The sequence below is a fragment of the Vigna angularis genome, chromosome 2 (assembly GCF_016808095.1).
Source record: "Vigna angularis cultivar LongXiaoDou No.4 chromosome 2, ASM1680809v1, whole genome shotgun sequence".
Lineage (NCBI taxonomy): Eukaryota > Viridiplantae > Streptophyta > Magnoliopsida > Fabales > Fabaceae > Vigna > Vigna angularis.
This window is the reverse complement of record NC_068971.1, coordinates 29,892,590-29,960,182: the sequence shown is the minus strand read 5'-3', so window position 1 is coordinate 29,960,182 and position 67,593 is coordinate 29,892,590. Positions and strand designations below refer to the sequence as shown.

Here is a 67,593-nt window from a genome sequence, read left to right as displayed (position 1 = left end):
GGAGATTCTCTCCAAGCGCGGGTCTTGTTCTTCTTTAATGTTTTTCATAGCCATTCTGGTCACTCGTCTAGCGGAAGAAGTGGAACGGCAGAGGACGGTGGACGGAGGGTTAAAAGAAGGGCGTGGGAAAGGGAGGAGCGTAGGGAATCTAGAAGAAGGGCGTGAGACAGGGATTTCATTTCAAATTCATTTTTGGGCTTCTTTCTTTGCAATCTCGATTTTTTTTCAATTTGGGGGTTTGAAATTAGAATCTGGAACCGAGGCAGTAGAGGGAGACAAAGTAACTCGTTTCGGAACCGAGACAAAGAGTCTACCACTTTTTGCCTCGCCTGAATATGCCTCGGTTCAGTAACCACTGCCTATGAGCAAAAATAATCGATGTCATTTCCTCTGACTGCACTAGTGAATCTTCTACAAATAGATATTTCTTCGATTTTATTCTGAGATCAACGATCTAGTCTCTGTCACCTCAGATAAACCTCACTATTTTTTAATAAGAACAAGATTTAATACAAAGATTTATGATATATATATATATATATATATATATATATATTACAAATACTTTTAAAACATTTTCTTATATCAATCGTAGTTTTAGAGTTATGAAGTAATGCAGGTATAAGATAAAACCTATGAATAGAGTATTCTATCTGCTTTAATAATCTTAAATGAAAAAAAAATTACATATAAGTATTTGAAACAAAACTTTTTTCCAAAACGTTCTATTTTGAAAAAAAAAATCTCAAAACTAAATCAATGTCAACTTATTTACCAAATGTAACATGTTTTTCTTTCAATCTAGAATTAGGTATTTAAGAACCATATACAACAAAATAAATTAGGCAACCGACTTTTCATATATTTTTTTAAAAAATTTAGATTCTATTTATAACATAGTACAAAGATAATATAAGCACATACATGGTGCCATTATATGTAACAAAAGAAAAATCAAACTCTACAAGAAAAAATAAGTTTGAAAAAGGCTCTTTTATTAAACCATTTTAATAGAACTTAAATGAACTATTCTTTCAAAACATTAGTTGAATTCGATCCTTAAAAATCAAATTTGGATTGATTTTCCTACTATGGATTCATAGCAAAACTTAAAAATCAAAATTTCCATTCTTAAACTGAAAAGGAAAAACAAAGGTCGTGTTTGATAAATAATTTGACATTGTATTGGTTTGGATTTGAGAAACTAAAAAGAAATAAAATAAATTTAAAAAGTCATTATCATATTAAAGACAGCTTTAATAAACAGTACAAAATATTGTTGAATGATTTAAGTGAGAAATCTTTATAACGATAACAATGGATCCTACGCACACACCCATATGCATGTTCCACTGTATTCTGCATCGACTTTACCTTTTTGAGTAATTCAATGATTTATTGGGTACATCTCAATGATTTTTCTTTACGTGCCTAATGAGAAGAGAAAACAAAAATGTTAACTTAGAATCCCATTTAGTTAATAATATTAAGATATTTTTAAATTTAAATTTAAATTAAAAATGTTTTTATTAAAATTTTAATATATTTTAATCTTTAACTTAAAAAGTAAATAAATATAAATTTTTTAATCTAAAAATATTAACTGTTTAAGTTAAATTGATATTAATATTGAAATTAAAATTGTGTCATATAAATAACTTAAATATAAATTTAAAATAATATTTAATTAAATTTAAAAAAATCATTAATTTTTAAATTTTAGAAAAAATATTATAATATGGACAAATCTAATTTCATTATAAAATTTAAAAACTATAAAATAATATTTAATCTAATATATAATTATATTGCATGGAAAATTAACATTAAATGAGGGAATTAATAGTGGGATAGATAAATTGAAAAGAAGAATTAAAGGAGACTGGTAATGGTAGGCTTGGTACCAATAGCATAAGTACTTCTGTGAATTAAATTAAAAATATAATTAATACATACCAGATCGGTTGCAGTTCTGTTTCTCACGCCTTTCATGGGGTAAAGCTTTAAATGGTTAAGTCAGTTTCTTTTAATAATTTATATATATGAGGACAAGTGTTATAAAGAGATAGGTGAAAAGATATATTGTAAATGGGTTAGTAGAATGAGGTAAAGATAGATTAATATGATTATGGTGGAAGTTGTAGAGAGATGCTTTGAATGAAAAGATGTGAAAAAGGAAAAGATAGAGAAAGCATAAAAATGAGGGATAGAAGAAGAAGCAGGAGATAGGGGGAAACTGGAGTTGAGATCAGCCACAAATATCCCACCAATCTTTTCAATGGGGAAACAGAAGAGAGAGAGAGAGAGAGAGAGAGGAATAAGTGTAGAAAGCATATAAAAAGAAAGAAAGAAGAGACAAAGCATAAGATGTTCCATCAAGCTGAGTGAAGATGGGGTAGTTGGAAAAGGAGTTAGAGTGGTCTCCCTAATTGTCTAACCAAAGCTGTGAAAGCAATAAGTGAGGGAGGGTCTGAAAGCAATCTGAACTTAGTTCATTAATATTTTTTAATGTAGTGCTGGATTGATCTGACTCTTATATACATATGCCTTCCTTTTCAGAACCCTATCAACTTCTCCTTTCTCTTCTTTGGATGCACCCTACACCCACACCACTTTACTCATTTCTACCTTAACATTCCCATCACCATTTATCTCCATCTACCACTCCACCATCATATTCCTAATTCATACCACAAAGCTCCTTGCATTTTCTTACTTTCATTTCTTAACTCACCATTCCAATAGGAAATTAAAAGTTTCTATCATATATAAATTTATCTTTTCTTTTCTAACAAATGTTTTTATATTGATTATAAAAGTAGACTCTTTATACTAATTTTATGTATCTTTACTTTTATTCATGTTTAACAACTTGTATAAAAAATTTATTTTTAACCCGTATAAAAATATTTTTTTTATATACTAATAATGTTCTTTAATAATCATGCAAATCATTCATCCAAATCTTCCATGGATCTTAAGATGATTTAAAACTACATGTACCGTATGGACCGGACAGTCACACGAACATACAGGTGTCAAGTTAGACCGGACGACCTCAGAAAACAGGAACACACAATCGACCGGACAGTCACCTCTCTAGAACTCATTCTCTTTGTTTTCTCTCACTTCTCTCTACAATTTCTCACTCTTGGATCATCTGTTCGATGATCAGGAGGTGTCTGGGCGATCCTTAAGTCCAGGACTACCTATCTGACCGATCAATTGGTTGAATTGAGCAAGTAAGTGTTGAACCCCTTTTTCCTTAGTGTTTAGGGTTCTTGATCATGTAAAGTGGTTCTGTTTTGCATGGATCAAGAATCCCTCTTCATTAATTCTTCGTCCATTTGTGGTTCTAAGGTTGATCTTCAATCATCAATCGATGATTTGTAGGTTTTCTATAAGTTCCTTGTGCCGCAAGAATATGTGGAGCGTTTAGAGGTTTTGGAGCTATTGAATCGAGGTAAGGGAAGCTAGAATCTTTACTTTAAATTGTGATTATGTTGAAAGAAGTGATAATGTATATGTGTGTGGGTATGAAGAGGTTGAGAAAATGAGAATTTATTTGTGCTTTCGTGATAATGAGTTAATTGATAAATTTTGTGATGATGAATGGTTTAGAACATGTAAAATCTGCTTGTATGTGTTATTGATGTTGAATTGTGTATTGATGAAGTAAATTGTGTTGATTAAATTGTGGAAGAAAGGATTACTCTTGGTTGTATGTTATTTTGGTCTAAAAAGGAGGTCTTAAGTATTGAAACTGTGAAAGAAGTGTTGAACTGATTTGAGATATTTAGAGTCTGTTATAAGTTGCTTTGTGAGTTGTTTAAGTCCTTGAAAAGAAGGAACATCTGATATATGAGTATGTGATGGTGGTTAGATAATGTCTAGCTTGTTTAGGACCAGTTTTTGAGGAAGTGGGATAATGAAAACTTGAGTTAGGGGTTCTGTGTGAAAATGGTCAGTTTGGGGAGTCTTGATAAGTCCTATGGGACTTGTTGAAGTTCCTAAGTTGCTTGAAATTGTCCTACAAACAGTAGAATTCAATTTGAGTCTCTAAGTTAAACTTTTATAAGCTTTTGGTTGAAATCTTGTAGTCACTTGTTTAAAATGAGTTTGGTATGAGTTGGACACAATTGGTTAAGTATAATTGAGTGTATAACACAATCTAGGAGGGTTAGAAGTTGGGAAAATTATATCAAATTGGTCAAGGGCAGTTTGGGATGATAATTTTGCAGTTTTCGTGGTGCAGAATTATGCAGACTTACTGAGAGAGTGGAGTCGCTTAGCGAGGGGTTAGATGCCTAGACCATTGTTTGTCCTTTCGCCTAGCGAGTTGGGTCGTTGAGCGAGTGGTTGAGGGGTCTGAACCACTGACTATTTATTCGCATAGTGAGTTGGGTCGCTGAGCGAGAGGTTGGGGTCTGGGAACAATGTCTTTATGGTCGGTCAGCGAGTGTGGTCGGTCAGCGAGTGTGGTCGGGCAGCGAGTGTGGTCGGTCAGCGAGTGTGGTAGCTCAGCGAGTGTGGTCGGTCAGCGAGTGTGGTCGCTCAGCGAGTGTGGTCGCTCAGCGAGTGTGGTCGCTCAGCGAGTGTGGTCGCTCAGCGAGTGTGGTCGCTCAGCGAGTGTGGTCGCTCAGCGAGTGTGGTCGCTCAACGACTGGTCCAAGTTTTGTTTTATTATTTTCATTCTTGTATCTTGATAAGTTTGAGTTATGTTTTGATTAGAGTTGTCAAAATGGGTAACCCGGCCCGACCCGACCCGACCCAATCCACCACGGGTTGATCACTTAGTGTGTCAACCCAACCCGGCTCATTTATTAGCGAGCCAAAAAAATTCGAACCCGACCCGACCCACCACGAGTTGGTGGGTTAAACGGGTTGGCTCATTAGCTCACTTAATTAACTTTTTTTTAACCTTTTTCTTCTCAGATTCTTATAACATGTTACTTTGATCGATCAAATTGAAACAGTAATAATTGAACCAATTGATATAAAAGAAAATGAAACAAAAGAAATATATTGTTATATATATTCTAAGCTATCAAGCGTAAAATTTTGCTAATTTAATTTAGTGAGACATACAAGAAACTACATATAGACGTTAACAAAAATATATAGCACAAGATAAAATTGTCATGCTTGTAGATAGGTCTAAAAACAAGATAAAACAAATGATATATTCCCGAATAATCCAATCTATATTATTATCCATCTATTAAATTGGAGTCCTGAATGGATAAATCCACAGTATTATGCTCTCTTGAAACATCTTCTTCTTTATTTCCATCTATAATATTATCCAATCTATAATCTTAGGGTTTTATTTGCGAAGGAGAACTTTTGGAAAGACAGCAACGCAAAATGCTCTATTGCTAACTAAAGGTTGTGCATTTTGAATAATTAATTTAATTAATTTGATTTCAATAAAAAAATAGGATTTGAATAATTAATTTAATTAATTTAATTTAATTAAAAAAATAGGTGGGTTGGTAAGCCAACTCGACCCACCACGGGTTCAACCCGTGTGAGCCGGGTTCTTAGTGAGCCGGGTCAAAATTGGCTCGCATAAAAAAATTTGCATTTTTTTCCAACCCAACCCGGCTCAAACCCGTGGTGAGCCGGGTTGGATCACGGGTTTCAACCCATTTTGACGGCACTAGTTTTGATTCTTGGTGGATGATGTATAAGTATGCAATGTGGTATGGAAATAATGTTAAGAAGGTGATTATGGATGTGATGTGATGATGATGTTCAAGCAATGTGTGAGGTGTGGATTTCAAGTATCATGTGAGAAAGGAATTCCAAGGAGGAATATCTATAATTTGTTATGTTGTGTTATGTATTGAAGTAGGGGCTCCTGAATTGGGGAATTATCCTGACACTCTCAATAACCCCATTTCATGTAGAAATGGGTGATTATGTCGTGGAGAGTAGCATGAGGTACTAGTCTATGGTCACTGGTTAAGGCCATAAATGTTTGATGGATTAACCTTGGTGTATGGTATTACTAGTGGTGGTTGAGGATGTGGTTATTATTTCTGAGCTAGGTTGCTCCACCATACACGGGTGCAGGTTCCCCATGAGTCCGATGTTAATGCATCTATCTGGATAGTAAAAAGGGTTTCGAGTGGAATGGACTAATTGTGGTGTTGTTTGATTCATAACATGCATGTATAGTGTCATTGTTTTAAATAGTATGTAAAATCTTTTGATACTCTAGCTTACCCTTGTTTTTCTGTGGTATGTCTTTATATGTTGTTTTTCTTTTGCGATGATCACCTGAATGGTGTGAGCTTATGGATACATCCTTTTCAATTGATTCAGCAAGAGGCTGGAAGTGAAGCTTGCAGTATAGGTAGTTACTTTTGTTCTCCAAGTGAAGAATTTTTATTCATCACAAAATTGTAGTTCTTGTTCTATTATTATATATGTAATGTTCATTTTAGTAGTTTTATATTACTAAATTGGGATGTTACACTTGAAAATATAATTATTTATATTTTGTTTATGTTAACTATGAAATAGTTTTAGTTTACTTTTTAAAACTCTTTTTATTAGGATCAATATGTTTGTAATTATATAGTAATATATATTATTAGTGTAGATAACATTAGGGATTTGATGTATATATAATTCAATAGTATTTTAGATAAGGTCACAAACATTTTAACTTAATTCAAGTAATATAGACTGAAATAAAAATGTTAGTTATATGATATAAATAATGTTGAAAGAAAATATTAGGTACTTAAAATAAAATAAATAAACTTTATTGAAGTTGTAAAAGTTATTGATCATTTAGGAATTTAGAAAATGATTTAAGAACAATAGTTATTTTAATAGTGATGCTAGATTATTTTTTTCATAAATATTTCGATTATAAATAGATTTTTTATTAGTAGAATTTCATTTCATAAGAACCGCTCTTTGTCTAACCTTTTTTTCTAAATTATTTCTTTGTCTTCTCTCTAGATCTTAGACTTCATCTTTCATCTGTTTAAAAATCAGAGTACATCATAGGAGTTTTGGCGTCAAGGTCTACAACCCTACCTGATAATAATCTTGAACATAGTAAGTTAATTTTTTACACTTCTTTTTGGTCCTTTAAGAAATATGTTACATATGGGGAATTTTTGACTTACATGTGGCGTTTAAGGACTTAAGATGAATCTTTGTTTGGTTAGAATTGTTAGGATGTGTTCTGATAATTGACTAAAACTTTCTATGTCCAAGTAGAGCAACCTATGTGAGGTAGAGTGTGTGGAAAACACCTAAGTCTAGGAGTGTCTATCTAAGTAAGAGAAACTAGTACTAATTTTATACTTGCTCATATTTGTGTTAACTTGTGTATTGGTTTCAATTGAAATGATGTGATTGTGTAATTTTGATTTTGTTTGATTGGGAACTAATATGTGATGACCAATGTGAAGTGTTTGTAAATTCCATGGTATCAATTGATCTGTCATATGTTGAATTTTATTGATAAATTGTTTGAGCATAATGATGAGATTGAATTGTGAGTTTATCTACTTGGACCATTGTTGTTCTAGTCTTATTGTTTGTGGGATTGAATTGATTTGGCTAGGATTGTTCAATTTTATCCATCTTATGACTATTTTTAAACTAAAATAAGGTATTTAAAAAAAAGGAATTGCATAAATGGTTAAGTTACACTATAACACACTAATTTTTCATTTACTACAATCTATAATTAACATAAATTAAATACTTAAAATAAAATCTCATTCCTTTTTTATTGAAAATCTTGATAAAAAATTGGTTTACAAACACAAAGTTTAAAGTTTATTAAAAAGGGAAAAATCTAAGACTAAAAGATCACCCTAAACGTCTTATGATATTAACCATCCTCCTAGCACTATGTGTCTTCCTCAATACATGTACTATCATTTGTTTCCATATAAAACGATCATTGTAGATGGAAAATAACCAAATAAAAATGGGTGAGCTTAATGTAAACCAAAACTTTTTTTAAAAAATAAAACTTTTCCAATAATCTTTTCCTTTAATAAACTAATAAAAAAATATATAATAAGTAAATAAATAAATTCTTTTCATGCAGATGCACACACAACACCTTCAAAGGACTGCCTCCCTGACCAAAAGTAAAACAACCGCCTAATGGGTAGCCTCCCGGTTTTTTATGGTACAAAACACCATCAAAGGGTAGCCTCCCCGCTCACAAGTGCAACACATTGCCCTCACATGTCCCTAGCTATGGCGGAACAAAACACTCTTATGAGAAATCTTCCCGTCTAATGGAACTCAAAGCTCTTCTGAGAAGTCTCCCGTACTATGATGAAACACATAGAAACTTTTCAAAATATATGTCTTAAGAAAACCCATCCTTTTAACCCATTTATCCCAAATATACTCATGCAATTTCACAAACTCTCATCCTCATAGCTTTAAACAACGAATTGAAAGTACTCATCAAATCTTGCTCTTCAAAACATATGCATACAAGAAAGCAAGAACACAAAAATGTAAGCTCCCCTATATGTTTTTGTTCACTTCTTCCTTCTTCCTCTTCGAAACTCAACCTTTAACTTTCTTTCCATGTTTGAATCGTACTCTTACTTTTCCTTCAAATATACTCAATCACATTTTTTCTCGTCCAAGTGTAACACTTACTCACTTGTTTAGTACATATATTTATGGACTTCAGTCTCTCCCTTAAAACCCTAGATACTCTAAAGAGATTTTAGGTGATCCTTCTAATAACAAAAAAATATTAAATATATCTTTCATACTTTTTTATTTCTATTTCATAGAAAATCTCTTTAAATCTCTTGTATATAAAAAAATCACACACATAGTAAATCTAATATATTTTTAATAAGTTTGTTTAAATTATAACCCTCACATATAACTTGTTTATATTATAATAACCATTTTTATATCTTTTTAAATAAAATAAAAACAATAAACCACTTTGAATATATATTTCCTAACTATTATAATTTTTAGGATCTTACATGGAAAGCCTAATTAAGTCAATTTGGGAGCTAAAACTCTTATACAATATCGAGTGGTATCACAAAACCATTGGACGCCATTTGGGGAAACCTGGAAATGAGCATCAGAGTCAAAGCATTGACACCACCCTAGAATTGTTGGGCACTACGAAGTAAGTGGTTCCAGAGTTCAAAGCATTGACACCACCCTAGAATTGTTGGGCACTACGAAGTAAATGGTTCCAGAGTTCATGACATGGGACACCACTTTGGGACCATTAGACGCTCACTTTATAGTGAGCATTAGGGGATCTAGCATTGGGCATTGGATGCACCCTATTTTGGGTTATGGGAAGTCTTCAAAAAATTGGGATTCCCACTCCGTTAACTATTAGATCTAGCTGAAAGTTTGATAGTTGATTCTAGACATATGAAACTTATTTGAACCATTGAGATCTTTGATTAGAGTTATGAGGTTAGAAAAATGCTATTCACCATTTTGATGTACTTAATGTAAATAGTGTATGTGAAAATTAGGCTAATGTAATAGAAAATCAATGATGTATTGTTAATATTCCAATTGAATTAAATAATGTGATGAGTTTGGATGGAAGTAGAAAACAAATTATGACATGGTGTGATTGAAGATTTCATGAGGATGTGATGGATGAACGAGGTATGAATGTTGTATGTATTTGTAAGTAGTTGTATTTTTACTTTGGTTTGAAATGTATGATTTGAGATGAGAATGTAGTAGTTCTAAAGGTGGAAGCTCTAGTGTTGATTTGTTGTGTGAGGTGTATTGATGTGAGAATTATAGTGAGACTATCCTAACTCTGTTAAGTATTGGATTCACATAGAGGAAGATACTTAGGTTGAGAGTTGAAAGAGGTCATTATCTCTAGATTTAACATTCATTGTGAAATCTATAGATGAGTGATTCACCCTATTACACTTTGTGGAATGAGATGTGGCCATAGGATGACGAGAACCCTGGAAAGATGTGGGTGAGTATAACATGTGCATAGTCTCAAATTCTAATCAATACACAAAGTCTTTCAATAGTAGCGTCTAATGTTTGATGAGTGTGATAAGTAAGAAAGACTATGAAGGTATAATGTGAGATTATGTGATTGTTAAAGATATTACTTATTTTATGAAATTATGTAAGAATACAATTATATGATAAGTCTTTTATTATAGTCATGTGTAAATCTATAAAAATATATGTATAATCTTTTATTATGACTTTAATATAAAACTGTTAGTAAAAATTTAATAACTTACCATTGTCTTTTTTGTCTGTTGTGGTTTTATCTATCTGCGATGATCGTATGTTATATGTGAACAGAGAATGATGCATGTAAGAGACACTAGTGCAGTAAAGGAAAATGAATTCGGTTATTTTCGTCTATACGCAGCGGATCCTGAACCAAGACATATACAGGCGAGACAAAAAGGGGTAGGATTATGTCTCGATTCATAGGTAACTGAAGCAGTAGAGTTTTTCCCTTTTTTATTTTTTTTTTCGACATACCTTTCGCCTCGGTTCCTACTGAACCGAGGCAGTATGTGAGCTATTGCCTCGGTTGGGACCTAAACCGAGGCAGTAGATTATTTTTTAATTTTTTTTTCTTTTTCGCTAGGCTTTTTGCCTCGGTTGTGACCACAACCGAAACATATTATTCTATTTTTTCTTAAAACATATTTATTTCTGCTTTTTTAACTATATTAGTATTATGTTTTGAAAACGTTACTATATAAATTATTGAGGAATAATGCAATACAAGCAAAGTTTTCTAATGCTAAATATTAATTATATTAATGTTTTAATAAGCATAATAATTGAACTAATTTAGAGTGTTTCAAAGTTTATATTTATTTAAAAAATTATATTTTATTGGTAGAGGAATCAAATAACACGTTTAGTATATTTCATTCCCAACATCTCTAACATTTACCAAATCATGACTTTTAGATTTCATTATGAAATATTTATTTTCAATTTTAAATCATTTTTATGACATAAAATTATTTTATTATTACATTTTTCCTTTACTGTTTTTCATTCACGAGGGTATGTTAAATATTCAATCAATAAAAAAATTATTTAAAGAGAAATTTGATAAAAGAAAACCATGAACAGGTATAATAAGTCAGTTTCAAATCTGTAACCATACTCAATTGTAACGACTTTCTTTTTCAATTAAACATATTTTCATCTTTGTTTATGGCCAATAAAAATATTCAAATATGCTTTCAATTCTTAAAAAAATGTTCAATTTGAATTGATTCTTAAATGTGCATTTTGTTTTATAGTTTTAATCTTTATAAACATTTTCAAATGTTAAACAATTATTCTTTCTATAGTTTGCAGCATTATACCATTAGTTTTATTTAAAACTGGTATAGATATTTAATTTTGTCACGTTTAATAATTATTAAGAAATGACATTTTTTTCGTTGAAGATTAGAAGTGACGTGTTTTTACACATCAACATCAATATTTAGCTATACGTCACCTCATTAGTAAATGTAATGACACTATATAAATTTTCTTTTATAAAGTGACATATATTTAATAAAATTTGTTGTTAAGAAATGACATGTTTGAACACATATCTACCTCCAAATTAAGATATATGTCACTTCATTAAATGATTGTAGAAATTGTTTTTAAAAGCTTTCAAATTTTGAGAATTAAATATAATTACTTTTTAAAGGATTTACCAAGTTTAAATATATAATAAATATTAAAATACATTTTATTATATATATATATATATATATATATATATATATATATATATATATATATATATATAATTTAGGTGGAGAGGTACAATCTGATCTACAGTACGAAAAATCTCTCAACGCAAAAGTACTTATAACAAAAATTACACTTATTTTAGTTAAAAATACATAACCTCAATTAAAACTTCATAGTTTAAATAATAACTAATTTGGGATACATCGGAAGCAAGTTGTATTGAAGTTAAATTTCACTGTTTTCTAAAATTTCAAGAAATTTGTGATTAAAATAATTTTCAAAACATTTTTTAATTTTAGATAAAATAATTCGAGTATGTGATTCGTGAAACGATTCAATAATTATCTATCATATTCATAGTAAATTATTTACATTTTCAAGTTGAATGGAGAAAAAATTGTGTATAAACAAAGTGAAAACACAATAAAGAAACGAATACTGAAGATTCCTTTCGATCTTTCGGGTATCAAATATATTGGCTTCACCTTCACTCTACGCTTTTAGCATTAAGAACCTCTTTTTACGACAAAAACTCTAAATTAGGTTTCTAAGATTGAACCAATTTAGCCTTTTAGTGTTTTACTTAAAGAAATTATTTATGTTATCAATTACTTACTTCATAAAATATTATTTATTTTATCCATTTTTACATTAAAGTAGAAATCCAAAGAAATATTGACGCTTAATTATGAATGTGGTCTGGTCTTTACATTTTACAAGATCTGTAATTTTGTTTTCTAAGTTTTTCCTTTTCTTTTTAACAATTTAGTTTCTAAAATTATAGTTATTCCTAATTTTGGTCCTACGTTTCATGTAATTTTGATATCTTAACTTTAGTTATTCATAACTTTATTCCATTTTCAATTTTTTAAAAATATATTTAGTATCAAACTAAATTTAGTAATAACTCGTCCATGTATCTATTACTCTTTTCAATCATGTAAAAAAAATCATAAATATAATTTGTTTTTTCCTAATCTAAATATGTAATATTCCAAAAAAAAAAAACTTCGATAAATGAACTAAAATATTTAATAAAATTATATAACATTAAAAATGAATGGATCGAATCACATAAAAACAATTAACCATCAAAGTTTTGAATTATTAAAAGAAGAGAGACTAAAACTTTGAGATGAATAGAAACCAAAATTATAATTAAGCTAAAAGTTAATAGTAGATTTTCAAAATTTTAGAGACTAAAATAGATAAAGATTAGCATTTATTTGAACCCTGGCACGCACCAACATAACTTCCGAACCAACGGGCCTCTTAATGCCTTTTTTGGACAATTCCTAATATGGATTTAACATTTACCAAAAGGGCTCACGCTATTCACACTTAGGATTTCATTCTCTACACCTCCTACTTTTCCTTACATTCTCACAAGATTCCTTTTTTTCTCTCTTACCTTTGCACCTACTTTTTCGCAGATTTTACATAAATTAGTTTCTTAAATTTAATCTCGTTTCAATATATATTTCGGTATAATAAATAATATTACAAAAATAGGAAATAATTTCTATATTTTATTGATAATGAATTATATTGCATGAAACTAGTATAAGTGAACGATATTTTTACGAATCAACTACAGACAAAAACAAGCAAACAGTACAAAAAGTAAAAGTTCCGGTGCTAATAGCATAACCTTGCAAAATCTGTTAAAGCCTTGTGGATTTTTGGGCCAGATTTATGTCTAAGAGCAAAGGAATGTTGTATAGAGTTCAGAACTTCGAGTACATATTTTACTTTTATACAACTTTGGAATACATATTTTACCTATAGATTACTTGCTCTGGAATGTCAAATATGTAATAAATATTGAAGATAAAAGTTGTGATAGTGTCAAATTACATTATAACATATTACATAATCTTAAATCTTATATTGCTCGATGGAAACAAGAGCCAAGGAAAGAAGTTGTCATAGGAAATAAGATAAGAGGAGCTATCCTTGTTTCTTTTTGTTGCCTCTATATGATTGTAAATACTTGGAACAACTTGGTGGTGATCTTTCCTGTTTTTTTTATGTGATCATGTTGCAAAAGGTTAAATATTTTTTTGTTATTATTGGGTTTAGGGATTACGTTTGCATGTTACAGGGGAGTCTTGTTTGCATGTGAAGGAATTTCGAAAGGTTTGTAAATTTTTTTGGAATTATTCCTGATAATCACTTTTGATTTTGACTAGTTATTGGTAAATATTTAGGTAATTGATGATTTAGAATAATTTATTTCATTATTGGATTACAAGATATACATATTAAATTACTATGCATAATCTTGTTGGTCAGGATTTTGTTATTCAAAACATGATTATTTATGGTTATACTGATATATGGTGAAGGATATAAACGGAAAGTGTATAATTGTTGGTTAAACAAGAAATAAAAGGGTTTTGTGTTGTTTATAGTATGAACCGAGCTGTTGAGTTTTTGGACGTGTTGTTTCAAGCTTAAAACATGTTTTTTTATGTTGATCCATGCGATATAGATTTTTTATCCGTGTTGTTTATGGTTGAAACCAAGCTATTTAGTATTGTGGATGTGTTGTTGTAAGTGTAATTTGTGTTGTTTAAGTTTGACGTGTAATGTTTATATTTTGAACCGAGCATGTTAAAGGTTGTACCAATTTGTTGAAAGCTTGAAACCGTGTTGTTGAGATTGTATACCAAGTTGTTTGTTGTTTGTATCGGGTTGTCTGAAGTTGAACAGTAATATTTTAAGTTATAACTGTCATAATGTTTTTATGTTGAATTTGTGGTGTTATTTAAAGATGAATCCAATATGTTTTTGAGTGGAAACCGAGTTGTGTAGGTTTAAATTGAGTGGTTAAGTTGAAATCTTATTGTGTTGTTTTTTGATCGAGCTATGTTAGCTTGTTTCTGGATTGGTTTAGGCTTTATCGAATTGTGTTGGTCTTGTTAGGCTGGGTTAGTCTTTGTCAAGCTAGGTTGGTCTTTTTTGGGCTAGGTTGGTCTTTTTTGGGCTAGGTTGGTCTTTTTTGGGCTATGTTGTCTTTTGGTGAGTTAAGTTAACTTTGTCATGTTGTGTTGTTTTGCGTTGTGTTGGTTTAATTTTGATTGAGGCAGGTTGGTTTTGATTGAGTTGTTTTAGAACTTGGTACATAGGTTTTTACAACTCGGTATAGAGGTTTTAAAGGTCAGCCACAAGGTTTTTGACATGGGTCGAGTTGTTTTTGTGGTTTGTTAAGCTATTGTTGAATGTGGTCGAGTTGTTTTATTTTTGGTCGAGCTGTTCTTATTGTTTTCCTAGTTGTTTTTGAAAGTGGTTGTGTGGTATGTCTTATTGGTTCAGTTAGTGCTAGCAGAAATGATTGTGGGTTACACCTCGTCAATTCAATTGTGCTGAAAGACGTGGTTGTGTATTTTATCTTGTCGGTTCAGTTAGTGTTGGGTGACGAAATTTTTTTGTTATGTCATTTTACTCGTAACAATAAAGCTAGGTTTGGTTCCTTTTCTCTAGATGGATTTGTGATAATGTCTACCATCATTTTAGTCTTGAATTATGAACAAAATAAATTCTTCCTTAGCTTTTTACCTTCTTGATTCGTCATTTTATCCTATTTTATTAAGTAATTACATCTTGAGCTATATTGAGTCAATTTTTATCACTAATCTTCAATTTTGAGTGTATCGAGATCAAGTACACGAAGGTTATGTGCCAATCAAAGATTGGAAGATCATAGAAGAAGGAAGAAGTGCAAAAATAGAAGATCAAACAAGATACTTTGTGCTGAGCGACACCTTCTTGTTGTTGAGCGTCAAAGCTCTCGGCTTTCTATTGTTGAGGCTTCGCTGGACTATTGTTGAGCGCCATTTGGTTTGCATTTTTGGCACTAGGCTACTGTTGAGCTGCCGTTAAGTGCCACTTTCGTTGTTGTGGCAAATTCAACCTATTTAGATCTAAAACACGAAGAGATCTAGATCTCTTAGCAGTTGGACGCGAGAATTCTCTTCTATAGCACTTGAAGGCTAGCTAGGGGTTGTGGGAACATCCTTTTCTTCTTCCTTGGGTCTCTTCCTTCTTTCATTTGTAAGCTTGAGCTCTCCATGACGATGAGAGCCAATTTTGTTCTTGTTGAGGATAGATGTAACCACAACTCTTATGCAATTTGTAATTATTTTGAATGTTTATCTGTCTCTTTCATTGAATGTTAGTATTTCGTTCCTTTACTTAATGCTTGTTATGATTTGACCACTCATAGCTTGATAATTGTTTTGTTTGATATTGGAAAATATCTTGTGGATCTAGATCTAGAACAAAATACCTAAAGGAAATTGTATCTAGGGATAGAACTTGGACCTTTGGTTGTCTTAGATCTCAATTCTTAAAGCAGAATTACTTGTTAGGATTGTTAAGGGGTTGAATTCCAATAAGGAAGTCTAGGCTCTTTCTACTAAGGGATTAGAGTTTGAGTAAATTAATAGATTGGCCTTAACTTATTAATGAAGAGGACGTAATTTTATAAGCATAAGAGTGAAGAGAATGAAATCTTACGCCAACAATACCAATTCATATAATTTTTACTCTAATTCTATTTCCAAGTGTTTTAGCTACCAAAGTTCATTTTACTATTTATGCATCATATTTACTTTAATTGCACCCAAAACTTAATTAATGGAATCATTCTTTAGTCTATATTAGTTACAAATTATACGATTGTTTGGTGTTACATGATGTTAAAAAAGAAAGGCTTAAATTCTCACACCAAGAAGGGGGTGAATTAGTGAAGCGTAAAAATATAAGCTTTCAAAATCTTTTTCACAAAATAGGATGTTTTTACGCTTTTTTTGAATGGCAAGTTAAATGATATGTAATGTAGCAGTTCACTTAATCGAATATAGAAATAGATTAATCGACTGTAATGAAAAGTGTAGGGATCAGAAAATTCAAACACTGGTTTTTCTACTGGTTCGGCCAAGTCTACATCCAGTGTCCTTCCAACCACAGGAAGCAAATGTAGTATAGAGATCAAGGTTTTTACAGCGACCTCACGTCAAAAATGTAAAACACCTCTCTAACCCTCTAATCTAATATAGGCAATAGAACAAACAAGACACGCAACAAGAACACCATTTTCTCCTGTCGAACCCTTTGAGCTACCCTCAAAGTCAAGAACACATTTCTTCTTCCTGCAAACACCATAGGGAAACCAACCAATCTTCATGATTGCAAAAGTTCCTGATCGAGCAATATACACCTTGTTATGTAGAGTGATCAAGCGTTCAAATCCAATAAACCTTGCAGCTCAAGAATCCATCAAGATCACCATGGTGGTTCTTGGTTCTTGGAGCTTTTTCCTCTTCTATAAGATATTTCACAATATTCTGAAAGATATGAAAGTGTTAGAATCAATTGTTCTTCTTAAAAAAATCAAGTCATGAGTCAATATATTGTTTTTTACCAAACATACGCGTTTTAATCGATTTAACTATTAATGTAATTGAATACATTTATCAGTTATATAAAAATAATAGCAGTCAAATGCATTAATTGAAAGTGCATTTAATGTAATCGATTTATAATAAATGCTTGGTCAACATATTCAAAAATATGACCGTTATGACAGTTATGTCAAGCATTTAATCAGTTTTCAAAACAACAACTAACTTAGTCGAATACAAGTTGCATGCATTCGATTAAGTAAAAGCACTTGGAAAATATTTGTGCAAACACACTTGAAAAATATTTGTGCAAACACACGAGTTTTAATCGATTTCACAAATAATGTAATCGACTTAAAACTATTGTTTTTCCACACTTTAAAGTTCAATTTAAGTGTTTGTGGTTTTTCATTTCCGAAACCTTATGTTATGCATACACAGAGAAAATCACATATCAATCAAAGTGTTATGCATTGATCAACATAATATGTTTACATACATGCTTTAACAAATACAACACAATAAGCATATAAGCATGTAACATGTAACATAGTACAACCACATGAGTTTTTATTAACTATGTGTTGTCATCATCAAAACCATAGATATCACTGAGATTATGGGTTCAACTAAAACTGTGTTCCCCCTATCAACAATCTCAACACATGAGTCCCTTGGTAAAAGATATTCGATTTTACTTATTTATTACTTGAATGATTTGGTATGTTTGCCAAATAGCTAACATGTTTTTGACACCGTTGTCGGGGACCTTTATTAAAACTAAACTTTTGTGTGATTCTTAACAAATTTAGAATTTATTCTTTTGTTCATAAATTTTTAATTTCTTGTAATTATTTTCCAAATTATTTTGGGCTAACTTTTAGCTCTAGTTTAGTTGTTCACTAGTGTATGCAGGGTAACATCAATACAAGGAGTATTATGTCACCATAACTGCTCCTTGTTGACCCTAAGATTGAGAAAACAACTCGAAGAAACAATAGCAACACAAGGAGACGAAGAGTTCGAGCTCAAGAATCTGCCATTGATTCTCCATCTTGTATCAACACTCGAACTGTTGAACAACTTGATACTTCTTCTGTAAATCAGATGGTTGGTGCAAGACCACCTCCAAGGAGAACCATAGTGGACTCAATCACCTATACGATCCCGAGAAACTTCTCAAGTATTGTGAGGCCCACTATGAGTGAAAAGCTCGTAGAAATGAAACTTGTTCTACTCCAGCTCATCAAGTCTAATAAATTCTCTGTAGTGGACAATGAAGACCCGCATGCTCATCCGATCACTTTTTATGAATTGTGTGACTTTGTGGGTATAATGAGGGAGGATGAAGAAGCGTTATACATTCCCATTTTCACTGAATGGAAAAGTAAAGGTTTGGCTTCAGGCATAACTTATTCAAAGTTTGACCAACTGGGAGGATGTTGAATATAAGTTCTTAGCTCGTTTCTTCCTATACCATCTAAGAGCATAGAGATAAAGGTTGTAGTTGCTACTTTCGTTCAAGGAGTGGACAAACCATTATGTGAAGCTTGGGAAAGATTCAAAGTTGTACTAAGAAAGTGTCTTAGTCATGGATTCAACATAGAAATGAAAGCGCAAACCTTCTATAATGAGTTGCAATCTTAGACTAAGATGACATCAGATGCATCTTTAGGTGGCTAGGTACTCTTCAAAACTGATGAAGAAGCCATCATTATTATTGAGATCGTGACTTCCATTGACTTGAGAAGCTAACATGGGAGAATACCAGCATAAAAGAGAGGAGTTTTTAAACTTAGTGCTCATGATGCACTTTGCACAGAACGAACTTCTTTCTCAACTAATGGAAATCTTAACTTAACATATGGCTAAGTTGCCTCAGCAATTGTAAGCAATGTATATTAACGCCAACCGCACCAGCAAGAGATAAGGTGCGATTTTTATGGAGATGACCATCCTAATGGTCATGTCAATGTAAGGTCCGGGAAAATAGGGGTCTTAAAAATAATATTATTGAAAGAAAATAGGAAATATAATTTTTTGTGGGTTTAGATATTTAAAAGAGATATTATTATTATTAGATATTGTAGATAATTTAAATGGTATATTGAGATATTATTATATATAATTAAATATTATGGATAGATAATAATAATATGTACTATTGATAGACTAATTATAATAAATAAGAATAAAATGTATTATTATAAGTGAGAAAATATTAGAGATAGAGTTAGGTTGATTTATAAATATTAAGATATAGAGAAAGAGATGATTTTGTGTTCAGAAACCCTAGAAACTCTAAATCAAAGAGAGAAAACAAAGGAATAGAGGAGATTGACGTTTTGGGAGAAGAAGAGAGAGAGAGCGACGGGAAATTTTTAGTACAAAAGAAGATTGGTGGTGTTTTAGGATTGTAGATAAAGCCTTAAGATTGGCTAAGGTATGTGGAAGCTTACCTTTGTTTGCTTGTTGTTGTATGCCATGAATTATTGATTATCTTGATTGGTTAATTCTAGTTTTAATCCATGTGTGCATAATTATGATTATGATTATGTGTGGTTATTGTTGGGTAAGAGTTAGTGTATGCATGGGCATAGGGTTTATATAATATTTGTGATGAGTTTCCCTATGAAAGTACTATGTATGTTTTGTTGGGTTATCCCAATAGATGGTTTGATGTTAAGAGAGAACAAAGTTATAATGCTTGGGGGTTTTCATGCAAATATATGTTGTAAGTGTTGGGTTATTGGGATCCCTTCCTATGTGGAGCATAGGCCAAATAATGTGAACCATTAGGTCTCACTTTGTTTTAATGGAGATGGGTCATATTAGTAGGGCACATTAGAGTCATTTGAAAATAGGAAAAAGCCAAGTGAGAGAGAGGAAGAGAAGAAGTCATTCTTGCATAACATAAAACCTACACTAGTGTTTTGGAGAATTTTCATCAATCAAATGTCTAGTTTGGGAGAAAATAGTCTCACATCAACAACTCTGTTTTGGAGAATTTTCATCTTCTTTGTTCTCATTTGTAAGCATTATGCTTAGTTAGTTCGGTTGATTGAAAACCCTATTTGGTGTTTTTATCGGAGACTCTTTTGCACCCTATTATTGGGGGTATAACATGTCAATGATTGGATGTGGATGATTCAAGTGATGTATTATATGTGTTTGAGTATGTTTACATGGGTATGTTTACATGGGTATGTTTACATGGGTATGTGATGTTTGTATGTTTGAATGCTTGAATCATGTCTAAGATGTGTTTCGATTCGGCAATAATTAATTATCATTAGTTATAATCGATTATCTACGCATTGGTTTTGAGTGTGGTTTTGGGAATAATTGATTATCTAGGATGATAATCGATTATCCCGCGTGATGTTTCTGAGAAAAATTTCACTGAGGTAATCAATTATCTTAAGTGATAACCGATTATCACAGTGCATTTTGGTGAAAATGGCAAATTTGATGAAGAATATATGTGAACCAAGCTTGAGGAGCTGTAGAACATGATGATAATCAGAGATTGAGGTTTGTGGTTAGACAAATATGACAGTAGTTCATAATATGCATTTCTTACTAAGTGTAGATCAGAAAAATATACCTTGTCATCATATTCGTTTGATGTACTCTCAGTACTTCCTTCGACCAAGCATACTTTGGCATCTTCGTCCTCGTTAGATGTGTCCAGGTCTTCCCAAGTGCTCATCAACATTTTTTTCTTTTCATATCTAGGCCCGACTGACTTTTTCTTCATCTTTTCAAGCTCGGTACATTCTCATATGAAATGTCTAGGTTTGTTGCACTCGCAACAGACAATTGTATCTTCTGGTCGTCTATCTCTTGTAATGTTCTTGGAACCAGATATGAGACGTCTGGTCTTGAAAATTGTGCCTTTTCTTTTCCTCCATAATGTTTGGAGCTTTCTCGTGATGAATGAAATATCATTTTCTTCGTTCTCTTCCGTGGAGTCATGTTCATCGTTTGACTTCTCAGAGGATTCATCTGTTCTAAGAGCCTTGGTGGGTGTCTTCTTGAGAGCTTTGAGAGTGATGCTTTTCTCCTTCTTGATGGAGCCATCTTGAAGAAGCTTGAGCTCATGAACTTTTAGTATCCCTACTAGCTCCCTTTGACTCATTTCGTCTAGATTCTTTGACGTACATAGAGTTGTGACCTAAGGTCTCCATTGCTCAGGAAGACTTCGCAAGATTTTTTCAATCATATTGAAGTTCTCATATGACTTTCCCAAGGACTTCAACTTGTTTAGGATTGATTGGAATCTACTGAACATGCTTTGAATGTTTTCATTTTTAAGCATAGAAAACAGTTTGTATTGTCTTGTCAGCAAGCTCAGCTTATTCCTTTTGTCTTCATTTGATCCCACGTATGTGATGACCAAGGTGTCTCACATTTCTTTTTCTCCTTGGTAAGCATGACCTTCTTGTATTCTTCTAAGAGAGCACACATCAGTGAGTTGCGAGCTTTAGTGTTTAGTAAGTAATGTTGTTTCTGTTTGTCAGTCCACTTGCTTTTTAAGAGTGGTTCTCCTTCTTCATCTACAGAAATGTAGTTGTCATTTTCCACACGTCCCACATGTCAATGTGACATGATTCAAAGAATGCAATCATTATTTGCTTCCAACAGTCGAACTTGTCTCCTTTGAACAGAGAAAGATGATTGATGGCATATCCTTCGTTTTCTATTCTTTAGGATCGTTTCCTCCAGTCCTGCTAAGTAGTAACCTCGTGAGGTTAGCTTTGATACCAACTGAAGTACGTGAAAAACACTAAAAGGGGAGTTGAATAATGCTTTTGGAAAATGTTTTCCGCAACCCTTATGATATAGCATGTTGTCAAGCGTATGAAATATTCTTTTGAAATCTTAGATGCTCGACTTGAAATATATGCATTGATAGGATTGACATATTATTCAGAATATTTCTACTACAGGGTTTTTAAGAACTCCCCATGAAAATAAAGGATCGTTTAGCTTGGAAGTTCTTATATTTTCAAATATAAAGCTCAACTAGAGGTTTTCTAAAATGATCGTTTAGTAAAAAGAAGAGAGAATAACATAAGAGATTTTATACTGGTTCGCTCCAACTGAGTTACGTTCAGTCTCCTTCGCAGAGGGTTCCACTATTATCTTCACACAATTACAAATGAATATTAGCACCAGTCTTGGTACTCAGCTACCTCGCCGAGATTTCCTCTAAGTATTAGCACTACTCCTGGTACTCATAACCCTCCCGATATTTCCTTGAGTATTTGCACCACTCTTGGTACTCAACACCCTTTCGAGATTTTCTTGAGTATTCGAACTAATCCTAGTACTAGACTACCACGCCTAAATTCCTCAACTCAAAAGAGTTTAGTTGTAAGTGTTTTAATTCTCTACAGAATTACAATCAATGATTTCTTACAAGTAGTTTAGACTAAATCTCTCTACGAGAGGATTTGATTACAATACAATCAGTCTAAACACTCGTAGGTGTTTCTCTCTATGATCTTACAACAATAAGAGATTTGACACTTAAGCTTGAGAGTATCTCTTTCTCCTTTTCTCTTCTCTTCTTTTTTCCAACTCAGATGTATTTTTTTTCTTTGAGCTCTTTTCTCTTTAGGATGGATATCTCGTTGTAAGCATTGTGCTCCTTGGCTATCCTCTATTCAATCCTCTTGATTTTCTTCTTGAGAGATCTTCTATATATAGGGTTCATTAATATTTGTCTGTTAGACTATGTTTGTAGTTCGTAGCTTCGATGCTTGTGTTTTCTCTTTCTTCTTTTCACGACAGTCGTTGTGTAAGTCAACTTGGTCAAAGTAGACATGCTTTTTCAATCCTTTGCTTGAAGTAGGTTATACGATCTTTTCAGACTTTGCTTCAAGAGAGGAACATTCCATGATTTTCTCTTTTGTCACTAACATCCACATTTAATATTTGAATTGTAGCATTGTGGATGTGTGTAAAATAGCTTATCTACAAAATTAAAGTAAACTATTCATGTAACAGACTTGACTTTTCTTATCACTTTTGTTGGTTTTGAATGTTGAACATTTAATGTCATTGAATCATTGCAACAACAAAGTACTTTTTGATTTTCTACTATTAGGTAGCATTTTTCATTTAAGCTTTTTAATCAAAGATACCAAGGAAAAATAATTCAAGGCAAAATAAATAAAATATATTTTCAAAAAGACATTTATCCATGGAAATTAATACTTCCCTCTACAAATACATCTTTCAAGAACATGTTGTGTTAAGCCTACCTTTCTGTTCATTTGCATTATAAAAGATAAATTACTAATATACTGATTGAGGTTATTAAACAACTCCATAAAGTGTTTTAATTGATCTCAATTTAATGTTGTGGACCACATCTAAGGTGGGTAGAAGTTATTTAATCAATTTTTTAAAGTAAAGATATTTATGCAGAAAATGGGAAGTAGGGATGTGATTTCAGAATGATTATAATTTATTCTTTGATATATATTTTGGTACATATTTTATCATTGATTAAAATTTATTGAAAGCTACATAATTATAAGGAAAACACTCATTAAACCAAAACTAAGATCAACCAAAATTTATTAAAGTATTTCATAGTTATTTTTTGTTTAGCTTTATTCATGACCTAGGTTTAGGAATTAATTATGCAATTCGTTCAGATGACAAAACTGTTAGAAGAGCTATTGATGGTTGAGAGTAAAATTGGAAGAGTAGAAATCCCAATAAACTAAAAAATAGTTCAAATAAACTAAACTGAACTACTTTTTAGTTCAATTATACTATAATGCAATTCAGTAAATTGTTTTTTAATACACAGCTCAGTCTATGAGCTGCACGTAGCAGAGGATGTTGCTGCTTCATCATCACCCGTAATAGGGTACACACAAAAATATCAATCCCTTGCCGAGAGCTAACCTTGGAAGAATTGTGTCTCCTTTCAGGAAGCAAAGAACTGAGAAGTCACACTACAAGAGATCAGTGACTTCTCCTTCCAAAGCGCCTTCGGTTGGAAAAATCAACAAAATGATAACACAAGTGAAGCTATCTAATGAGCCCATAAAAGTGATTATTCATTAGTGCTTGAAAGCATTGATTCCTTTCAACCTGGTGACCTTTTCTTTTCTCGTGAATGTAATGCCTTGCAAGGGAGGAATTCTTCATTGCCGAAACACATCCAAAAGAGTGAGTATTTCAGTCCAATGCCAACAGTGAGCTCCGCGAGAACACCATCTAAAGCAATTAGGGTAAAATTCTTAATTAGGAAAAAATCTGTGGTTCACAGTTAACTGAATTGAAATTGTGTAAAGTTCATTTTTTTTAATTGAACTATAGAATAGTTTAATTAGTTTTTAGTCAAAACCAATTTAGTTTTTTTAAGTATAATATAGTATGATTAACTGTAGTTTTAGTATAGTTTGTTGAATTATGCTCAACCCTATGAATAACTAAAGACGAAGATGAAAGTAATGGATAACCTTTATCAGAGAGAGGAAATATGCACAACTATCATGATAGAAAACCTTCACGCACAAGCACCCACTAAAAGTAGCATCTACAAAAGAACTACGAAAAAGAAAGAAAACCTTCAAACAAATGAAATGTTTTAAACAAGGGAGTTTACGAATTTAACCTCCAATGTCAAATAATCACACTGCATTATTTTAAAATTTAATGACATGGCAGCAATACTCTTTGGCAAAAGAGAAGACGTTTCCCAACTGGCGGCAAAAGAACGTTTAGGTACTCCAAGTGTTTCGTCCTCTCTAAGTTTGAAACTCTTTAAGGAGAGGTTGTCACGTGTCACTAATAGTGGGTGAAGAGACATTTTTGAGGTAAAACCCTAGAGAGTAATCATGAGTCTTAAAAACCTTCATTAATGAAGAAAGAATTAAAAGCTATAAAGGATCGATCAAGTATCTAAGGGAATATTAAAGTCGATCTTGCGGCCAATGATGCACGATGCTTTAGGCTGATCTTGTGCTTGGATTATTGAAATATAAGATGAGTGTTGCTCCCTCCACCACCAGATGCTTCATGTACCACCCCATACCTAATTTGCCCTTGCTATAAAACGGATGTCAACATCCGTTTCGCCTTCAACGGATGTTGACATCCGTTTACATATTTTATATTCGCATCCGTTTAATAAATTTTTTAAAAATATTTTAATTATTATTTAAATAATAATACATAAATTAAATTAATAATAATAATTTTATTAAATAAAATAAAATTAATTTATAAATAATTAAGTAATAATTTTAAAAAAATTAAATAATATTTATATATTAATTTAAAATACAATAAATTAAAAAACTAAAAACTAAAAAAAAAACACGGATGTGGCACATCCGTTTTAATAAATTTTTAAAAAATATTTTAATTATTATTTAAATAATAATACATAAATTAAATTAATAATAATTATTTTATTAAATAAAATAAAATTAATTTTTAAATAATTAAATAATAATTTTCAAAAAATTAAATAATATTTATATATTAATTTAAAATACAATAAATTAAAAAACTGAAAACTAAAAAAAAAAAACTTCAACGGATGTCGCCACCGTTAACAGATGTGGTACATCCGTTTTAATAGATTTATAAAAAAAATTATTTATTATTTAAATGATAATACATAAATTAAATTAATAATATTTATTTTATTAAATAAAATAAAATTAATTTATAAATAATTAAGTAATAATTTTAAAAAAATTAAATAATATTTATATATTAATTTAAAATATAATAAATTAAGGAACTAAAAACTAAAAAAAAAACTCAACGAATGTGGTACTGAAGAATTTTTTCTTCAACGAATGTCGACATCCGTTTAAGAAAAAAGGTGGGGTGTATGATATTTTAAAATATAAAAGATAGTTTTATAATTTAAAAAAAATGTGGTAGTACAGGAAGCAATGTGGGGTGGTTTAGGGAGTAACCCTGATATAAGATTGGGTCAATTTTGTGTCCATTGTGCCACATATTAGGTTCTTTTAAACCATTCAAGGAAGGAAAGTGATTGGTTTTTGAGTTTAGAGAAACTATCAACTCATTCATTTAATAACTTAAATATTGGATGATTTTCTGTTTGTTGTGTTAATTATTAGATTATTTTAAATGATTACGAAAGAAGGAAAATGATGAAACATAATTCGATCTTCAACCAAAAGTAACATATAAACTTATTCCTTTAATAACTTAAATTATATTAGATTGATATTGTATTAAAGAAAGTGACCAAACACAGATCGACCTTGAACCGAGAATATTCTATAAACTCATTTATTTAATAACTTAATTTACTTATTATAAAATTATTAACTTTTAAATTTGGAAACCTAGATACTCCGCCTCTCCATATTATGTTATTATTCTCAGGTCTAAATTAATCAAATAAGAATAAGATTCGATTATGAGACCTGTCCTTGATATTAACCTCTTTTAAATAAGAAAGAATAATATTTAAATAAAAAGTTTGTATTATATGATATAATCATAACCTATTTATTATAACTGAATCCATTAAGAACAAGTAACAAAACTTATTTATTTGTTACTTATAGGAATAAAAGGGATATTAATACATATTATTAGAGAGAGTATAATTATGTCATAATCACTATTTACTCAAATACTTATTAAAAATATTTTTTATTGACTTGTCGAAATTCTTAAGTAGATTTCCACGTTGATTTGGAGCTCGGACTCATGTTGACAATATGTCCAGTCCATCAGAGAAAGAGGCCGACCAAATTCAATAGGATCAACATCAGAAATCATTTTAAAAATAAAATAATATTAATTAAGATTTTTTGTATTTGTTGATCTACTAGTGAGCGTGGAAGTGTACGCTTAATCTACTCACAAAATTGAGAATTGGAAAATCTCACATCATTAGTATCCACGTGCCTTCCACGTGGCTCCCACAATATCTTCCCTGTGTGAAATTTGGGTTCTCGACCGCCAAGTCTTTCAAGTTCACTCCCTCCACAGGCCCATGGAAGTCAATCATCGCAACCACCCATGTCCATGGCCACCCTCCTTATTCCCAACTCCTTCACCACTAAACTCCCTGGCCCGCGCTACTGTCACCGGAGGTTCACTTGCTCCTCCGCCACGACCCAATCCCGATCCGCCAAGGAGCACCTTCTCGCCCTCATAGCGGACCAGGACCGCGGCCTCCGGACGCAGAGCGACCCCTTGAAGCGAGCTGCGATAGTTGAAGCCATCGACGCGATGGCCGCCGTAGGCTCTGGCTCCATCACAACCGGCGACTCTCTGTCGGCGACGTGGCGGCTGCTGTGGACGACAGAGAAGGAGCAGCTCTTCATCATCGAGAAGGCTCCCTTATTTGGAACCCGAGCCGGCGACGTGTTGCAGGTCATAGATGTTCGGAATGGGACGCTCAACAACGTCATCACGTTTCCCCCTGATGGCGTTTTCTTTGTTCGATCCAGTATTGAGGTTGCGTCGCCGCAGAGAGTGAATTTCAGGTGAATAATTGGACTTAATAATGATAATAACAATCATGAATAATGCTATTTTTGTGCATTTGCAGTAATTGAGTTGAGTTTCGAGTTTGATTTTGGTGTCATACACCCTTGCATGTGGATAAGGCTAGAGTATGCTTATTGTTAGTTATGTCTTGGAAAATCGGGTGGACTCTGTCACTTTTTCTCCTGTAATTATCAATCTGGAGTAGGGGAATTTTGATGTAGGCTCCTGTTATATTTTTGAAAATATTGTGTGATGTTAGTTAAGAAAGCTAAGTAAAGATTCCACGGGACATTTAGTGAAGGTTCACTTCAAGAAGCTCTAGAAGGAAGGAAAGTTCATTTAGACAAAAACAACAAAAGATGGTATTCTTCAAAACATATAAAAAATGACAGTAAATGGAAAAAAAGATGGAAAAGAGATGACAGTGGAAAATGGGAGAGGGGATGGCACGTCACTTGAAGGGGCCTTAAGGCAAACCAACCGTTAAGATGAGTGGTAGAGGGGATGGCACGCCAGTTGAAGGGGCCTTAAGGCAAACCAACCCTTAAGATGAGTGGTCACTTGAGCTTGCTCAAGATAAAGCTAGGAGAACTTCACTCCAAAGGAGAAACCTCACACCCACAATTGAACAAAACGTCTGTATTTCTTTAAATTGATCAACCCTTTATAAGTCAAGTAGAGCCCCTTAAATAGGTGAGATGAGGAGTCTCTAAGCAAGGAAAATATGACCTAAGGGTGTCTATACGAAAAATAAAAGTTATCTTCTAGAAACTAGGTTAAACATTAGGTTTAAAGACAACTTTGGCGTGGAAGAATGGTGGCTCCATGCTGATTCAATTCCAGTACGTGGTGGCTGCCAAAGGTAGCATGATTGTACAGTTGCTTTATGCTTTATGATTTTCTCTCTCCTCCACCTCATATGCAGCTGACCTTCCTTGTAGAAACACCATAAATCACCCCCTTAGTGTCCGTCTTCACCATAAATGCAGCTTTTAGGATGCTGATTGTTGGGTTGTCAAGCTATCATGATATGTGGCCGGGGCTGCTATGCATGTCCGTGAGTTAGCACCAAGGTGCCTGGCTGGCCACCACCAACCCAACAACGTGTGGCAACATAGCCTAGTCGTCCATGACAGAAGCTAGTCAACTTCCACCAAGCTTGGCCGGCCTCCATCGGGCCAGGCAGGTAAGAGCTTGGCCGACAATGTGTTTGTAGAGATTTTTTAAAAATAACATACAACCTTTTGTTGAATATAGTGAAAATTATGTATAAGATTAATCTCTCTTGTGTTGAATATACACATAGAGTTCTCTATTTATAATAAAAGAATAAAAGAAATATGGGTGTACTGGATACCTATACGGGCAAGTGAGAGACCGCCCGACCAGAGAACAAGACCGCCGAGTGGTCCAAATCCTATGCAACCTTAAGCACAACCTCTAATCAAGTTTACTAGTAAGTCTTACTTATTAGGTATTGGGCTGTGATTACAACTCTATTAATCATAATCCCATCTTGAAACCTATAAATACAACTCTGAGGTAAGGACATAGATGATTGCATTTATGACGAATTTAAGATTTTATTATGATACCCGATTGGTTAGATTACTGACTTGAGCGTCGGAGTGCCTTTGATAGGTACCCGTCCATACGGTTTGGAGTTCAGGCATCAAGGACATAGAAGAATTGACTAGGTATACTCAAGATAACATAAGTTGACTAGGAGAAAAGTGTGAAGGAGTGTTTGGTAGCGATTCTCGACCCCACACCCGAAACAATGGGCTAAGCTCAAAATACAAATAAGAAGTAGTAACAAACTAACTAAAGATAAAAGATAAATATTAAATAAGGATAATATATCTAACATCTTTGAAACAAAAAAAAAAAGCCTACAAAATAAACAAAAAAGAACAAGTTAACATGTCTAAGTGGTTGAAGTAAAATATAGAAAACCCAACCTTGCAAACTTAGGGAACTTAACATAAAACTAAATCAAAAGAAGGTGAAAAAGAAAACTCTCCTTTTATTCTCCCTATGCTTGTGTAATGTACCTCCATCCTTGGAAGGGGTTAGGGACTCATCAAATTCTATGAACAGGAAGTCAAGCAGCGTTGGTATATTTTCTACCTCTGTCTTCTACTATTGAAACACGACAGTTACATGACAAGTCTAGAGTCGAGAGAGAATGTTCTCATTATTCTCTTCCCTAAGGACGTATGACCAATTATAATGCACCAATACTTCAATTTGGGTTACTTAGGTCATGTGTCCGTGTCCGGATACTTTATCGATATTTATCAATGAATCTTATCTATAAAACAATAGTACTTTTATGATAATAATAATTTATAACTTTTTATGTTAACAACTTCAATACATATGATTTTAATTTGGATTCACACAATAACAATCATATATTTAAGAGTTATTGTATACTTTCAATATGCATATATTATGTATCGTATCTTATTTTTTTCAAAATAAACTATCAAAGTATTGGATACATGTCGCAACCGATACTTATCATATTTGTGCATCATAGCTGACTAATTAACCTCATCTTGTTCGAAAGAGAGAGAGAAGGGGAAGAAAGACATACTTTGGCCCTAAGTTCATAGGTGAGGGGAAGACAAATATACAGTTATATCCATATAACCAATAATGGAGAAGATGACAAACAAAATAAATCTTGCAATATTTTGTCTGCATACAATAAATCACCCCGCTTTCCTTTGAATCCCTCCAAACATTAGCGGGGAGATTTTGGTCCCTATTTTCCCCTTCCCTTCTCGCCTAATTTCTAAATGAAAGAAGTCTAATTAAAATATCCCCTCCTCTTCTCCCTTCATTTACCGTAGTTGAATATAGTAAAATTTATATATAGGATTAATCTCCCTTGTATATACACATAGGTCCTCTATTTATAATAGAAGAAACATGGGCTAAGCCAAATTTCAAATAAGAAATATAAACAAACTAACTAAAGATAAAAGATAAATATAAACTAAAGATAATATATTTAACACTCCCTCTCAAGCTAGAGCATACAGATTGTATGAACCAAGCTTGGAATAAATAAACTCAATTTGAAATATATGATCTGTCTTCAAGAGTTGCGACAAACAGATGTGCAATCACATGTCGACGAACAACTAACAACAACTTATGGATTGGACAATGGTCACTACTGCGAAACTTCAACTAGCACCATGAAACTTCAAGTGGGATGACTTTGACAAAGGAGGACAATGACAAACTGTAGGGACTGGATTGCCATCAAGAATGGGGCTTGTAGTGGCTGAAAGCGACAAAACTGCAGGGACTGCCATCTTTGACTAATTGGGGCCTGCAGTGGCTGAAAGCAGGGACTGCCATCTCTGACTAGTGGGGCCTCTGACTAGTGTCTGACTAGTGGGGCCTCTGACTAGTGTCTGACTAGTGGCTGGAAACATACTTCCCCTCACTGCAGGGATAAACTGCAGTGACTAAATTGTCATCACTGACTGATGGGAGGTGTAGGGACTAAATTGCCATCAAGTAAGGATGGGGCTTGTAGTGGACAAATTGTAGGGATTTCCATCTCTGACTGGTGGGACCTACAGTGGCTGGAACAACATACTCCCCTCCCAACGAACGACAGCGAAAATGACGACGCACCGATGACAAATCGTGAAAGTGAAAGATCATAATGGTCTCCTTTATTCATCAGAGGACCCAAAAACAGATCTGACAAAGGGTTGGTAAAATTGTTGACTAAGATTTTGAATCTCGTTAGAAATAGACTCCCGAGCAACCTTCAACCCATGACTTTGGTGTTGAAATTCCTTGGTGTTAACCGACTGTCCTTGGAGACTTGTAAGTAAATGACACGCGACAGCATCACAGTTGCTTACAAAACATAAGGATGACAGATTGCATCAAAAAGCTAAAGACAAATTGGAGGTCTAAAGTTTTTCTGCTGGACTACTCCCAAATGGTGATACTTAGCACTGTATCACAAGAAGTATGGGCTAAACCCGAGCCCAAGAAGAAAGTCAGCAATAACGATCAAAGGAAGAGGTCATACAGTCCGTCAAGAGCGGTCGTTTGTTGTCTTCAAGATTCTGAATAGAATGATGGTGGAGACACATCAGTGGTGCACAAGGAAAGAAAGAAACCCATTGGTGGAGGCAGAAAAAGAGACAAAAAGGTGTTGGTCATGAGTGAAAATTGAAGGCCAAGGCTCCCTACAGATTTAGAATTGAAGGCCTTCTTCACAATTTTTCAGCAAATCAATTTCCAGGTGTAACAGAGTGGCACCTTTCAGAATGGAGAAGAAGATAGCAGAAGTAGTAGAGGTAGGACTAGGTGCCCATGCATCGGTGGCACAAGCGACAAAGACGACGGCAAGAAGAACCACCATTGAAGTGATGGCTAGGACTTGAGAAGAAGCCAAGGGGCCAAAAGAAGCTTAGGAGAGTGAGGTGAACAGAACGCCAGTGGCACGGTGATCTTCCGGCCAAGGAAGGGCGGCGCGTGAACAATACGCGCCCGAGATCTGACGGAGAGAGGAGACGCGTGATGACGTGTGCGTACGAGACAAAGACAAAGACCACCAGGGTTAGGTCGCGCTCGAGGAGGCGCACAAAACCCCTAACTTCGCCTAAGAAAATGAGGCGGCGGCGATAGCGGCAATGGCGATGACGGCCAACGGTGGAAAGCAGCGATCGATGTTGCTGGTGAAGCCTTGGGCCGCGGCTCGCAATGACTGGTGTAGTGGAGGTAGTGGCCTATTCACGTATAGGAGGAGGCGAGTGCCTATCTAGGGTTCCCTGTTAGAAGAAGAGACTTTAGGTCTTTTTTCTTTTTTAATTCTGGGTGCAGATGAATTGAAGGCAGTAAGAATGTCAAATAAGAGTGCCAAAATGATTGGCATCAATTGATCTAAAGCACCAGTTTTAGGTACTGGTCCGAAAGTGCATGGGTTTGAATCCCATTCTAATTGTATTGAGACAAACTCTGGAAGTTCAGCTTATAGCTGTTATCAGAAAAAGTTGGAAACACTGGAGAAGGGTCAGGCTAGGTACAAATCTGATCTTGAGGCTGAGAAAGACAGGATTACTCGTTGAGGTATTTCAAAAAAGACGAGAGTAGGAAGAGACTCAAACAACCTGCTCTGATACCAAGTTGAATATAGTAAAAATTATATATAGGATTAATCTCCCTTGTATATACACATAGGTCCTTTATCTATGATAAAAGAAATATGGACTAAGCCCAAAATACAAATAAGAAATATAAACAAACTAACTAAAGATAAAAGATAAATATAAACTAAAGATAATATCTTTAACAACCGTATAGCAAAACAAAACACAAAAGGCCTACTGGCCTATTTTGATGGATTGATTTTTTTTTTCCAATGAGTTTTTATTGTTATTAATTTGTCTAGCATTACTTAAGTTTTATATTGTTAACACTTAATATGAAATTTTATTTGCCTTTGAGTTGGTTTTTGACATTTTACTGTAGTACCATCTTCGTTTACCTATTGAATTAATTCTCGGCTACGAAGTTCCTAAAATTTGGATCTAATCTTGTTGTAAATAGCAAATTATTATGATAAAAATATCTTCAATATCTCCATATAGATTAGGAAAAAATATATGTAGAATTTTCTTATTCGTTTTAGTATATTTATATTTTCCTATTTTAAATTGATTATTATAAATAAAAATGCTGAGAATGCAATAGTTGCCACATTAACTGCTGCTACTGCTGCTGTTGGCCATTGTTGTTGAGGTCATTGGTTGGCTAGGAAGGAGTTCCCCATTCTAGTGATCACAATATTGGTAGTTGTGGTTTGAAGTATCACATACAAATAAGGTCAAGTTAGAGTATATAAGTGGTTGCAAATCTCATCTTAAAAGTCGATTTTGTGGGGTTGAGTTAAGCTTAAAATCCACTTCTTAAAAGTTGCATTGGTAACAAACTTTCCACACATGATAACACATCACCACTAGGATTGACGCAAGTAGCAGTCCAAACACCTTACTCTGGCAAATCTTACATGCTATCACCGTTATAAACACTGTCCTTAGGACCTTTATTGCTCATTCCAAATGCTGGGTGCTGTGAAATACAAGAATTGCTATGAAAAGCAACATTACATGAAAGAGCTTGAGTTTTTGTACTAAAATCAAATTATTAGACAATTTAAGGATCTGAAGGACACTTTTTAAGATTATGGATGGACTTCCATCTGTTGTGAAAATTTTCTTGTTGCTAGGACACAGAATATATGGAGAAGAAGTATTGGGGTAGAGAACACGTACCTGTTAGAAGAAGGTGTATTGTAAGCATTAAGGTAAAAAGAAAATGGAAACTTATCGAAAAATGTTAGAGAACGCATACCTGTGGCCTGAACATTCTGTAATTCTCTAGCAATTTGAGATCTGTCCCCAATTTCCATTCTAGAATTCATGATCTCAGCCTATAGGTGGATTATGCAGCAATAAAGGTTGCAATACGATCAGAGTGGTGCAACAATGAAGGCTGCAATATGTTCGAGGGGTGCAGCAATAAAGGTTGTGTTTTAGGGTTGATATTTACAGTTAGATACACCCAAAGATCAAGAGCTCCAATAACATTTCAAATTTAGAACGAATAATAGTCCGTTTTTCAATAATGAGGCCATTGGTCCTAAATAATAAAGAATAAAGTTACATCAAGGATAAAATAAAAAAACTTCCTAAAATACCTAATGAGCAGCACGGTCTTGACACAAACCAACCTTATATCCCTTATTCATCATATCAATGTAATATTTTATCGTTTAAAGTCTCTTATATTCATTTTCCTGTCAAAATTGTTGATAGTATTTTTAGGTGTTTGAGAGCACATAACTGAAAGTTTAAGCTTGATGCCACTGCTTAATGAGTTTAAATTTCTTACATAAGAAATATTCTAATACGTTTGATGGCTGACATTGGTTGTTTAGATTTACAAGTGCAGTATTACGTGGAAAGAATTGGGAAATACCATTGCCACCATTTGGACAGGGTTGGTAAGTACTTTTTAGTTCGATTATATAAGAATATGTTTGATAAGCTCTCATGTATCTTTACACGATAACCAATGATTTCAAAGTTTATTCTTCCACAGTTTCCTATCTTCAAATTTAATGGTTTTGCTTAGAAGAGAAGAATGAAGCTAACTTGAAGAGTTGAAAATGTCGACAAAAGTTATTGTTAGCATACCTGGTTAGAGGTTGGCTAGGAATAACTTTCAATGTTGACACTTAAATGTTTGTAGCTTAGGTGTAACGAAAGCTTTTTTATTAAATTTGAGTTGAAAGTGAAATATCCATTATAATTTTAATATTCATATACATTTTATTAATTCTTCATATATTTTATTTATTAATATATCACTTGTGGACATTATAGAAACCAAGAGTGTAGTGTATTTTTTATTTATCGTCCAACTTGAGAAGGAGTGTTAAAATGTAATTAGTCATTAGCTGTTACAGATTTGTTAATCATTAGTTGGTACGTGTTCTAGGATATGAAATCATGAATTACTGATTGTTAGGTGAAAACTTATTGTTTTTTGTTATGTAAATTAATATAAATACATATCATGTTTTTTTCTTTTGACCCATAACACTCAGATAACTTTCTCTTTTTATAGTCATGAAACATGATTTTAAGGAAACTTGAAGTCTGGCACAAAAGTAGGGGTGTCACAGTGAATCAACCGACTCATACGGGTTGTCTTACCATGGTTGAACTAAAAATGAGATAGCTCAAGTCGACTCACTTTTTGGTGATTCAGAAATTATGTAACCTAGCTTGGTCCACCATTGGTTGGTAGGTTAAATAGACGAACTCATTTAGGATGTTTTGTTCTTCCAACTTATTTTACGTTGCAGCACAATCACAGTTGATTAACTCGACTTATTTTCTTATAATAGTACAATCAAAATATTTACCTATTTCACCAAACATTATTTTATGTTGCAACACGAGTATTGTTTCAGCTCCTAGACACCTTTGGTTGACCTGTTCGAGTATTGCTTCAACACATAGCCATTCCTGACTAACTCATCAAGAATTATTTAAACACACAGCCACTTTTGACTAAAAGCCCAAGTATTGTTTTTAGAACACAGTCGCTCCTTGCTTACCCACCAATTATAACAACTACTCCTGTCTAAGACAATGTTTGTTTAAGATGTGATTTGAAAGATCACAGGTTTCTCAAAAGAGAAGGCAGTGTCTTTTGACGTGTACGAGTTTTAAGCTCTCTCTACTAGTTTGTTAACCAACACAATAGTGTTCTTACAAAGCTTTTAGGGCACAAAAACATTTTAGCAACATTTTAACACTTTTGCAAATTGAACTCGTTGCTCTTCTTCTTGAAGGATAACTTTATATAGGCATTGCAGAAAAGAGTTATTCCAAATCCTTTTCTAGCTGTTGAGCAACTTCAACTCATAAGGATGCCTCCCTTGCATTTGAGCAACTTGAATGCAGAGGGTGCATTAAATGTTGTACCCCTCTTGAAGCAACATCCTGATAACGGGTAGAACTTATCAAGCCTTGATCAGATTGCGTTTACTTAAGAATGTGTAAATCATTGAATTGTGCAAGCCAAATAGTCTTTTCCAGAGTTGACAAAGCACGTGTCATGGAGTTGTTTGGAACAAATTAGCTTTAGCTCATCTATCTACAGATTTTTGATGTAACAAGCTTTTATGAATCTTCTTGGTAGACGAACGAAACACACATACAAAATAGTGCACAAAAATATTTTTGTGAAATACGATGTTAGCTTAATCCTACGTACATACCCTCTAGAAGAAACATCCTAATAGCTAGTAGAACTTATCAGGCCATAATCAGGTTGCTTTTACTCCAGAGTGTGTAAGAAACTAAATTGTACAACTCAAATAGTTTTTTCAAAGTTGACAAAGCACACGTTAAGGAGTTGTTTGAAGCACTACAACTTTAGCTCATCTACCAAGAGATTGTTGATGTGGCATAAGGTTTTATGAATCTTCTTGGTAGACAAAGGAAAGAAACATTATCTATAATATAAAAATAAGCATAAAGATATTTTTGTGAAATACAATGTTAGCTTAATACTATGTACATATCGTTTGAGCACAACAATACTCATTAGACGTAAAAAGATACTACTCAATGTTGTATCATTTATCAGACGAAACACTTGAATTTTCATGATTTATTGTGAACAAAAACCTTGTCTTATAGATTAAGAATGATCATGTTTTACACTTTGTCGTTTGTCAACACTTAATCAAAATGTGGGCTGTTGAACTTTTCTCTAGCAATATTATATTAGACTTACCTATCTCTGCACAATTTGAGACTACTTATTTGGACATAAAAAATCTCTCATTAAGTTTGAGTCAATTCCACATTAGTACACTCTTACTTAAGCAGAAACGTTCTTAATCACAAGTACTTCAATAATGACCGACCTTGTATTGTCATTTACGACAATGGGACACTTTCTTGAAATTCATATAGGAAAACTTTTGATAAAAGGAACCTAAAACCTAGAATTCATTATCCATCCTTATAGTACTTGGTTTGAGCTAGTTACCAAGATGAATCATCAATTCTAATACTACTTGTTGGGCAATTCAAAGGGAGAAAATATTGGACATATTCTCACCAAGAAGTCACAAGCCAACCATGTGAGCAAGCATAACATTATCGTCAATCTAAAACCTTAATACAATAGATTTGTGAGTCTCTCACTTATATATTAGTTAACTTATTCATTTCTACACAGTGTGAGAATTTAACTCAATCAAAACATCAACACAGGGGACATAACCTTACAATGAATTAATAAATAAGGGTTATTTAAAGTCCGTACGTATTGGTAGACTATATTAAATTTATATAAGTTGTAATACATAAATTATTGTATGGCTACTAACTTTTTTTCTCATTTTTATGTGGTTTTGTACCTTTTCACCTTCATAAAGAAAGTGTCATTGTAACATATACAAATAGTTTAACCCTTACAATATTTTTTTTTCTTCAATTTTTAACATCTCTTCTCTCTTGTTTTAAAGTTGGCTGATGAGTTTTGATGATTTTCAAGCAGACACTATAATGTATATTGGTTCATCATTATTGAATATAGTAAAACTAGGTTAGGATTAATCTCCCTTGTGTACATAGACTACTATATTTATAATAAAGAAACTATAGGCTAAGTCCAAAATACAAATAATGATAGAAAAGAAATAATAATATAGAAACATAAGATAAAAGATATCCAAGATATCTAACAACTCCCCTTCAAGCTTGTGCATATAAATCATATGTATCAAGCTTGTTACAGATATAATCAATTATCGGTCTCAGTAACGACTTACTGAAAATATCTGCTAACTAGTCACTTGAGCTAACAAACTCAGTCTTGATGTCTTCAGATTCAATCTTCTCTTGAATAAAATGACATTTACTCTCAATGTGTTTGGTACTCTCCTGAAAGACAGGATTATACCTAATATGAAGAGCAACCTGATTGTCGCATATAAGTGTCATTTGAGTGACATCTTCAAATTGTAACTCTCTAATCAATTGCTTAAGTCAAACAAGTTCATAAGTGGTTGAGACCATTGCTTTATATTTTGCTTCTACACTAGATCTTGTCACAACACTATTTCTTGCTCTTCCAAAGGATCAAGTTGCCAACAATGGAGACACAATATCCAAAAGTAGATCTTCTATCAGAGGAGATCCTACCCAATCAGCATCTGAATAACCAACAACTTTTCCATGGTTATTGGAGCCATATAACAAACATTTTCCAAGATATCCTTTAATGTACTTTAATATATGGATGACTACATTCCAATGATCTTCACATGGGGAATTGAGAAATTGACTCACCACATTGATTGCAAAGGAAATGTCAGGACAAGTAATGGTAAGATAATTCAATTTCCCAACTAATCTTCTATACTGCTTAGAATCTAAAATAAGCTTTCCTTGATTTGGTAGGAGTTTGGTATTATGATCCATGGATGTGTCAACAAATTTTAAATTCATCAACCCAGTTTCCTCCAAAATATCCAATTCATACTTCCTTTGAGATATAACAATATCATCATTGGATTGTACCATATTAATACCTAAGAAATTTATGGGTTCTCTAAGATCTTTGGTTTGAAAATAAGGGCAAAAACATTGTTTCATTTGTGAGATGTCATGGTGGCCACTGCTTGTGAGAACAATGTCATCAACAAATACTACCAAATAGACACATCTAACATTTGAGTGACAGAATAAGATTGAATGATCCGCCTCACTTCGAGGTATACCAAAGTGTTGAACAATGCTGCTAAATTTTCCAAACTAGGTCCTGGAAAACTATTTTAGACCATACAAAGATTTTCGAAGATGCCGTACCAATTCAGAAAACTCCCCTTGAACAAAAAATTCTGGAAGTTCTCTTACAAAGTGTTGAACAATGCTTCTTGATTTGTGACTTAATATGTCATTATAGCCAAGTTCCTATGACAGTAATCTGTAAAAGAAAAACGAACAGTTCTCTTACAGTCTGTTGTTAGGAGTCTTGAGAAGTTTTATTGTAGTAATGTGCTTGTGTCCTGTTTCTGCAGGTTTGATACTGTGTACCTCGATGATGACCTTCGAGTTGTAAAGGATATCCGGGGCGACTATTTAGTTGTTGACCGAGCTTCCTATAACTGGAAGGAATGAATGGAATCTTCATTTCCTTGTTAACTCCTTTTCATGAATGAAAACTTTCGAAGCAACTGCTCTTACGGTTTTAGTGTAGTTATGTGCTTTGTTAAGGTCTTTTATCCCTTTTAGTTAAGGTAATTTATATGCTTATTTTGGCTGTTGAAATATGTAATTAATGTCGTATAGGAATATGAAATAAAGTGCATTGTTTTCTGTTTACTTAATGTACATATGCCGAAGGTGTTGAATTGCTTGTACTTTGAATCATTTTGTTCATGGCACCATTCTCTCTTCTTTTTATTTTTTTAAAACACGGCCAAACCAGGATAAGCTCACTAACATAGAGCATTGTAAATTTTGAATTCAAAGATAGGACAAGTTGCATGAGTATTTTGGTAGGATTGTACATGCTGCATGTGAGTCTGAAGAAATATGGAATATATGATCAGTTTTCCATTAGAACTTGGGAAATGGGATAGAATACCGAGTCGTAAACAACTATGCATAGTTTCCTGTTTCCAATGCTTAGTTCAATATTGATTTTGAGATTATCAAGGAAAATTTATCGTGAACAGTTACTTCCAGTGACGAGGGAAACATTTTTACTTTATGATGTTCTTCTGAATCTCCAACTAAATAATATTAAAGGGACATGCTTGCATCATCTATAAATACTAATATTCTTAACGTCTTTAAGTTGGATAAACTTTCTGGAACAATTGTTTTGGAAGTTTTGAAACAAGATTTTCGAAATAATTTTTAGAATGCATGAAATGCATTTTAGAATAATTTTTTTAGAATGGAATTTTAGGAACAAACATTTTTTAATGCTTATAATGCCTTTTGGAGTTATTTCAAATTTTCTTATATGAATTGTGTTCGGGAAATAACTTTCCAAAATACATTAAATATATTTCGGAAAAAAAATTCTAGAATGAGTTTTTTTTTTTCTGCATTTTCTCTGGTTCTCTACAGTATTTTTCCTCTTCAGCAGCGATGTGGTATACTAATGAAGGGTGTTTAAGTCTTTTTCCAAATAGTGGGGTGCAGGTAGTAATTGTGGAGGTTTAGTATACACTAGCTTAGAATTGAATGCAAGGCAAAGTAAATGTTTTCTCTTTATTCTCATGGTTAAATCCTGTATACTTATTTTGGCATGGGAGAAGTTTAATTGTCCATGCATTTGGAAATATACCTTAAATGAATTTTTTTTATTACACAACATGAATGTAATTATAAATGCTTCATCCAAGTATACTTTTTTATTTAAATAATAAATATAAGTGATAATATTAATAAATAATCTCATTATTTTTTATTTTATTTCTCTTTAATCAAATAGTTTCTACTTTTTTTTAATTTTCTTTTTAGTCGAACGATTTTTACTTGTATTTCAATCGCTCACATTTTGTCTCTTTCTTTTTTCTTTCAACGTAGTGTAAGTCCAACACTTTAAGAAAAGCACATTTGTTAAGGGAGATTTCTGATGAAGGTTTTTCTCCTTTTTTTTTTTATATTTCGAATACGTTATTTAGGCTGTATCTTCTTGCACCCTATTAATTTTTTTCATACACCCATCATTCTGATTTTATTTTTCAGAACGCATTAAATCAATTTTGAAAATATTTTTCCGAAAAAGTCGACTTTAAGTCAACCTTATAATAATGATTTATAAAGTGAGGTTTGTATCCACTTATATATTATAGATTTGTCGTGCGAACAATCGTTGTCGTTGTTATCATAAAGAGTATTTTTCACCACTACAGATATGGGTTTTGAGAACGCAAAGAGGAAACAACAATTCGCTTGAAGTGGCTCCATCATGGTAGAGAATGAAGAAAAAGGAGACAGCAGTCCGAAATTTTAAAATTGGGGATTTCCCAATTTAGGGTTTCAAATTGGGGTTTTTTTATTGGCTGAATTCCATAAATATAATTGGGTTCTTAATTTAGGGAAAAAAACATATAAGCAATCAATTAAAACCAAAACCCCTAATTCCACAAATAAACGAGACAGGGGTTCATGCCAATTACTCATAAATTAACATGGTTTGATACCAATTGTTAGATTTATGAATCACAGATGAATAAAGAATGATCAATAAACCCTTACAAAGTAGAGAAGTTACCAATTCCTTTTAAATCAGAAAACGGAAACCTACTTGAAGGATTGATTATTGGAAATAATTAGTAATCAATCGTTTGTGACCTTTCCTACATAAATCATCTTAGGTCTTCTCTATATTTTCTCTTCTAATGGGATAAAAAATAGAAATAGGAATAATAAGCGTGTTCATAAATAAAGACCATGACCCATTTATATAATCTATGTCAATTACTTTTCTTAAATTTTAATCATTTTAATTTGATTCCTTCAACAAATTAAAATTATTACTGGTCTCTATATAATATACTTTTCATAACATATATATCCTTAGTCATATTTATTTAATTAAATCATTTTATAAAGTTAACTAATAAAATATAACAGTCCTAACATATTTATTGATTTATTATATATATATATATATATATATATATATATATATATATATATATATATATATATATATATATATATATATGATCGAAATTGCTAATAGGATCAACAGCGGCAGCAGTGTAGTGAAGAGTGGAGAAGAAGAGAAAATTTAGGGTAAAAAGTATATATTCATTAAGTATACTTTAATCTTTTAACCACGTTGACATAGAAATTATGGAGGGTGCAGAAAGAAATGACCTTTTTTAAAATTTGAACCCATCTTGATGATGGACCCCATGAAAGCAAAACCACGTGAATGGATCTATCAGTGGGTAATTGAAAAGTGTTTTCTTTTCCACACCTTCAGTTTTTGTAATTGGTAAGAATGTAAGAGATGCAACAGTTTAGAACAACTGAGTAAGACTTGCAAATGTTCAATTTTAACATTTTTTATAAATTAAAACTTTCATGATTATAGAACAAAATATTCAATTTTGTAGTGCCTAACATAAAAACCCGTATTAGTTCAAAATGATAAAATACTATAAGTAGTGGTAGAGCTAAATCTTTTGCGTAGATTCAAATCCCGTTGAGAATTTATTACGCTGCAATGTATTTTCTATACTAATTTTAATATACTAAAAATATTTTTAATGTATTTTAAGATATCAAAATCAATAAATTTGTTTTTTTCTGTATAGTATTTCAATCTTTGTTCTAATCATATGTAATGCTACTTAGAGTGGAATAATACAAAAGAGTTGACCTATACGATTAAGTACATTCTAAATTGACATAATGGTTAAATACATATGCTAACATTCTGTGAAAATATCTATGTAATAGATAATATGTTTTTAATTACGATTGTCTATAAAAAGCTTGTTAGGTCAACTACAATTAAATTATGATAAACAAAATTAGCCTTTAACTTAACGGATGGAAAGAAATTTATACTATTGTATAATTATGATGTGTGAACGATTAATGAAATACACAACTCAAAATTCAATAAAAATGAGGTAATTTCTGAAAAATCAAATTTTAAGGCAAAAAGTTATCAATATTTTGCAAATTGAAGATATAAATTATAAATTCTAAAAGTTCGAAATAATTCAAAATAAATAAACACTTAAATCGGTTAAAGATTAATGCAGTGAGATTTTTTTTTTACTAAATTTATACTTACATATATAAGTCATTCCACATCAAATACAAAGCCTATCAACTATACATAAAAAAAGTTTATAAAAAATCAAATGGACATCTCAATATCTCATTTACTTGAAAATCTTAATAAAATATTATTAGTGGTCACACTCCTTTATAAATAACAATTTCACTATTTATTCAACTTTTGAAAAAAACATGTTAATGTTAGAATGGTAAACAGAAACATTTTTGTAGTCAACATCGTGTGAAGTTGGATATTCTCGCTTACGCAATTTATCAAAAGACAGTTTTTTTTTTATGTTTTAGTTTTTGATCTTTATATAATGATACTTTTCTTTATATGTTAGTATAAATGGCATATGGGGTTTGTTTTTGCTGTATTTTTAATGTTTGATTTGATGTGAGTGGTTGTTGATTATGGACATTTGTGATAGTTGACTAAATGGATTTTGGGTGAATGTGACGTTTGGAGTCCCAGTGGGTCCCACACTAGGAAGATAAAGGGACATAATAGTGCATCACTGGGAAAAAAGTGATGCAGAAGATGAGAACACAAAATAGATTTTGGATTGTGCTGTGATTATGCACTTATGCTTTCTTTGAATGAGTGAAGGATTAGAAAAAGAAAAGAATGTACGAATGGAGAAAGTGAAGAAAGATAAGGGAAAACATTTTTTTACTCATTAGATTGTTGTAATATTAGATAATATATTATGTTATTAAAATATTTTTAGTTAAAATTGAATGAGAATGCACATGAGTAAAAATTAAAATATGATCACTTAAGAATCAGAAAATAAAATAAAAAACTATTTTAAAATTAAAATGTAATGTAAATAATGTATACATTTTTCACATACTAATTTTTAAGAAATTTAAAAATATAATGAAACTAATTTACAAGTTAAATTATTGCATTTAAAATTTTCATAAAATTAGTTATTGAGTATCAATAATTTTATATGTTTCTTATTTAATCAATTATATTTCTTGTTTATACATAAATATTAATAAATATCATGATTTGCAAACGATACCATGAAGTTACATATACAATTTTACTTTGTATTTCTTGATGTAATGTTTTGATTTTTAAATTTTTTATCTATTTTTTTCTGTTTGTCTTTAACTTAATTACTTATGAAAAAACACTAGTTTTGGTATTTTAATTTGTCTAATATCTTTTCAATTTTGTTTCAATTTTGAAGAAACTGAATGCGGTGATATTTTTTAAATTTTTTCATATTTATAATTTTTGATTACAAAATAATAGAAGTCATATGTTCCTTTTTAACAGAGAATCAAAGTCTAAATGTGTGACAAAATTTATAAATTTTTTCAACAAATATTTTATATTATTTTATAACAAAGTATATTTTTCACAAGAAAAATAATAATGTTTTATTTTACATTTGTTTAAGGTGTGATCATTTTTCATGCAACAATTTAAGGATTTTTATATTTAATTCATCATTATCAAAGGACTTACCAAACCCAATGAGATAATTCACAATATGAGCGTTTTTAGACATCTATGATAGTTTATCCTTGCTTCATTCAGAACATCTCATACTCTTGGATTAGAGTATTCCTTTTAGCCCTTCTAACATCATTCATTCCTTCGTGAGTGACCCTCAACTTCTCCCATATCTCTTGAGCATTGTTTTAAGTAGAGACCCCTGTAAAACTCAATAATAGTTAAAGTGGATGATATTATATTACGAGCCCTTACATCTTGTTGGGATCTCTTTCTATCGTCAACATTCCATTAGTCGCAAGGTTTAGGTTCCTGTAAATTGTTAATAAAAATAGTAGGAACAAAATGACCATTTGTGACAGCTTCCCAAATCTCACTATTAACAGATTCTATAAAAAATTGCATTCTAACTTTTCAAAAAACATAGTTTTCTCTAGTAAACAATGGAGGTCTGCTAATAGATGCACCATCAACAAAGGTTTGATGTTGCCCCGTCATTTTGAATTACTATCAAAGTAATCTCTAATATCAATTGTCATAGAAGAGTGTAACAAAATAGTTAGTGTGCACAATAAACCAAGAGGGGGTGAATTGGTTTCTTATCGCAAATCGTGCCTTTAAATATTTTCTCTTGTAATTTAAATTCCTTAATGATAATTTAAAACAAATAAGAGAGTAAGGAAGAGAGAAAATTGCACATGTGATTTTATACTTGTTCAGATCACAAAGATCCTATGTCAAGTTGTTAATCTCAAATGAGAATTAACGATCCACTATCATAAATCAACAATTTTTTACAATCACAAAGAAAAAGTTTAAGGTTAGAACACTTCTTTTGTTACCCCGAGAGATGGAACTCACTTCCCTTGAAATCCACAATGGATGAACACCTCCATCGAATGTTTCACGAAGGATGAACACTTCCTTTGAATCTTCACAAAAGATGACATGCTTTTAAATCAACAACAACACTCAATCATAACTCTTGTGAAAGTTCTCACTCTATGTTGTCAGATCCGAGAAAATAAGGGTTTTAAAAATAAAGTAATTGAAAGAAAATAAGAAATATAATTTTGGTGGGTTTAGATATTAAAAAAAATATTATTATTATTAGTTATTGTAGATATTTTAAATGACATATTTAGATATTATTATATATAATTAGATATTATGGCTAGATAATAATAATATATATTATTGATATACTCATAATAAATTAGAATAAAATGTATTATTATAAGTGAGAAAATATTAGAGATAGAGTTGAGTGGATTCATAAATATTAAGATATAGAGAAATGGGTGGTTTTGTGTTTAGAAACTCTAGAAACTCTAAATCAAAGAGAGAAAGCAAAGGAAGAAATGAGATGAGCGTTTTGGGGGAAGAAGAGATGGAGAGAGCGACTAGAAACTCTTAGTGTAAAGAAACATTGATGGTGTTTTAAGGTTGAAGATAAAGCCTTATGATTGACCAAGGTATTGGGAAGCTTACCTTTGTTTGTTTATGGTTATATGTTATATGCGTTTTTTGGCATATGTAATATTTGTGTTGGGTTTTTCCTATGAATGTATGTATGGTTTGTTAGGTTTTCCCTATACTTAGTTAATCTAGGGTTGTACCTTTCCTCTTTCGAGGAGGTAGAAAGGTAGTCACTTTTCCTCTTGTGAGGGGGTAGAAAGGTAGTGACCTTTCCTCTTGTGAGGGGGTAGAAAGGTAGTGACCTTTCCTCTTTCAAGGGGTAGAAAGGTGGATCTCTTCGTCTTTGAAAGGCAGTGGAAGAGATGAGTTTCTTCGTCCATGAGGGCTATGGAAGAGATGGGTCTCTTCGTCCATGATGGACGGTGGAAGGGACATGGATTTGAGTGCTGCTCTTTCCTCTTTCGAGGGGGTAGAAAGGTAGTCACCTTTCCTCTTGCGGGAGGGTAGAAAAGTGAATCTCTTCGTTTGTAAGTAGTGGTGGAAGAGATGAGTCTCTTCATCCTAGAGGGGAGATGGAAGGGACTGGATTTGAGTGCTGCTTTTTCCTCTTTCAAAGGGGTAGAAAGGGATGGAGGTCTCGCCCAAAGGGTTCCGACTCGTGTTAAGTTTTGTGCTAGGGTGAACAGTGGGGAATGGGGGAGACAGGTCCCAAGCTGCGGTGGAGAACTACCAGAATCATCTTGTTTTGATAAACGGGAATGATACGGTGAAGTATGAAAGTTGACATACATTTATAATGATGGTTGGATAGGCACAAGTTACCTTAAATTGGTAGATGGTTCGTAGCTAATGGCTTGAACATGATTTCATTTAAGGGATTGTAGGTGTGGCTATCGCATTGCTTGTTATAGTCTTATTATGAATTGATGGTTTTTGGTGTGATGAAATTCTAAGAAGGACTTAACTACTATGATATAAAGGTTATATTGGTGATTTGGTGTTTATTTTGGTATTATTCTGAATGCATTGATCAATTTATGACAATGTTGTTTGTAAGGAGAGCTAAATCTCTATGGTTGTGATTGTAGATGTTGTGTATTTTTGGATCACATTATTTGGTTTAAACGGTGGTTTAACTCATGCATGAGGGGCATAGTTCTCTACCAGTGTAGGTGTGGTTCTTGGGGTGTGTTGTTTTGATTTTACTGATGGGTGGTTTGGGTAGTAACGAATCAATTACCTTAAGTGATAATCGATTATCATAGTGCATTTTTTGTGAAAAATAGAAAATTTGATGAAGAATGGACGTGAACTAAGCTTGAGGAGCTGTGAAACATGATAATAATCATAGATTCAGGTTAGTGGTTATGTTTAGGTTCAATTTGACTTGTGACTGAGAGTGAAGTATGAGTGAGTGTTGGGATGTACTTGAGTATGTGATTGATGAGCATGAGAGAAGAGGATAAGTCTACTTGTTGTACCTCGTAAATTCGGGTTCTATCTCTGGATAGGTGCTTCCTTTTACCTTATGTGCATTAGAAGGAGATGATCTGTAGGGAAGGCTACATATATCCTGTATGAGAGTCTACAAGTATACTATAGGAGCGACTACAGTTGGTGACGTAGGGTACAAGAGTGAGATGTACTCCTTGCATTATGGTATTGTGGTTTGGGTGATGTTCATAGTGTTGTTCATGACTGCGATAGTCATGATGGTGGTGTATCTATGATGATGATCATGATACTTAAGATGCTCCAAGTTATGTTATGTTGATAGTGGTGTTACTATAATGTTTATAGTAAGTAGTTAGCATGTGTGCTAATGGATGGATAGACCAAGGGTCTATGTGCGAGATGTTAGTGATGACATCAAGAGTTAGAGATCAAGGATCGATGATCGAAGTTTAAGGATCGAGGATTGAGTAATTCAGTATGATTGAATTGTTTCTTTTAGAGGATTAGGAATCCTATTGTTATCACTACTATGTATGATGTGTTTGATTATGGTTGATATAATCAGAAGGTATGTATCTTGTTGTGTGTTTGATTATGGTTGGTATAATCATAAGGTATGTATCTTTGTTGTGTGTTTGATTATGGTTGATATAATCAATATGTATGTTTCTTGTTGTTACGATTGTTTATTCGGTAGCTTACATCATACATGTTTGTGTTTCTATGTTTGTGAATGAAATTATTGGCAATGATCGTATAATGCGTTATACGTGAGCAAATAATGTTACAAATGTTCCAAAGGCGTGATTGACTCGAGAGAAGATGGAGAATAACCTTGGGATTCATTCGAAGCTAATTTGTTTTACAAGTAAAGACAATATAATTGGAGTATTTCCTTCGTTATTTTATTACTCAAAATAATGTGATTGGATAAGAAAATCTTTAAGTACGTTTCTACGCTATGATAAATTTTGAATTTTACCGATTTTTAATAACACGTGACATTCCAGAAATTGGGGTGTTACATATGCCAACACCAAGTTCTAAAAGCCACATGCACAAATGTTACATTAACCCTAGAACACACTTATCACAACACACAACAAAACAGATAAGCTTTTCAAAATTTATGTATTTCGTATTTTAGAATCAGAGTCCCAAACCAATTTATAGAGACATCACTCAAGGATACCTCCAAAAATCTGTTGTCAGCTATTTAGCACTTGATAATCGATTATCCACTTATGATAATCAATTATGCATTTAATGAATGCACAATGGTAAAAAAATTGCTTGAAAATGCTCATAATTGCTCATGATAATCAATTATGGAAAATCATAATCGATTACTGATAATCAATTATTATTAGTTGGTAATTAATTATTCTGAGTCAAAAAGAGGTTTTCTAATTCCAAAACGAATTTTAAAGCAGAATAAAAGCAAACCAATACATGGAATCAACATCCTATACATAAAACTACTAAATTACAAAAGCTTTAACAAAAGAAAAGTCTTCATGAAGATCTTCTCGCAACATGAGAACTTGAAACTTGACTTTGAGACGTCATCAAAACTTCTAGGCTTCATTTATATTCTAACAATCTCCCCATTTTTTATGATGATCAAAACTCCTTTGATATTTAAAGCTTTTTGTAACCTGTACTAATTTGTAAAGCATACATAACTTAAAGAAAAGGTATTAGTAGACAAGAGATAAAAAAATTAAGTTCTCTTTAAATATATATCTCCCCCTTTTTGAGCATTATAAAAAAAAAAACAAGAGCTATGTATGATAAACTTGGGATTTTTATTTAAAGTTATTGCGGTTGAACTTTACGATAATGTAATTGGAGTTATTTTTTTTCCTTCGTTATTTTCATTGGACAAGTGTTTTAGAACTATTATGTTTTAAATAAATTATGCACATTTAAATGTTAAGATTTTGAAAATAAGTTACCGCATTATGATAAAGTTTTAAAATTTACCTATTTTTGAATAACCTATGACACCCTAGAAATTGAGACGTTACAAGTATGGTTATGATATATGTATGATGTGTCTTTTGATTAGCTTACGCTTATACTTGTTTGTGTTCGTGCGATGATCATATAACTCGTGTCGTTATACGGGAGCAGATGATATTACAAATGAAGTTAAACATGCATAAAGTGGAGAGGCGTGTTGGGATAATCCTTGGAATTTTGTTTTGTAAATTGTATTTGGAAAAAAAAATTTTAAATTTTGTAATTTTTATATTTCAAATAGTACTTATGTTGCTTTGAAATTATACTCCTCTGATGATATAAGAGATTATATCTATTGAAAGTAAATTGATATTTCATTAATCACAAGTTATGCCCTAAAAGGGGTGTTACACACACCATGTCAAACTTATGTAATTTACCTCAATCCAAACTTATCTAATAACCTAATCCATCTTACCAATGAGGAGCATTGGTGACTTGAAGATAATGATTTTGATGATGTTACAAAGTGAAGAATATGAAGACCTTTGTTGTATTAAGTTTAAAAGCATTCCTGTATGTTGGTTCGCGAGGAAAATCGAACGACGTGCAACAACTAAAAGGACGAACGCTCTCTAACGGATGAAGGCCAAACACATTTAAAGACCGAATGACGTCAAACACAAGCCGAACGATATTGTGTCCAACTAACACTATAGAAGAAAAAGTTAAGAGTTGGAAGGTATACGAGAATTGAGCTGAGCGGTGGAAAGTTGTGAGAGAGGAGAAAGAGGACCGAGCGGTGGAGAGCATGACCGAGACCGAGAAGTTCGGAAGGAGCGGTGGAGAGCATGACCGAGACCGAGCAGTTCAGACCGAGCGGTGGAGGGCATGACCGAGACCAAGTGAGGTATGACCGAGACCAAGCAGTAAGCACCGAACACTGGAAAGATGTGAGGAACCAAGCCGAACGACAGAAGGTGATAAGGGGTCGAGCTGAATGATGGAAGGCAGTGAGGAATAAAGCCGAACGATAGAAGGCTGTGAGGGCTCAAAACCAAACAGTGGAAGGAGGTGAAGAACTGGAGCCGACCGGTTGAAGAGTTAATATTCTAACTGTTCGAAAGTCTCGCAGATAATCGATTATCACTTACAATAATCGATTATCACTAGCAGTTGGGAGATGTCTATTCAGTTTCTGACTCTGCACGAACCTGGGCTTATAAATAGTATTTTCCACAGCTCTTAGAAAAAAACATTTCATTTGAGAGTATTAGAGCTTTGTGCCTAAGGAAACTCTCTATGAGTGAAAAGGAGACTATGCCATTTGAGAATACATTGTGTCTGAGGAACTTCTCAAGTGATAGCTCTTGCTCTTGTCAAGTCTTGTGAAAAGGAGAAGCTCGCGCTTTGTGCATCAAAGGTCGGAGCGGTTCTCTTCAAGTTGGCAGAGTTGTTGCTTCCGGTTCGTTTGTCGAAGGAAGTTTCTTCCGGTTCGTTCATCGACGGAAGATTTTGTTGTTCTAAATTTCCATTCACTCTATTATAACTGTGAAACTATTTTTAGTGAAAAAGGCTAATCACTATTTATAGTGATTAACGACTGAACGTAGAATCTTTTGATTTGAACCAGGATAAAAATCATTTGTGTGATTTTTCTAGTCCCTATACTCTTTACATTTTCTGCACATCAACTGTTTGTTAAAAAGTTTATAAGAAAATTAAAGGAACCATTTTTTAAATTGACCAAACACGTTTTACGCTATTTTATTCCGCTGCGCGACTCGACGATACCGATTGCTAGTACCAACAATTGGTATCAAAGCTTGCTTTGATATTCTTTCAAATTTTTTGAAAATGGCCGGTCATCAAAATCAAGTATATGCCCAGGGTGCTTCTATTAACAGACCACCACTCTTTACTAGTGATAACTATGCATTTTGGAAAGTGAGAATGGAAATTTTCATGGGGTCTGTTGATAGAGGCATCTAGGAAGCTGTAAAAAATGGTCCTTATATTCCTAAAAGTATTGTTGATGGTGTGGAAGTAGAAAAATCATATTTTAACTGGACCTTGAATGAAAATAGAATGGCACAATATGAAGTTAAGGCCAGAAATATAATTTATCTGCACTAACCCTTGATGAATTTATCAAAGTTTCTGTTTATGAAAGTGCTCAGGAAATGTGGGAATTTTTAAGAGTCACCCATGATAAAGTCATAGATGTGGATAAGTTGACCTTTTTTTATTCATGCTCTACATCAAACTCCTCAAGCTCAAGCGATTCTAATGAGCAAGAAAATTTATTCTTAATGATCAACGATGAATCATCTGGAAGCCAATTCTTGAAGAAAAAGAAGGACAATCAAGGCTCCTCATCAAGCTATAAATGTTATGGATGTGGTGAAAGAGGCCATGTAAAGGCCGTTTGTCCAATTATCAAGAAAATTCACAAATAGAAGAAGGTCCACATTGCTTGGGTTATAATGACTCAAGTAGCTCAAGTGATTCTGATGAAGAAGCAAACTTGTGTTTTACGATAAATACTGATGATACTGTAAGCCAAGTAAGTTGTTCTAATTCTAAAACTAGTGAATTTGATTTGCAAAAAGCTTTACTTGAATTACTTGATGAATCTTAAAAATTGAATGCTGCTCATAAAAATTTGGAAAGGAATTTAAAGAATTGCGAATTAAATATGAGAAGGCATTAGATGAGGAAGTTATTTTAAGAAATAAAATCTGCAATTTAGAAATGAAAGAGTCTACAAATGTTGAACATCCTGTTGAATGTCTGTCTTGCAAAAATCATATGTTTGATATTGACATCTTGGAAAATTTACTTATGAAAGCTACACATTTTTCATCTTGTGTGAAATATGATATTAAGAAGGACTTTTTCAAAACAAAAATATGTATTTTAAGAAAAATCAAAATAGGAGAACACGTAGAGCTTGGGTTGAAAAGGGAACAACTGTAAAAATCAAACTGCTTGGTGTTTGTTGCTTTTATTGTATGAAAAAGGGACATTCTTCAAACAAATGTAGAATAAAACATTATGGAATTCCAAATGGGAGATATGTTTGGATTCCTGTTATAAAGTAATTTGTCTCTAACCTCAAAAGGACCCAAATGAGATTATGGGGACCAAAACTCTATTGTTTGGTTTTGCAGGTTATGTTTTCAAAAGGAGAAGAGAGCTCCATGGTATTCTGCTTTTGGAATTGAAGCTCTAGGCCAGGGAACGAATCCATCAAGAGGTATCCAAAGCCTTGGTTCGAGCACCAAATTATTGAGCTAAGTGTTGTTTAAACTGTGTTGTTGCATTTTGTTCTGCTTGTCTTTTTGATCTTCCATTATTTGATTACTATTATATTCATTTCTAAATGGTCAAATGATATGTCCATCACTATTTCATTCATCCTGTGGTGTGTTCTTGTCTTTTTACACATTTTAATCAGTGAAATTCATCTATTTGAGACATTCATGTGCTGAATTTCATTTTTTTTTGTTTAGTCATGTGCATTGTTATTTCAGCGCTTTGTTTTTCAATTGTAAATTGAATCTGTGTTTAAGTGGTTTACTATTCAATTTCATGAGTACTTTGAAGTTAGCCTTGGTGTAATCTCTGTCAAGCATTAAAAGCTATGAAAGATTCATTTGAATGAGCTGGCTGATAGATTTCCATTGGCATTTTTGGATGATTAAGTCATTTGATGATTGAATTGGCATTTATGTTTCAAAGTTGTTTCTGTGGAGATCTGTTTATATGTTCAAAATGAATACCATATGAGCTATGATAATTCACATTGAGATCTTGGATGTAGTGAATGAACAGATCCATTTTGCTTAATTATGCTGTAAGTTATTTGGTTTAAAAACTATTGGAAGTTAAAATCTGAATCAGTTTTGTGTTAAAATTTTGGTGTGAAATGCACACGTGATTAGTAACAATGTCCAAACCATACAAGCAATGATATGCTCCGCAAAAGCTTGGTTGACAATGTGAAAATCACAACAAAACAATCTTTGAAAGCAGTTAGCTGAAACTACATTTCCTTGTTTGAGTCAATTTTCCAGTTTTAAATTTTATTTTACCACTAGTCCATTGTTGAACATCTTGCAATCATTTCATAGTGTCTTATTCAAGTTTTTTAAACTGTCTTTGAGACCAATTAAGTGTCCTGAAGTTATTGACTCATTATATCTAAAATAGGTTGGTGGAGTTGTTTAAATTGACACATAATTGGATCTGGGTAAGTGAATCTTAGAAACACTATTGTTTAGCATTAATCAGCTGCGATCACAAGTTCATTTCACTGATTTAAACATGTTCATGGCAAAGAATCTTGAGTTTTAACTGCCTTGTGTGTTTTCACTCTCCAAACCACCATTTTTAGATCTTTTGTTGATAACAAGTTGCTGGTTTAATTGCTTATTTCTGATGTTTGTATGGTGCATCTACATTTATTCAAACTTGCGTCAAAAGCTTGGTACATGTATGATATCTAAAATAAACAATTCAAAAGCAATTTTTAAATTATTTTAAAAAGCTGAAAGACCAGTGCAAGCTCAAATCTGAAAACTAATGCACCCTAATTTGACTTTTTCTTAAACATCTTAGCAGCTTCTTGTTTGTCAATTTGCGGTTGTCCTATTTTATCTCTAGTGTATGATTGCTTAGCTTAGCCAATCTTGTTTGAGAATTCGTTTTTGTTTGAGATTGCCTAAATTGTAAGACTGTTCGACCTTTGAATGGTAGGACCGTTCGGTAGTTAGGAGAGACGGGTAGTTGTGTGTAAAATAGAGTCTGGTACTGTGTAGAGGAGGGTTGAGTATTCTTTTGTAAAGTCTGGACTTTGACCAATAGAGGGAAATTGCACAAAGATGTTTTCACAAAAGCATTGCCCAAAGATAGGTTCTATGATCTTAGAAGAGAGTTAGGAATTATAGATATGTCTTAGAATTAAGATTTCTGTCGTTTTCAAGTTTTTCGTACTTCCAGCGTCTTTAATCGATTATCATAAGGATATAATCGATTATTCTAAGCTTTTAGAAAAAGTCTTAGGTTTGCAAATAATCGATTATTACGTGGAATAATCGATTATCTTGGCTTCCAATCAAAACTGATTTTGTTAAGATATAAGAGGATATGATAGATGAGGTCTGGGATAGTAATCGTACGACAACAGGAGCAACCAAATGGTATCAACAGGAGAAGCCGAGCGGTAACAGAGGCATGCCGAACGAGATTAATAGGGGAATATGCCATTTAGGGAATTTTTTTTGATTGACATCTTATGATCTTTTGATAACTAGTACCTTTTTTAGGGGGAGATATATAAGTCAGTTTGATATCTTGTTATATTTATTTCTGCTCTAGATTATTTACTCTTTTCCTCATATAATATTTGAAATGCGTCAACTCTTTTATTGAGAGGGAGAACAATTTAAGGGGGAGTACTTCTACTTGCTTTTTGCTTATGATAAAAAATGGGGAGAAGAACAAACTGAACAAAATTTTAGGGCAGTTACTACTACCCTGTTTGTAAGTTTGTATTCTATGCAAATACACAAAGATGCTTTTAAACAAGGGATTTTTGATCATCATCAAAAAGGGGGAGATTGTTATCAATGAGGAACATTGGTGACTTGAAGATAATGATTTTGATGATGTTACAAAGTGAAGAATATGAAGACCCTTGCTGTATTAAGTTTAAAAGCATTCCTGTATGTTGGTCCGCGAGGAAAATCGAACGACGTGCAACAACTAAAAGGACGAATGCTCTCTAACGAATGAAGGCCGAACACAGTTAAAGACCAAACGACGTCAAAACAAGCCGAACGATATTGTGTCCAACTAACACTGTAGAAGAAGAAGTTAAGAGTTGGAAGGTATATCAAAATTGAGCTGAGCGGTAGAAAGCTGTGAGAGAGAAGAAAGAGGACCGAGCGGTGGAGAACATGACCGAGATCGAGCGGTGGAGGGCATGACCGAGACCAAGCAAGGTATGACCGAGACCAAGTGAGGTATGTGATGACAAATTTATGAATACCGAAAAACGGCGCCACAAACTTGTTTAACAATCGACAAGTGTGACCGAATCGTATCAAGTAATAAAACTAGGTAAGACCAAGTATCGTTTTGCTAAAGGACTCACGACCTAGTTAGTTATCTGATTTGTTGATTATTTAAGACTTGTGAACGATTGATTGTAGGTTTTTAATGCAAAAGAAAGTAATTAAACATGTATGCATGAATGTGATCAATGGCAAAAAGAGTAAAACAAACACGTAATGAATGATATGGATGAGTATGTTGTTGGGGTTATCAATTTCATGTTATCCACTCTCATATACTTTAGGAATTCATCAATCTTTTCATCAATGTTAATGCCACTCTCTAAATTACCTTGTCAAGAAGGCCTATCTTTAATTACGAGTTCATACAATTCCTAGTAATTAATTCTGAAGTGCAGGAGCTTAAAGACAACCAATATGCTATTGGGAGAAATTCCCCGGATCTAGAGCTCCCCGTACGTTTCCATATCGACAAAATCAATAATCATAGCAATGAATGAGTTAAACAAAGCAAGCATTAAGCAAAGAGGAAAAACCCTAACTAATGATGAAAGAAAGCATGTATCTTAAAATAAGATGTTAAAACATTAATTCCATATATGAGAGTTTCACAAGACTACATTGATTTCCCAACAACAATACAAGGTTTAGTTCACCATATTCATGGTGAAACTAGATGAACAATAATGAAAGAATGGAAGATAAAACCCTAGAAAGGTGAAGAGGTAGCCTGAGCATCCAAGATCTTCCTTCAAGGGGTGGAAAAGAGAGTGTTTGCTTCGTCCCAGCCAAAGATACAAACCCTAGGAACACCTAAAGCTTATATACTATTCGTAAAATTACAGAAAATTAGGCCCAAGCCCAAAATAGTGCCGCTCAGCGGTAAGTGCGTGAGTTGATTCTTCCCCCTCAGCGGCATTTTCACCCCTCAGCGGAGCCTACGTGAGTTTCTGAGTGCCGCTCAGCGGTAAACTGCCGCTGAGCGGTAGTTGCGGCTTCTCCTTTTGCAGTTTTTGATGTCTTTTCTGATTCCATCTCTCTCCTTCTTCACTTCTTTCACCAAATTCACCTTAAAACCTGCATAAAACACTGAAATCAAGAATAAACCTGTCCAGCTCTCTTATTTCTAATAATATGACCAAAAGCATGATTTCAAGCTAGTTTCTAAGTGTTAAAGGTTGCTTTTAGTATCAAATTTAAGCATGAAAATAACAGTTTTTCAACTGTTATCAGTATCCCAAACTTAGAACTTTGCTTGTCCTCAAGCAAACAAAATGTAACTCAATCTTCTACCAATCTGTACAATGGTTCACTCATTCAAAAATCCTCTTTTCAAGATAAGTAAAAACTTCAGTTAAACTCATGACAAAGATTTCAATCAAGACGTGCACATGCTTTGGTTGTTCACAAAATCACTTAATATCCAACAAATGCTATTTTTCATGAATGATCAATCAACTAAGCATGGATGTTCATGTGCTCATGGAATCTTTCCTCACTAGGTAAAGTGTTTCACTCAAACACAAGTGTATAAGAGGTAATCACTCATCCATTCTACTATCACAGTGTCACATGAATTGACTTTGCCTTTCATTTAACCATAATCAAATAAATTCACACGCATGCATCATCACAAGGACTTTCAATGGCTTATAATGTGGCTGGGCTAACAAGAAAATTGGTTTTTCTAGATCACAAAACCCTTGAGTTAAGAGAATCACAATCATTCTTACTTTTCCCAACTTTCCTTTGCATTGAGCTTTGCTTTTTATTTTCTTTTCTTTCTCTTTTTTTTTTCTTTCTTTTTTTTCTTTCTCTTTTCACATACTTAATTCTTAGCTCAATGCTTTCAAATTCCTTTTCTATTTTCCAACAACCCCAAACTTGAACATTTGTCAATACCACACAATATTTTCTACTTAACTCAAGGTAAAGCTTTCAACAAGGGTTTTAATTTTATGTTCAAGGCTAAGGGTTCAAAGGATAGAACACATAGTGTTCTCTTTTAGTGGCTTATTTCATGCAATTTGGCTAATATAAGGGCTACCAACAAACGGCCTTGATCATATAATGCAAACAAGCAATTGATTCAATCATAGAAAACCTGGGCAAAGTCATTCATGTTGGAACAATCAGTACCGTTATAGAGTCGCGCAGCGGAATAAAGTAAGATAACGGAAAGCGTGTAACGATCACAACACAAGTTAAAATAGTCGGTTTTAAAAATTGATTTTCTTAGCGAACTTTTATCGAACAGTTGATGTGCTAAGAGTTTAGGGATCAAGAAAATCAACACAGAATTTTTATCCTGGTTCGAATCAAAAGATTCTACGTCCAGTCGTTAATCACTATAAATAGTGATTAACCTTTTTCACTAAAAATATAGTTGTACAGATTACAAGATAAATGAAATGAGCAAAGAATAGAAAACACCTTCCTTCGACAAACGAACCGGAAGAGCTTCCTTCGACGCACGAACCGGAAGCAACAACTTTGTCAACTTGAAGAGGACTGCTCCGACCTTTGACACACAAAGCGCGAGCTTCTCCTATTCACAAGACCAGACAAGAGCACTCTATCACTTTGAGAACTTCCTCAGACAAACTGTATTCTCAAAATTGCATAGATCCTTTTCACTCACAGAGAGCTTCCCTTAGGCACAAAGCTCTAATACTCTCAATTGAAAAGTTCTTTCTAAGAGCTGTGAAGACCTCTATTTATAAGCCTAGTTTCGTGCAGGGTCAAAAACTGAAAAGACATCTCCCAACTGCCACTGATAATCGATTATGAAAAGTGATAATCGATTATTTGTGTCCGTTATGGGGTTTTCAAAAAAGTGATAATCGATTATATGATGTGATAATCGATTATTCCTGTATGACTCTGTGATAATCGATTATTGCCATTCCATAATCGATTATTGCAGTTAAAAATGCAAGTTTACAAAGTTTACAAGAATTTCCTACTACATTTAATCTCTACAAATTGCTTTTAACTAATTCTAATATCTTCTTCAACTAAAACTTCTTGCAGCATCATCAAAACAAATTTCTTCAAGATTTACCAATACTCCTTATTGGTAACAATTCATGCTTTCAAAGTAATAGCACTCAATCACAAAAACTCTGGAGCTCAAAACCTCACATATAAGCTCATTCCCATTTTACATGCACATCCTGCTTAATATTACAATCACAATCACAATAACTTGGATTTGTTCACAAAGCTTGTGAACCACCTGTATAAGCATGTAATGTACACATCTCAAAATCAATCCATATCAAAGCATCATCAGGCATTACTTATCACACCATCACAATCATAAGAAAACCATCATAACAGACAAAATTCCAATTGAGTACATCAAACCCTATTCTAAAAACACAAATGAATGATAAAACAAATCCTGCTCTAGTGCTTTGAAAAACTCATCCCCATCAATGATGCTCTCTCCCAACCCCAAACTTAGATGGAAAACTAGTGAGAAAGTGAGTGGAAGGGAGATTTTCTAAAGAGGAATGAAAGGAAAAATGTAGAGAACCTTTGGAAAAGTGTTTAGGAGTGTGTGTGCAGAGAAGAATCTGAAAACAGAGGCCAAGACGTGACTTAGGGTATAAAAATACCCTAATAGGCTCGGGTTCCGCTAAGGGGCAACCTAAGCCCCGTCTGTGACACTACCGCTCAGCGGCACTTACGGGAAGTGCTCTCCTTCTCCTTAGCTTAACCTAAATGCGTCCTAAACATACCCCTAACTGGCTCCCTACAATTAAGGTCTCAGATCACTCAAACATTCAATCCCTATCATGCAACTAAAGCAGAATTAAAACAAACAATACAGATAAAATTAATCAACTGGGTTGCCTCCCAGGTAGCGCTTGTTTAACGTCACGAGCCTGACCCAAAATCCTCCAACACCCATTAGTAGGTGCAAATCTTTCTTACCAACACCCATCAGTAGGTGTATACAAACATTGTATCCTTCAGTAGATACTGTTCCGCCTAACATCCATCAGTAGATGTAAAACCTGTAACAAACTTATAACAAAAACAAAAATACCCAAAAGTTCAAAATTACATCACCAAATCAAAAATTAAAAGTTCTTAAATCACTGGGTTGCCTCCCCGCAAGCGCTCTTTTAACGTCACTAGCTTGACCCAATAAAGCTCATGTTCTTTCTTCTTTTTCTTCTTTCTACTGAATTTCTTCAGGAATTTGATAAAACCAGGAACCTGTTGCGGTGTCTCAATCAGAGGAACTTTGATCTCCAATTTCTTGAAGATTTCCATAAAGCACTTAAATTTCTTTTCCTTCCTATGATTCTTCTTTAGATGAGGATGGGATTTTTCATATGATTTCTTCTTCTTTCCTCTCATCTTCTTTTTCTTCCTTTTTCTCTCACTAAATTTTCTCTTTTTCTTTTCTCCTATTTTTTTTTCTTTTCTTTTTCTTTTCAACTTCTTTATTTTCACACAAATTTTCTTTCTCTCTTCTCTCTCAACCACTTCTTTTTCTTTTTCTTCATCTTTATCTTTCTCACTCAACTCTTCTTTTTCTTTTCTCTCTATCTTTTCCTCATCTCCCCCTATTTTTTTCTCATCAAGAATCTTGTCACTTTCAGTGACAATGGCTTGTCCTTCCTCCTTAGGGTTAACTTCAGTATTAACCTTAACATTCAATCTCTGACTAATGTAACGAAGGTGCATCTCCATCCTTTTACATGATTCTTCAATGCTTTTCTGAATAGAGTCGGAATTTTTCAAAAATCGTTGAAGGGTGTCATCCAAACTATCCAAACTTTCTGATAGAAAGGGTTGTTGCTGCCATTGTTGTGGTGGCGGCCATCGTTGTGGTGGCGGCCATCGTTGTGGTGGCGGCCATTGTGGTGGTGATGGCCTATCAAACTCTTCGACAGCTTGAGTACTTTTGTGATGACAATTAGGTATCTGTATGTACTGTTGAACTACCTCCTCCAACGTTATCCTTCTTCCCGATAGAGAGGGTCGATGCTGCCATTGTTGTGGTGATTGATTCTTAAGTTGTTCGCAAGCTTGCAAAAATTCCATGCTTGAGTGAGGTTCCCACTGGTGGTTAAAATTACCTTAGTGGAATTTGAGTACCCATATAGTTAAATTCTTGTCCGAATTGCATCCTGCAAACATTAGGCACAAAACTCTAGAAAATATTTGTTAGAAAAAAGATATAGAAGAAGATATAAGATCAGACATAAGAAGATAAAATAAAAACAGAAAACAGAAAAAAAATAATAACCGAAAAAAATAAAAACAGAAAATAAAATAAAATAAAATAAAATAAAATAAAATAAAATAAAAACAGAAATTCAAATTTCAAAATTCAAGTCAAAGATAATCAATAATCAAACAAATAAACTAGTTAAACCACGAGTCCCCGGCAACGGCGCCAAAAACTTGATGACAAATTTATGAATACCGAAAAACGGCGCCACAAACTTGTTTAACAATCGGCAAGTGTGACCGAATCGTATCAAGTAATAAAACTAGGTAAGACCAAGTATCGTTTTCCCAAAGGACTCACGGCCTAGTTAGTTATCTGATTTGTTGATTATTTAAGACTTGTGAACGATTGATTGTAGGTTTTTAATGCAAAAAACAGTAATTAAACATGTATGCATGAATGTGATCAATGGCAAAAAAAGTAAAACAAACACGTAATGAATGATATGGATGAGTATGTTGTTGGGGTTATCAATTTCATCTTATCCACTCTCATATACTTTAGGAATTCATCAATCTTTTCATCAATGTTAATGCCACTCTCTAAATTACCTTGTCAAGAAGGCCTATCTTTAATTACGAGTTCATACAATTCCTAGTAATTAATTCTGAAGTGCAGGAGCTTAAAGGCAACCAATATGCTATTGGGAGAAATTCCCCGGATCTAGATCTCCCCGTACGTTCCCATATCGACAAAATCAATAATCATAGCAATGAATGAGTTAAACAGAGCAAGCATTAAGCAAAGAGGAAAAACCCTAACTAATGATGAAAGAAAGCATGTATCTTAAAATAAGATGTTAAAACATTAATTCCATATATGAGAGTTTCACAAGACTACATTGATTCCCCAACAACAATACAAGGTTTAGTTCACCATATTCATGGTGAAACTAGATGAACAATAATGAAAGAATGGAAGATAAAACCCTAGAAAGGTGAAGAGGTAGCCTGAGCATCCAAGATCTTCCTTCAAGGGGTGGAAAAGAGAGTGTTTGCTTCGTCCCAGCCAAAGATACAAACCCTAGGAACACCTAAAGCTTATATACTATTCGTAAAATTACAGAAAATTAGGCCCAAGCCCAAAATAGTGCCGCTCAGCGGTAAGTGCGTGAGTTGATTCTTCCCCCTCAGCGGCATTTTCACCCCTCAGCGGAGCCAACGTGAGTTTCTGAGTGCCGCTCAGCGGTAAACTGCCGCTGAGCGGTAGTTGCGGCTTCTCCTTTTGCACTTTTTGATGTCTTTTCTGATTCCATCTCTCTCCTTCTTCACTTCTTTCACCAAATTCACCTTAAAACCTGCATAAAACACTGAAATCAAGCATAAACCTGTCCAGCTCTCTTATTTCTAATAATATGACCAAAAGGATGATTTCAAGCTAGTTTCTAAGTGTTAAAGGTTGCTTTTAGTATCAAATTTAAGCATGAAAATAACAGTTTTTCAACTGTTATCAGTATCCCAAACTTAGAACTTTGCTTGTCCTCAAGCAAACAAAATCCAACTCAATCTTCTACCAATCTGTACAATGGTTCACTCATTCAAAAATCCTCTTTTCAAGATAAGTAAAAACTTCAGTTAAACTCATGACTAAGATTTCAGTTAAAATCCTCTTTTCAAGATAAGTAAAAACTCCAGGATAAAAATCATTTGTATGATTTTTCTACTCTCTATACTCTTTACTTTTTCTGCACATCAATTGTTTTTTAAAAAGTTTATAAGAAAATTAAAGGAACTATTTTTTAAATTGACCGAACACGCTTTTCGCTATTTTATTCCGCTGCGCGACTCAACGATACAGGTTGTTTTAACCAACAATTCACCTACTTTTTATTTCAAATTACATGTTAATAATTTATCCTTCATTTCTATTACATTAGCATAACATTCAATTACCATGTTTTTATTAAATACATCAAAACTGCAAGATGCATTACTTTAACCACAAATCTCTAATCAAAGATCCCAACAATAAAAAATGGAGAATCGTGTGTCTAGGACCAGTTGTCAAAATTTCAACTCAATCTAATGGATAATGAAGTGATAATCCTAATTTTCTCAAGATGACTTAGAATAAAAAAATAGAGTGACGCCTAGCATTGAAACACAAAGAAGACTTAAATCAATGATATGATTATATTCTAATAATTTTAATTGAACAAAGATTCACCTAGAACTTGGAAATGACACATGGAAACCCAAACTTCACACGTAATACAAAAACTAAAAAAATTCTTAAAAGAACTAAAAATGAACTTACTTTGTTCAACAAATACAAAAACTAAAAAGACTCTTAAATGTTTTTTTAAAAAATAATTATTATTATAAAATAAAACTAGATTAAATAAAAATTTCTTTTATAAATTAACTTTTAATATTAAAATAATAGAACATCATATTTTAATATGATTACTATTCTTAACTTTTTCTACGTCCTTATAAATAATATTAATACAAAAGTTAAATATTATTTTCAGTTTTATAAATTAATTAAATTTCAATTTTAACTTATATTTTTTATTAAAATAAAAAATAATTTAAATTTTCTTATATTATTTATTTAATTCATTTTTTTCTATCATATTAATAAAGTTTATTATAAAATTTTCTCAATTAAAACTACCTAAGTTTTTCTTTAGTCCTAGTCAAATCCAATTAATAAGCGTGCAAATATTAGACCCAATGGTTGGGACCATCACGTGTGGCATTCTATTGTATGATGAGATTTCTTGTCCTTTACTATTCATACTTTCTCACGCCCTTTATCACTTTCCTAGCATTCATGTGATCACTTTCTCACATTTTTGTTAGACTTCAAGCTTTAAAATCTTTATTTTTTTTCACTCAAATTTCACTTCTATATTTTTTTTATCGAGATAGCATATTATTCAAATATTTATATAACTAATAATTTTCTAGATTAGTTTTCGGATAATTCAATTTCAAATTTTGTCATTTTTTATTATTAATTCATTTTAAGTCTTTTCTTCCTTTAATTTTAAATGAAAAAAAAATCATTTCAGAATTCGTTTTTCTGAAATTAAATTCTGACCTTTTTTAAATTAGTTTTTTATTTTCTGAATAATATTTTAGAATTTGTATTCGACAACCAATTCTGATTTAAAAAAAAAAAGTACTGTTTATATTAATATTTATCTGTAAAAATATTTGACAAAATATATTATCTAGATTGATTTTTGGGTTCATATATGTTATTTGGATGAAAAAGTAACCTCATATTTAATGTAATTGATTCCAATTACTTTTAAGAGATTTTCATTAATATTTACATGACTCTTGCTTAAAAGTATCAAAATACTTATGAGCATTTATTTCTCGGCTTGTAAATGACACATGTCAATTATTTAGGGTTTTTTATTTTTTTAATTTGGTCTTTTCTCTGTTGTACACTTTTTACTTGCTAGGGTCTAGTGGATTTTAATGTGATAAATATTTGGTATTTCGATTTCAATAATTGAAATTGAAAAGCAACTTTATTATGTCTTTTGGGCTGACGAAAAATTTGAGGCAGATTTTACTTTTTCTCTAGAAATTATCAAAAATATTAACACAGTATTTAACAAAACCTAGAAGTTAATTTACATGATCGAAATCCAAACATATTCATAGTTTCGTTGAAAACTCTTTTCAAACAAATATGATTAAATATCCATTCTTGTACCTTCAGCAGTACGTGAATAATGGAATAAATAAAAGTGCGAACGGATAAACCAAAACAAAGTGGATTGAATATCAAACATGAATCTTTAACCAACATCATGACATTTCTTCTTTAGCTAGGCAAAAGGTACACAAACTCTAATTAATATTAATATATATAATCGAATTAAACTATTAAGTCTATATGTATTCATTCTATTTTTATTCGGTTAATTTAATATCACACAAAATAATTAATCATTTTAGTCTATAATTAACTATAATTAACTATAATAAATTAGAAACCAACAAATATTTAGGTTAGTGATCCAGATCCATCTAGGTAAAAATTCATAAATAATAAATATAAATAACATATTTTACGAGTCTCTATCCTAGAAGTACTAAGGAGATGGACGCTTTAATGGAGAAAAATACAAGACTAAAAAGGAGGGTACATGTTGAAGTAATGACTAGCAAAGAAAAGGGGAAGGAAATCCATGATAACATGTAATTATTGTAAAGAATCCTACCTTGTACCGATCTTGTCCATGGAAATGAGAAAGAAAGTGAGTACAACCTTACCCTCAAGACATATAACTCCTCGACAATAGGATGGAGCCATGGACATCTCTCATAGATGACATCACTGATATCTCCCTTCCTAAGTAGTGGAAGGCTCTTACCTTGGATTGGTATGATAGTGGCACCAATCCAAATAAGCACGTTGTCGTACATCACCCAAGTTAGTTTGTACTAGACTGGTGACTCCATCATGTGGAAAACTTTTGCCACCACTCTGAAGGGGGTAGCCTTGGAATGGTTTACTTGCCTTCCTATATTCTATCGAAGGTTTCATTCCTCTAACATCTTCCCTCGCACTTCTTAGTATTCGACAAGAAAAGGGAGAACATTTGTGAACTTTTATTAAAAGGTTCAATAAAGTTGCTCTAAAGATTAAAAAATTGAACCTCGAGGTGGTCCTTCACTATATGATCACGACACTGAGGTCGCATGCTTTTGCAAACAACTTGTGCATGATGCTGCCTACGAGTATGGATGAGCTGAGGCAACGGTCGCTAAATTCATATGGTCGAAAGATGTGAAAGAATATCAAAACAAGATAAGAGCTAAGACCATGCCAGCTGACAATAAAGATGTTGAACAAGACTCACATAAGAAGGATAGTTCTCATTAAAGAGAACATATGCCTTCCCGATTCTCGCTTTACACACCCTTTATGCTCCCAAGTCCCGTGTGTTAGAGAAAGCATTGTAGGAAGATCTCATACCACCGCCCAAGAAATCTGAAAAGCCATAAAACGGTTACATGAACAAATACTGCAAGTACTATCGTAACAATGGCCTCATAAAAATGAGTGCACCGCGCTTAAAGATAAAGTTTAAGAATTGAACCGGGTCGAACACCTAAAGCAGTTTGTAAGGCATAGTGATAAAGAAAGCTTGCGTTTTGGATACTGAAGGTCTGACAATCAAAGAACATGCATTTTGATGCTAAAGCCCCCTTGAGGGGTACAATAAACACCAGATTTAGAGGGTTCAAGAGAGGTAGATCCTCATCCTCGGCTAGAAAAAAGGTCTAAGGGTAATAAGTTAGTGATGCGGTATCCCAAAACTATTAACAAAAGATGATGTCGCCTATCACATTCACAGGCGTAGACTTTTAGGGAGTAGATCCAAATCAAGATGAGCCTATGGTTATAACAGTAGAAGTAGAGAAATTTACTATCAAGAAGGTTTTAGTAGACTAGGGTAGTTTAGTAGATATACTTTACTGAAAAAGTTACAAGAAGTTGGAGTTACCAAAGGAAGTAATAACACCTTATAATGAACTTGTATATGGCTTTTCCAGAGAAAGGTTGTCTACAAGAGGTTACATTGAATTGTATACCGCTTTTGGCGAAGGAAGTTTAACTAAGACCATAGAAATCCAATATTTGGTCATAGATGCTAACACATCCTATAACGTCTTGTTGGGTTGGCACTCGCTAAACCTACTAGGTATCGTGGTGTCTACTTCCCACCTTGCTATGAAGTTCCCGTCTTAGTCTAAGGATAGTTTCATGGTCCACTATGACCAGAAGATGACCCAAGAGTGCTACATTAAAGGTTTTCAACTCTTTTCTCCCTTGCTCAGTGCTAATAATGTTGAATGAGAAAGAACAACAACTGCAATCATATAAGGAGACAACCTCAAATTAAGAATAGGCAATGATGCAAGGATATGGCCTGTAGGGGAAACGAAAAATTTTGTTTGACAAGAAGACCGAAGTCTGAAGATAAGGGTAGATATGGAAGAAGAAGGAGAAAACGTAATAGACAAATTCCTATATGATGATGCTGACATATTCACATGGACAGTTGCCAACCTTGTAAGGGTTGACCCAAGGATAGCCTCCCACATGTTATCCATCTTCGGCGAAGCCAAGCTATTTTCGTAGAAGAAACGAATTTTAGGTGAAGAGAGAAGGCAGGTGATGAATCACTATTTTGTACTATTCACTTAGCTTTCTGCACCGAATTCAATTAGTGAATTGTGTTTAATTCTTCATTATTGTCTTATTTTCACTATTTGGGTTTAATTTAACTACTAATTCTTATTTTCATTAATTTGAATTAGTTAGTCTTAATTATTCCAATTATTATTTGTAGGACAATTTGGAATCATGTTTTGGGATAACAAGAGTGTTGTCACGTCATTTTCCATTTTCCACGTCATTATTTATTTTTATTTTCAATTGTACTTTCGTTTTAATGTAATTTAGGACCAGATTTTAGCCTTTGGGCCTTATGGGTCAGATTTGGGAAATTAGGCCCATTTTTGCAGAGCATTTTCGTCCTAAGGGTTATTAAAATCCTTGAATCAGATTTCAAACCTCCTCTTCTCCATTTTGACGTTTTCCAGCCCCTCTCCCCCTTTTGGGGGTTATAGGTTTCATTTTCTTTCTTTTTCTTCTATGTATTGAATCTCATTTTTACTAGTGAATTTAGTTTTAGTTTTTGTTCTAATCTGCACTTCATTCCTTGTTTCAATTCTATTTCCTCCACTTTGTTTTCACATTGCATTTGAATTCTGTTTTCTCCATTTCCTTTACCCCTTTGCTTAATATTTTCGCTTTCTAATTTCATGCAATTTAATTCTGTTACGTTATGTGCTATAATGCTTCAATTTCATCTTCATTTTGCTGCTGTAATTTC

At 32.9% G+C, this 67,593-nt stretch overlaps 1 protein-coding gene across 2 annotated transcripts; it reads left to right on the top strand.

The window, feature by feature from the left end:
* Nucleotides 1-27,124: 27,124 nt before the first annotated feature.
* On the top strand, nt 27,125-39,682 carry LOC108329503 (probable plastid-lipid-associated protein 11, chloroplastic). 2 transcript variants are annotated; one of them, XM_017563731.2, is made up of 3 exons: nt 27,129-27,673; nt 34,660-34,725; nt 39,331-39,682. In XM_017563731.2, the coding sequence occupies exons 1-3, from the start codon at nt 27,204-27,206 to the stop codon at nt 39,428-39,430; spliced, it is 636 nt and encodes a 211-aa protein (XP_017419220.1). In that variant the 5' UTR covers nt 27,129-27,203; the 3' UTR covers nt 39,431-39,682. The 2 variants fall into 2 exon arrangements, with proteins under 2 accessions (XP_052728805.1, XP_017419220.1); XM_052872845.1 differs by lacking the exon at nt 34,660-34,725 and having other exon boundaries at nt 27,125-27,673.
* The last annotated feature ends 27,911 nt before the right edge of the window (nt 39,683-67,593 follow it).

What these genes read in the sequence shown, in the direction of transcription:
- LOC108329503 (XM_017563731.2), top strand. Translation starts at nt 27,204, where the DNA reads ATGTCCATGGCCACCCTCCTTATTCCCAACTCCTTCACCACTAAACTC. An exon ending in CCGCAGAGAGTGAATTTCAG is followed by an intron (nt 27,674 to 34,659) that starts GTGAATAATTGG and finishes TTGGTTGTTTAG; the next exon opens with ATTTACAAGTGCAGTATTAC. An exon ending in CCACCATTTGGACAGGGTTG is followed by an intron (nt 34,726 to 39,330) that starts GTAAGTACTTTT and finishes CTGTTTCTGCAG; the next exon opens with GTTTGATACTGTGTACCTCG.